General features: G+C 38.4%; 1 protein-coding gene across 11 annotated transcripts; it reads left to right on the top strand.

Moving 5' to 3' along the window:
- The first annotated feature begins 34,127 nt into the window (after positions 1-34,127).
- LOC121766475 lies at positions 34,128-37,571 on the top strand. Of its 11 annotated transcripts, none has more exons than XR_006042982.1 (7): positions 34,128-34,176; positions 34,308-34,540; positions 34,630-34,921; positions 35,157-35,339; positions 35,606-36,006; positions 36,454-37,099; positions 37,264-37,571. XR_006042982.1 is itself a non-coding variant. In XM_042162758.1 (6 exons), exons 2-5 carry the CDS (start codon positions 34,720-34,722, stop codon positions 36,529-36,531), a joined length of 390 nt encoding a protein of 129 aa, XP_042018692.1. In that variant the 5' UTR covers positions 34,167-34,540; positions 34,630-34,719; the 3' UTR covers positions 36,532-37,099; positions 37,264-37,571. The 11 variants fall into 11 exon arrangements, 2 of the variants coding, with proteins under 2 accessions (XP_042018692.1, XP_042018693.1); XR_006042983.1 differs by having other exon boundaries at positions 34,167-34,540; positions 34,630-34,681; positions 34,802-34,921; XR_006042985.1 differs by having other exon boundaries at positions 34,167-34,540; positions 34,630-34,695; positions 34,802-34,921.
- The last annotated feature ends 34,518 nt before the right edge of the window (positions 37,572-72,089 follow it).

Below are 72,089 nucleotides of genomic sequence, written 5' to 3'. Positions count from 1 at the left end.
GTTAACTCGCGCTCAAAGCGTGATAGCAAAGGGAAGAAAGTACTTGAGATCTAAGCAGTCGAGGTGGGCTTTCTTTTAAAATAAGGACAACGTCCTAAATCTTTATCGTTGAGAATGAAATCTGTGTTTATCATGCCGTGATTTGTTTTGTCGTGCCTATCCGTTGTGGCCTTGCCACTATTATTAAATCGAATTCGGATCCTCGTAGGGAAGCAAACCCTACTTGGATTAGTGTACACCAATGTTAGACCGTGTGTCAGCGTACGGGTTGGCCGGTCTAGTGACCTGGTTTGCAGCCGCATTCCTTGTCATGTAGAATGAGGATACGGTAAACATCGATGAGAAAAATGGTTGCGCGACCGTGACTTTTGAACGAAGGAATATTTTGGTGCTTCGGCCCTTTCTAAAGATAAAACCCCGATTGACACTTGAAAATGGCATGATAAATAATACTTTGATAAACTATTTTCGGCATAAGTCCATTGAGTACTAACTCAGCCTTGTATGTGTTTTCCCTATGTGCAGGTTGAGCGGCGACTAACGGTTGGTGGTGTTGAGCAAGTTAATTAAAATGTTGTGATTGTCTTGAAACTCTGATAAGGACTCATTTCATGCATCGGTTTAAAGGGTAAAAAGTACGCCACTTGATCTGTTTATTGCGCAAAACAAGTGTTAAGTGCAGGAATGCAGCTTGAACCAAGGCATCAAGGCTAAACTGATCAAGTCGGCACAAAGGACGCAAAAGGCCAAGAAATCAGGGAGATTGATCAAGGGGAGTGATCAAGCAGTTAGGCGGGGACCATTGGCAAAGAGAAGAGGACACGTGCTGATACAAAGGACACCATACTACTATGAAGGGACCACTGTCTTCTAGAAGGAGGAATACGTGTCGACCAAAGAGACGCGCGGTCCTGGCAGAAAGCGAATATTCGCCGACAAGGTTGTTATCCCTACTGGAGGATCGCTGCGGCGTGCCTATAAATAGAGGCTGCGACACCACAATAGAGAATCCTTTATCCGCTTTGTAGTTAGTTCTTAGTTTTAGCTTGGTTTAGTTAACTTTCGTTCCAGTTCTTAGCTAGCTTAGTTTAGAATTTCTGTTAGTGAAGCGTAAGTGATTCAGTGCGACAGAGGCTTCAGTTCTGTCCGGCGCTGTTTCCAGTTTCCAACCGAGAATCGCTCGGCCTTTACTCGCTTTATGTTCTTTCAATTTCGTAGCTAGTTTTCGTTTTGGACGAGATCTATTCTGGAATCAAAGTTCTTTTGTTTTCAGATCTTCAAGTTCACTGTCGCAGTTTAATTTCTCGCTTTTAAATATTGTTCCATGTGCCTAGTTATAATGAATGTTAAATGATTTACTGTTCCGTGGTTTAATCAAGTAGTTAGTTTAAATTCTGCCTAGCATAAATCCAGTAGTTAAAACAAACTCCCAAGTTAAAGCGTAGCCGCAGCCAAACCCCCTATTCACTAAACACACACTCACAGCACATATTTCTCTGTGGGATCGACCCCGATTCTTGCCACTTCACTGTTAAAGTAGTGCGAGTCTTTGGGAGTTATAAATATTTTCTTTGCGTGAGTCGGTTTATGGATTGACTTGATCAAGTGGCAACGACAATTTGCTAACTTATCCACCGGGTTCGGTTATCTTCCATATAACCTTGATTAATCCGATCCGTCATTCCGAGTCTCAACAAAAATGGCGCCGTTGCCGGGGAAAAATGGTGTTGTTTCACAGATGTGTTTAGCGTATAGGTGTAAATAGTTTTGTTTCTTTTTAATTTGTTTCTCCTTCCGTTTATGAACAGGTACTATCGTGGTAAACACTAGACCAACCCGTTCGCGCTCAAAAACACGAACGCTCAGTGGAGAGTTCAGGAGGACGCAGTTGTAACAACCCGTTACAGAGTCGCCTTAGCAGTAGCCCCTGAGCAACAAATCGGCGGAGAAGAAGTAGAGCAGAATACACCACCAAAGCCACCACTTAAGCAAGCAGAAGAGGAGATGGCCCACATCGACAATGATTCTGGAATTGGATCTCTGCACGCCCATGACGAGAGGGAGCCCACCCATGCCATCGCTTTTACTCCTGCGATGCAGTTCTATCGCTGATCAAATCAGGAGTGCTGGCCGTCTTGTCCCACTTTTACGACCTCCCGAAGGAATGTTCGTACGTCTTCCTGGAGGAATTCTGCTGATATTGTGATATCCAACCCGTTCTGACTGGATCCATGTCGGAAGATTATAGGCTGAAGGCTATTCCCTTCGTCTTGAAGGGAGATGCTGGAGTGTGGCTGTCAAGACTTCCAGAAAACTCAATCAGAACCTGGGCGGAATTCCGAATGATATTTTTGGATCGTTTCTTCCCAGCGTAAAAAATGAGTGCCCTCAAGCGGGAAGTCCAGGAAGCCCAGAGGGAGCAGAGGGCTGCACTAGAAGTGCTCACAAAGCAGCTATCTCAAGTTGCCACATCACTAGGCGAACTGAGGGGTAATGAATGGAAGATTCCAGCTACAGTACAGCAGCCTGCTGGGCGAGAGAATGTCAACGCAGTTTCTCTAAAATCAGAAGAGATTGATCAAAGCCCCTCTGCAAGTTCTCCAGCACCTATAACAGAAGCCACTCCTGAGAAGGTGCTGGATTCAGAGCCCTTGATCAAGTTGAAAAAAAAGAGGCTGATATCCTTGAACAGGTTGCCGAGGAGGAGAGGAAGGTCAAGGCAAGAAATGTACCTGTGGAAATCCAGAAGGGTGATCTCCCATCAAAGGAAGCCGACCCGGGGGCGTTCACACTCCCAATCTCCATCAGAAACATTCAGGTGAAGCATGCGATATGTGACCTAGGAGCTTCCGTCAATATCATGCCATATTCGGTGTATGAGAAGTTAGGAGAACCCGAGCTTGTCAAGACTAAGATGACGTTACAACTAGCAAACGGGTCTTGCATTCTTCCAAAGGGAATCCTGAAAGACGAAATCGTCAAGGTGAACAAGTTCGTGTATCCAGCTAACTTTTTCGTCATGGAAAAGATAGAGCTAGCAGCAGGGGAGTCCGTTGGGATCCTTTTAGGAAGACCATTACTATCTACGGCAAGCGCAGTCATCGACGTCCGCAATGAAACGATGCATCTGAATTTTAAATGGGAGCGGCTGACATTTGGCATTGATAAGAATGGGAAGCAACCACAGGACAGTGAGAGCTTACATTCAGCAATAATTACCAAACCCCGAGTGCAGAAGTGTCTGGAAAGGGATCTCTTCAAAGAAACACCTACTGATTTCAGTGCAAATGGACATCTGAAGAAAGAGGCGGCTGAATGGTTCGATGCAGGGCTAACTGGGGGTCCGAATGATGAAGACATTGAAAAGGCAATTATGGATTTCGGTAAACCTCCACAGCCAGTCGGGTCAACAAGGATAGTTCAAGTAGAAGGGGACGAGAAGCCACCTGATCAAGGGGGCCTAATGGAAAGTAAGCTTAAGGGAGGTACCACGCCTGCGAGCCAAATACTATCACCACCAGCATTACCAGGCATCCTTAGGGCCCTGACCACCCAGATGCTTAAGGAACCAGGCGAACCGGACCTACAAGGGCAAAAGAGACAACTGCTAGATGAGCTGGGGCCGAGTCAGGAAGCAATTTAAAGGAAAATATTAGAATCGATATGGATCGACCCAAGTCCATGCGTGCATTCCCCCAAGTCAGGAGAAGAAGCGACACCCTACTCTGATCAACAAGGCAGACTTGACCCCACTCTGAGGAGAGAAGAGCTCACGGTGGGGCAGAAAAACTTACTCTTCAAACGTCAAGTCAGTCTGATGACCAAGAAGCAAAAATCAGAATGGGACGATCCTTGCCCGCCATCCTCTACGATGAACGGACATGAGAGGAAGCCATATAGTGATAGTAAGCCATATCGTGATAAGACCAAAGTGGGCATGGTGGAAGAAATTCCACTAATCATGCCTAACGTTCTCCAGTAAGCAGGTATAGGGGACGACTGCGTATTCTTAGGTAGTCTGCTTGATCAAGCAACTCAATCATAAATCAATAGTCTGATCAAATGACATCCTAGAGAAACCAGTCATACCCCCGGTAGTTTAGTGTAAATATTTTATCTTGTTATTTATTTTTGTTTTAAAAGGATTATTGAAATATTAAAAATATTGTGTTTTTGAAAAGAAGGTGAAACTGATCAAGCTGTAATCACCTGAGTATTCATCTGAAATTACGGGTCCGCTTGATCAGTTGTAATTTGAATTTAATAGTGCGGTGATTGAATTGATCAAGGCAGGTGATGAAGGGACGTGCACTCATTGACAAGTTGTGAAAATGCGAACCGTTGCATTAGAGAAGATGTACCAGAGAGGAGTAGCAGTATCGGAGAAGCTAGGCCAGCTGGCACCCTGAAAAGGCGCACCTGTACGTGAAGAGTCGCAGAGATCTCAACCGACGACATTTCTGCATAAAAGGAGGCTCTCTGACTCGTACTCCACTTTTCGCCAACTACCTTCAGTACACCTTGTTCGCCTCCACAATTCCCCAAAATTTCAAAACCTCTAAAAAATTCACTCCCTTTGCAGAAATCGCCCCCTCCCATTACCATCGAAATGGAATAGCTCACTCCCAATACATCCTCCTCACCCTCCGACGCCCATCACCAACCAGGCCACCCTCGGCATCTCCAGATCAACTTCCCAAGAAATAGTATCACCCCTCATCTCGAACTTGTTCTTTCCAAACAATTTTAATTTTAGTTTCTTTTTCTTTGGTTTGTATATATTGATGGTTAGATTCTGTTTTCCTGTCTATATTCAGTTTATGAATGTTTTCCTGTCTATATTCAGTTTTTTCTGTGTTTATCGACATGTTTTGAAATCTGGCATTATCTCACACTTAGCCCCATGCTTGGTCTAAGTGTGAGAAGTTTTCCTTGAAATTTATGCCGTTGTCCTAACCCTTTTTTCCACTGCATCTAGTCCCTCAAGGACGAGTTCATATGCAGCGGGGAGGGGGAAGGGTTAGTTCCAAATTTTACATGTCAAAAGTGTTTGAAAAATACAAAATATCAGATAGTTAGAATTCAGACATGATGCATGAAACCGAATAAATGAAAGATTTGATTGCTTTGGGGAAGAGTAAGAAAAAAGCCCCAGTATGCTTACATGTTAAAGCTTTATAAAGGCCCCAGTATGCTTACATGTTAAAACTTGATTGCTAAAGCTTGATCAGTTCGAATGAAGTAAGTATGACGAAAATGCTCAGTTTTTAAAACCATCTGTGAAGCCTCTTTGTATGTGAGTTATAAAGCCCAAGTAGAACACTTTCTACTATTTTTCAGAAGAAGAAAAAAATTACGAGAGGCCGCTCTTTAATACTGAGATGAAAATTGCACAAGTAGTAATGACTAAAGGCAGTAGGACTTAACCATTTGAGCCTTATTTCATTCGGACCACGCACCTGCCTCATCAAGAAAGGCACCCCATAGAAAAACCCTATTTAGCCTTATACACTTAACCCGTTCCTTTGAAACCCAAAACCCAATCTCTTATACACTTTTTTTGTTTTACACACACGGGACTTAGGGCTCGAGAGACGAAAAATTCCAAAGAAAAAGGGATAGCAATAGAAAAAAATCCAAAAAGTAGCCAAGATTGATCAAGTTGATCGATCAAGTCACAAGTCAAGTCGGAAAAAAAAGTGAAAAAGAAGAAGTAAACAAAGGGTAGGAAATGTTAACCTGACCCCACCAATTGAAGGTTAGGAGAACAAAAGCTGAAAGTTAAAGGCTAAAGGTCACAAATTAATCAAGTGGCAATCTTAAAACGCCAGCTTGATCCAGTTTTAATGGTTCAGATCTCAGTTTCTTGACCCGTGTGTTTTTCTTTTCTCAGATTAAATTTTTATTTTAAACATAGAACCCCTAGGGCCCTACCAAAACACGTTACTCCCCTAAGACCCATTACAACAAAAACAAAGACCTTAAGGAACTATCTTGTGCAATCCGATTCGAGGTATTAACTATCTGAGTGAACAGTCCTAACATCTCTGGTGAGAAATGAGTGACTGAGTGAATCTAACAGTTGGTTTTTGAATTGAGCAATCTTGACAAACTGACGACTTGATCAAGTACATGCGGAGAGAAGAAACATAAGCTGCTGACAAATGGATTGACCTCGACCTCGAGTATGATTGTTGTAAGTTTATTCGGTCTAATGCATCTATGTAAATATGTGTTTTTAAGTCTTTCTTTTTTCCTTACTTTTCCCTTTCTTTTTCTTTCTTGAGATGAGTAAACCGTGCCTGAAACTTGCCTTATCTTTTTCTTTTCTTGTCTTTGATACTTGAGGACAAGTATGTTTTAAGTGTGAGAAGTTTGATAAGGCTCATTTCATGCATCGGTTTAAAGGGTAAAAAGTACGCCACTTGATCTGTTTATTGCGCAAACCAAGTGTTAAAAGTGCAGGAATGCAGCTTGACCAAGGCATCGAGGCTAAACGGATCAAGTCGGCACAAAGGACGCAAAAGGCCAAGAAATCAGGGAGATTGATCAAGGGGAGTGATCAAGTTGTTAGGCGGGGACCATTGGCAAAGAGAAGAGGACACGTGCTGATACAAAGGACACCATCCTGCTATGAAGAGACCATTGTCTTCTAGAAGGAGGAATACGTGTCCACCAAAGAGACGCGCGGTCCTGGCAGAAAGTGAATATTCGCCGACAAGGTTGTTATCCCTGCTGGAGGATCACTGCGGCGTGCCTATAAATAGAGGCTGCAACACCACAATAGAGAATCCTTTATCCGCTTTCTTGTTAGTTCTTAGTTTTAGCTTAGTTTAGTTAACTTTCGTTCCAGTTCTTAGCTAGCTTAGTTTAAAATTTCAGTTAGTGAAGCGTAAGTGATTCAGTGTGACAGAGGCTTCAGTTCTGTCCGGCGCTGTTTCCAGTTTCCGACCGAGAATTGCTCGGCCTTTACTCGCTTTATGTTCTTTCAATTTCGTAGCTAGTTTTCGCTTTGTATTTCGTTTTGGACGAGATCTATTCTGAAATCAAAGTTCTTTTGTTTTCGGATCTTCAAGTTCACTGTCGCAGTTTAATTTCTCACTTTTAAATATTGTTCCAAGTGCCTAGTTATAATGAATGTTAAAATGATTTACTGTTCTGTGGTTTAATCAAGTAGTTAGTTTAAATTCTGCTTGGCATAAATCAAGTAGTTAAAACAAACTCCCAAGTTAAAGCTTGGCCGCAGCCAAACCCCATGTTCACTAAACACACACTCGCAGCACATTTTTCTCTGTGGGATCGACCCCGATTCTTGATGCTTTACTGTTAAAGTAGTGCGAGTCTTTGGGAGTTATAAATATTTTCTTTGCGTGAGTCGGTTTGAGGATTGACTTGATCAAATGGCAACGACTAATTTGCTAACTGATCCACCGGGTTCGGTTATCTTCCATATAACCTTGATTAATCCGATCCGTCATTCTGAGTCTCACCTAACTCCGAGTGTCACCGTGTCTTCACACATGATTTCACTCTTCTCTTGGATGCTTCCGCTAAAACATGATTACTCTTATCGTTGGGTTGATTTTGAAACTAGGGAAATAAAATGTGGCAAGATTTAATTGGATTTAATTTGGATGAATATCTCAAAACAATTAATTAAATCCAAGAAAGAATAAAATTCCCATTAATTGGAGGGGCCGACAATAGCCACTTTTTTTTGGCTAGAACAAGATGCATGATTTTATTTAAATTGACTCCCCCATTGGATAATATAAATAACACTTCATTCCAAATCACTCATGACAATTTATTCCACATAGTCAACTCAATCAAGTAGCAACAATTAAATTTCATAAATGAAATTTCCAATCGACATATTAAAATAAAAGTCGAAAAAAAAAATTTGGGATGTTACAACGTGTGCACAACGAGGTAGCACTTCGCACCGTCGCCGTTCCTCAACGGATTACCGAGCTTACCTTCTCGTTTCTGAAGCTAAGTCCCCCCCCTCTCCCCCTTTTTTGCTCTTGTTAATTTAGCCCTTTGAAAGTTAGTAGTCTTAGGTGACTCTTACCCCATCGTTAGGAGTCTAGTTAGGAAACGGTGGAGGGTTCGTTCATTGCATTCAGGCCAGATTTCAGTACCTAATAACCTATGTTCTCAACCACGGCAGTAGCTACGTTTAATATTCTATGGGCAGCCCTTAGTTACTGTGACTGTGATTTTTGGTTCTTGTTAACATGGAATTCAATATGATGCAAGGCCTGGTGTTGTTGTGTTATTACTACTTCTCTTGAGATTCAACATGTCATTTGAAGTTCTAGGTTTTTGAGGTCTCTATATGAATGGGAAAGTCATAAGGGTAAAGTGTGTTACCTCTTGAAGGGAGGTTCTGCTCTTGAGGTTACTGATTTGCACTTGGGATTCCCTTACTCACTTAACTGGTATGTTGCTGAGATTTCTGAAATATGTAGAAGGGGAACTTGATGAGTGTGAAAGGGGTTTTATAGGCAGGTATTGGTGTCCTTTTTGGGGAATTAAATGAGTTGTCCACCCTCTTTGTATTCACATTACAGGAGATCCCTTGTTGGTGATCCTTACTACTCCTTTCGGTTACTTCATTCGTCTTTTTCTTGAAGTATAATTACTACCTTCATTATGGTTACTTGTTTGGATGTGCAGGGAGTGCTGGTGGCAGTTAGGAACAGGTGTTGCAGGTGTACATGGTGGGGGTGCAGATTTGCAGGCTGTTGACTGAGATCTACATGGTTGCTGCATTGTAAAGGGCTGATCTTGCCTCATGGCAGCCTTCGGTTAGGGCTGGGGAGCATGCAGGAGCTTGCAGCCACCTATCCTTGCCTATTTTAGCAATCCCTTGGTCTTCGTCAAAAAGGTGGCATTGTCCCTTACTTTCACTTAATTTGTTTGCTAGCTTTTGGTAATTCAAATGGCTTATTTAACTTTGTTTACATTTTGTACTTTGTAGAGATGGAAAAGAAATGGTTGGCTAGAAAACGGGCCTCCCGCGACATGGGCCCGCTGCCCTCGGCCCGACGGGCCAATCAGAGGCAAGGTCGCGGTGTGGTGTGGTTTGGCTCGGGGAAAAGAATAGATTCAAGAGGTTTTCACTTTGACATTCTTATGTATTATTTTCTTTTATTTTTATTATTATATGTTTTTTGTAAGCTAAGACATAGCTAGAAATGTAACTATTGTAATTTATTCACCTAACAAAATAAACGAGCACATATTCGTTCTTTTATCGCACTTCGCGCTTCTCTTCATTTCTAGATCGATATTAGTCATTAATCAAGCAACCGAACATAAAGGTTGTATGTTCCTCGTACTCAAAGTAATTAGGAAATGGCATTCGCTCCGTAGTTCGATAATTATTCTAAAAGTCATTTGAAAAGCTCAGGGTACTTCTCTTTCATTTTGTCTTCAAGCTACCACGTAGCTTTCTCGTGACCATGATGCTTCCATAGGACTTTCAATGTTACAATAGCTTTATTCCTCAACTCTTTTACTTTTCGATCCAAGATTGCTTCTAGCTTTTCTTCATAGCTCAAATTCGGTTCTAACACCATTTCTTCTTAGCGGACTACGTGTTTGGGGTCGAACACATAATTTCCCAATTGTGATACATGGAAAATGTTGTGCACATTTCCGAAGCTCGGCGGAAGTGCCAACCTGTACGCCACAGGATCGAATTCTTCCAGTATTTCATAGGGTCCGATAAAACAGGACCTTAGCTTGCCCTTGACACCGAACCTTGTTATCCCTTTTTAACGGGGATACTTTCAGGAAAACTTTGTCTCCCACCTTGAACTGTAGATCGGTTCTGCGAGCATATGCGAAAGATTTTTGCCTATCTTGAGCTTCCTTTATTCTTTCTCGGATCTGTTGGACAATTTCTATCATCTCTTCCACAGAGTCCGGTCCAAGAATCTTTCTCTCACCGACTTCACCCCAGTAATGGGGTGATCTACATTTCTTTCCATAAAGTGCTTCATACGGGACGATATTTATAGTTGACTGATAACTGTTGTTGTAAGCAAACTCTATAAGTGGTAGTACTGGCTCCCAGTTTCCTCCACGGTCGAGCACTACGGCTCTCAACTTATCTTCCAATGTCTAGATCATCCTTTCGGACTGCCCGTCCGTCTGCAGGTGGAATGCGATACTGAAATTTAACCGGGTGCCTAGCTCTCGCATCAAGCTTATCCAAAATCTAGAAGTAAACTTTTAATCACGATCTGAAATGATTGTTACCGGTACGCCATGCAAGCGTATGATCTCATGTACATAGATCTGAGCCAACTTGTCTGATCCATATGTGATACGGATTGATATAAAATGAGCACTTTTGGTGAGGCGATCTATAATCACCCAAATGGCAGTATTTCCTCGTTGGGACTTTGGCATCACAAAGTCCATTGCAATGTGCTCCCATTTTCATTCTGTAATCTCAAGGGATTGCAATTTCCCATATGGCCATTGGTGTAGAACCTTCACCTGTTGACATGCCAGGCATCTCCCTGCAAACAACGCTATGCTCATTTTCATGCCGTCCCACCAGAATTGTTTCTTCTTGTCCTGGTACATTTTCCTACTCCCAGGATGGGCAGTGTATGGCGTCTCATGAGCTTCACTCATGGTCTCATTCCTAAGCGCCACGTTCTCACTTTCAGGCGTACTTTCTCTAATGCTTCATCGCGTCCTTGAGCTTCGATGATCCTGGCTCTTAAATCTGGTTCTATTACCAAGGTGGCGATTCTACTGTCCGCCGTCTCCGGTGCTCTTACTACCTCCAACTGCATCTCAGCAACTCACGTATGGGCTCTTCATTCTGTGAGAGAAAAGTGGCCAATTGGGGCGTAGTCTTTCTGCTCAAAGCGTCTGCCACTACGTTCGCTTTATCTGGATGGTAATTTATACCACAGTCTTTATCCGTTACTAGTTCGAGCCATCTGTGTTGCCACATGTTCAAATCTTTCTGCTAAAAAGTACTTGACGCTTTTGTGGTTCGTAAAGATTTCACATCGAGCTCCGTAGAGATGAGTTCTCCAAATCTTCAAGGCATTTAATATTGCAGCTAATTCTAGGTCGTGCGTTGGGTAGTTTAACTCGTGCGGTCTGAGTTGGCGTGGTGCGTACGAAATCATCTTACCATTCTGCATCAGCACGCATCCCAGTCCGCCTTTTGATGCATCTGTGTACACCACATAACTTGTTCCTGGTTCTGGCACGACTAGAACTGGAGTTGTGGTCAGCATTTCCTTCAACAGTTGAAAGCTTGCTTCACATTCTGGCGTCCAATTGACCTTAGTTCCTTTCTTGAGTTGTTGAGTCATTGGCCTTAATATTTTGGAAAAATCCATCAATAATTCTTCGGTAATATCCAGTCAATCCTAAGAAACTCCGAATTTCACTAGGTGTCGTTGGTGACTACCAACGTTGTACTACTTCCACCTTTGCGGGGTCCGCCCGGATCCCTTCTGTTGTCACTATGTATCCAAGAAAGTTTACCTCTTGGCTCATAATTGCGAAACTTAGCATAGAGATTCTTGGCTCCTAACGTCTCCAAGGTGGTCCTTAGATGTTCCTCGTGTACCTTCTCATTCTTCGAGTAGCTGAGCACTTCACCTATAAAGACGGTGCGTAATGCAGTCTTGGGTACATCGTCCTTGTCGGACCTTCAGTTGGTGATAGACTGATCTCAAGTCCATTTTGAGAATACACCGGCTCTTCGAAGTTGGTCACATAGGTCATCAATCCTTGGTAGGGGGTACTTGTTAGTAGTTCTTGTAACTGGATCTTAAGTTCTTCTAACTCATTAAGCGTCGTTCTATATGGTATAAATGAAAGTAAAAAACAATACATATGACATACCCATGCTCGTCCTTTGTGTTCAACACCCAGTGATACATTTTCTTATGAACTATATTTGCCCTTGATGTGATTTTCACAACCCTTTCATTGAATGGAGATCTAAGAGCAAGGCTCAGCTTCTTGGTTCTCTCAATTGTATTCTTCTTTGCTCTCTACATGAGGAATAACCCATCACAGATTGAAATCATACCTATAATGTAGAGCTAGCAATGCAACAATGTACAATAACACTAAAGTAACTGAAGAAATCTTCATGGTGACAAGTTAATGTAACACTTTTCTACACAAAGTCAAACAATTACTTAAAATATGTGTCGAGTCAAAAGAGCTCTTTAAATAGTACGAAAAGAATAGTACATTCTCTGACCCATTTAAAATAATCATATATTTTAATAGCACTGAATTTTAGATAAAGAACTACATAAAATGTCTCTGACGTTTCCATTTGTTTCACTGCAGACCCCTGACAAAAAAAATATCGCCACAAGACTCTGGCCTTAAACATAATCACATATCGTATATTTGTACCTATTTTTCGGACCAAAAGACCCTTATGCCTTGCGGGGCATTTCAGTCTTATTACCTATTCCTGCAGGCCAACTCTGCACACGGCTGCACTTTTGCAGACATTAGCTCTGCACTTTGTCAACTCAAAGTTGATGTTTCCCAAGGCTGTGTACTGTCCTTCTATATTTTAAGTGTGTGAAACTACTTTCTTTTCTTCCTTCTCTCACTGGTTTGACCGTCCATTGTATATCATCGTTTGATCTCTACCGTCGTATACACTGTTGTCATATCGCAATTTAGGTAATTTCTCTGCTCGCACTGTAATTCATCCTTCCATTGTCTCTCGTCGTGTGATCCCTACCGATTTAGGGTTGAAATTTTGGGTGGAATTTGTAGCAGAATTTGGTTGTATTTAATGTAGGGTTTATGTGTGTTAGGGTGGGTCGTGCTATTTTTTTGGGATTTTATTTCAAATCAAAGTTGATCGTCGAATTAATCTGTGTTCTTCCCTCTACATTTTAAGGGTATGAAATTAATTTTTCTTCTCTCACTTCAATTCATCCTCCCATTTTCAATTCGTGTGATCCCTGCCGTCGTGTACTCATTTTCCAATTCTTTCGCTATAGCTGAGCTTGATTGAGAGAACAATTTAGGTAACGTGCAATCTGACCGATTTGGTTCGATTTTGTAGCTGAATTTGGGTTGAATTTGCAGCTGAATCTGGTTGTATTGAATTTAGGGTTTATGTGTGTTAGGCTGTGTCATGCAGTTTTTTGGGGATTTCGTTTCATAAATAATGACGTATAAGTTTTTAATATGTTTTGGGTTTTAATTTCCAATTCAGGTCGTTCTTGCAATGTCTTCTTCAAGTTCTCAATCGTTCAGGTCAAGTTTCAATTGGATTGGCCTCGTCCACAGATTGTGAACTGTAATCACGATCTTGAGGCTGAGCTTGTGACATCTAGGACGGCTGTTAATCCTGGTCGACGTTACTATCGTTGTCCAATATGGAAGGAAGATGATTGCAGATTCTTCAGTTGGTTTGATGCGGGTCTATCACCAAGCCAAGACACTTACTTTCAAAGAATCAAGCTCGAACGAGACAAGTTTGAAGAACAACTCCGATACAAGAATATTGTGGAAGGTGTTCTTGAAGATAAATTGCGCATGAAAACTGACGAATGTGAAGATCTGAAGTTAAAATTGAGCATGAAGACTGAGGAGTGTGGACGTCTAAGTTTAGAAATTGTTAAAACCAAAAAAATGATCCGAAATTTGAAGATTGTAATATTGTTGTTATGCGTTGTAATTATTTTCATAATGTAATGGTAAAACTTTCTTCTTCAATTAGTAAGAGGGGATTTGTTGGTACTAAACCTTTGAAGTTCAACTGTAAGTATAAGGGGTAAATAAGTGACACTGTAATTATTGTACACCAATGAGGTTTTCAAATGACGAATGAAGCTCCCGAATATGTACATTAAACTAACACTTTGAAGTTTTATAATCACGAATAAAGTACGCCTCTTCTGGTGAAATACCACCCTACATACAAATCATTTTGTTGAATAACACCCAACGTACAAAACTTTTTGTGAACCCTACGTACAAAGTCAAAATATGCAGTACTCAATTACTATACGTATAGGTAGATATCAACACATAAAGCATACACTACAATTACATACAAGAGCCTTCGCATACAGCATAGACAAAAGCATAGTCATAATGTTTGATCCCTAACATAGTATTTAATATCTGAATACAAGGGCCTTCTCATGATGATCCCTAACAAGCATGGTATTTAATATCTGGATAATGTTTAACAACAAAAAGGCTTCAAGACACTAACAAAAACCAACACCATTGTTAAAGGTTCCCAAACTTGATCACCGCGAGTATTCAATCCTGATCCCCGCGACGGCCACAGCGTTGCGGGTGAGTCCTGGTCCGACGTGTGCTAGCCCTTGGACCATTGGGATTGGTCTCCAACAAACAACAAACCAGTCAAATTGACTGGCAATGTTTTGGAAATGAAAAGTGAAATATTGAACTTGACTAGTACCTCCTGGTTTGACCAGCGTAGACCGACGTGTGCTAGGCCTTGGACCAGTTGGATTGGTCTACAACAAAAAACAAACCGATCAAATTGACTGGCAATGTTTAGGAAATAAAAAGTCAAAGATTGGACTTGAATACTACCTCCTGATTTGACCGCATAGACCGACGTGTGCTAGGTCGTTCTCGCTGAGGTAGATTGCTCTGTAACAAATAAGCCATTAAAATTCAGGCCAATGGTAGGGAATTCATATAATCGTACTGAATAATACCTCTTCATTTTGAAACACGTTAGATGACTCAGTCCTGTCACCGCCGTCTGTTGTGGGGGGCTCACTGGGCTGTGAACTCTGTCCAACTTCGGTTTAAGCATCTACACAGGGATCATTAGTGCATGTTCTCCTGTTGTGACCATCTTGTCCGCACCAACGACGTCTGAGTACAAAGGTTCGTCGAAGTGACTCAGATCCATTTGTGTGATGACGAACCTGGGGCTCTTCATGCCTCAGATTCTTTGGCCGTCCACGTTGTCGCTTAGTCCATGGGGGTGCCAGTTGAAATCCAACTTCAGAAGTCTTGGGCCAATTATCCATCCCATTGATTGGGTACAGGACATTCTCATATAGAAGCGTCATTGTGGACAGTAAATAATAGCGGGAGATATAGTCTGCTACATCCTTCTCATTCTTGTTGATTGTAGCGATGGCATGAGTGCATGGGATCCCAGTCAGCTGCCATAATCTGCAAGAGCAAGTAAATTCACGCATTTTCACTACATACTAGCCTGACGGTCCCAACACTTGGTATGCATCCTCTCCGTTCCATGTTGATCTCCAAGAAGAAGCCCTCACGAACAACTTATCCACAATCTCTTTGATAACGGGGCGGCAGTGTGTGATCGTACGTCTTGATCCACTGTCTGTATCCTCTCCATTTGACTTGTCCGGATCTCCTCCAACATGGTAATAATGGCTAACTCGCGAGCAATTGCTATCTTCGAATTAAAGGTCTCGCATATATTGTTGAGGATAACATCACAACAAACATGTGAAGAGAAATAAGCCTTCACCCATTTTTCTTTAGGAGTAACACCGAGTAGGTATTGATGTGCTTGGGGATATATAATCCGCAGTGCATCCATCTGCTCCTACATATTGTTCGTGGGTTGTACTCGACGCAAGCTCCCACAATATCTCCTTAAAATTCTCCCCGATGAATCTCTTCTTGAAGTTGATGTATATGTGCTGCACACAGAAGCGATGCTCGCTCTGTGGGAAATCCTCAAGGATGGCTTTTGGAAGACCCTACCAAATGCATGTAACACAACACTCATTAGCATATGTATAAGCCACAACACAAACACAAAATCTATAATCACATTCGAACTACTACTCTATAGGCCAAATCACAACTAAAGTATTATTATTTAAAAAATCACAATTAAAGTATACACTTTTTACTGAAATCACATTACTCGTACCTTTTGCTGATCAGACATGAAGACAAATCTTGGTGCATTCTCCTATATGTGGAGGTCCTTAGCCAGATAGCCGAGGAACCATTTCCACTGATCATAGCTCTCAGCCTCAGTCACCGCCCACGCAATAGGCCACCAACCGTTGTTTGGATCAATTCTCATGGCCGTCATAAGTTGGCCTCTGTACATACCTCGCAAGAAACAGGCATCCAAGAAGATAATTGGACGGCAAAAACGCATCCAACCTTTTTTCAAATGCCCGAAGCAACAATAAAACCTCAAGAATCTCGGGCCCACAGCTTCAGGATCCCTGAAGTTCTCATAGTATATATGCACATCAGAATCAACGTGTGTCTGTTCCAATTCAGCTTTCTAGTCAAACAGTCTCCGATATTGGAGTCTCGTCTTGCCAAAAATACCTTCTAATGCACTGTCTATTGCGCGATACGCCTTAATCCTACCAACTTTCAGCCCGAACTCCTCATCCACACACTGCCGTATAGATGCCAATGGAATATGGGGATTCACTTTGATTTTCTCCATGTAACGCTCAGGTAGCCACTTGGACGTGAGCCATCTCTGATCCAATACTTGCGAGCACGTGTGAGAATGATCTCTCTGCATATTCACTACCACAAAATCTGTATTGTTGTGGGTTTCGATCTTCCTTACATACACATACCATTCACATGCCTTGCCTTCACAAATGGCACGAAGTTACTTCCCGTCATTTTTGGATGCATGTACACGTCGTCTGGTCATTATCGCGTACTGGCGAATGAACTGATAGAAGAAATCTCGATCCTTAAAAAAATCACCAGGCTTCCAAGCTGGAACCTCATTTGTCAGCTTAAATGGGGTGTACTTGATACCCTTTCTACGCAACCCTTCCAAATCCTCTAGATCTTGTAGATCTTGTAGCTCATCAACTGTTTTTTGCTCGTATAGAGGGTTTTTATCCGACGCGTTCTCCACAACAGGGGGAAACTTTTGCCTTTTCTTGGAACCTCCGCTGCCTTCACCAGAGTGCTGTCCAGACCCTTGTGGTTCGGTCTTCAGCTCCGCCTCCTATTCCGGTTGTTGTTGCCAACATAATGACTCGTAGTACACGGTAAACATCTGTTCATCGTGTCACATGTTGGCCAACGAGATAAAATGGCCGACCTCATCAGTTTCATCATCTTCATTACTTCCCACATTTTGAAGATGATATCCGTCGGGAACATAATCGAACGAAGGACAATAAACATCAGCTTCCTCCACCTGATAGGGTATCCTACCACTGGTACGGGTTGTTCACACGCTGCTTCAGTTGGAGCTGACTCTTGTACATGGGTGTCAGCTTCGGACATGAACAATTCATAGGTAATGTCCTAACGATTGGAAATAAATCATTGACTACCCTTATGTCCGGCTGTGGTTGACAATCACCGTCCATGACCGGTTTGTACACGTCTTCATCTACAATTGCTCATGCCCTGGCCGAATATGGTTGGTAAACTACAGATTCAGATTCAGTTGCAGGTTCATCAACATGGACACTTGGACCAATCGGCTCGGAATGGTCCACAGATTAAGGTCTAGCTTAGAGGTCCCCAAACCGAACTGAACCTGCTGAACCGGACCGGAACCGTCACCGGCAGTTCTGAACCGGAACCGGAACCGTCGGCGGCTGTTCGAACCGTGACCGGAACCGCCGATTCCACCTGGCCGGTTCAGGTTCCATTTTTGTGAAAACCGTAACCGGCGGTTCGGCGGTTCCTGACACCTTTTCAGGCCTATTTCTGACCTACGCCTAGGCTTTTCAGAAACCGGTCAGAAACCACCGGTTTTCGTCAGAAAACCGTTGATGAAACCGGCGGTTTGCACCGAAAAACCGGCGGTTCCGCCGGATTTTCAAAATTTTGAAATTTTGATTTTTTTTTAATTTAATCACAATTTTCCCCTATAAATAATCCTAACAATCCTCATTCTCTCAAGTTGTTTACGTTATTTGCGCTCATAATTTACTCACGTTGTTCACGTTACCATCTTCACACAATCACACTACTCTCTATTTTCCACTTTCTATTTCTACAAATATCATGTCTTTATCTCGTCGTGGTGGTGATCGGGGCAAGGGAATTGCCCAAGATCAAAGTGATACTCGTCGTCGACGTGCCCCTACTAGAGCACAAGTTGCGGAGGAGGTGGGAAGGCGAGCCGCTCTTCGAGCTCAAGTAAGTTCTAATATGTTTTTATTTTTTTGTTAATTCATTTTTGTAACATATATGTGTCTATGTGTTTTATTTTTGTGTTAGTATTTTTACTTAGTTGTATAATTTTCGTAGGAGGAAGAAGATCGAAATGCGGTCTTGTTACTTGCCCTCTCCGACGACGACCAACAAGGGGGGGCATTCACATTCGGCTTCGCGTTTCGAATACGATGTGAATCTATCATCGGACGAAGGCGATGATGGATAACATCAATTCTCCCCTTCTAGCACCGGCCAAGTTGGCGAAAATGATGAGGAGGCCGATGCTCCTCCTTCTTCAGGACGACAAAAGAAGAAGATGCCTCCAAAGTTGAAATCTGATATTTTCACCAAACATTACAAGAAGGTCCCGGTGGTAATTTCAAATCCTAATGATCCGTCCACTACCGTGGAGACAAATGAGTTCAAAGCATATTGCAACTATTGCGATAAAGTCTATCCATTTGGAACCGGTGGGGGATATGGTACTCTCCATCGCCATTTGAAGACAAAACACCCCGTGGAATATGGGCATACTAAGTCCCAAAGCCAAATAAACTTCCCCGCCGGCTCATCGTCTCAAACAGGTACGCCTCTATTTAAATATGATCCTAAAAATGTCACCGATGCTATGGTAAGATGGGCGGCAATGAAACATTTTCCATTTAATTTTTTTAATGACAAAAAATATGAAGTTACTATGCAAACCGCTTTTAATGTTGCTACAAAAAGAATTCCCCCCTCAACTGCTCAAAGATCTAACAACCGGCAGTTTTTTGATAAAAAAAAGAGACGTTGGAAAATTTCTATCCAACTTGGGGCACAAAGTTAATATTTGCTCTGATGCGTGGACGGATTCTTTCCAACGAAATTCTTACATGGGAATTTCATGTCATTTTATAGACAATAGTTGGTCTTTAAATAAACGTTTAATTGGTTTTAGACAATTTCCTTCACCACACACCGCACAAGCAATTGCATATTTAATTATTCAAGTTTTGAATGATTATGAGCTATGCAACAAAATATTTTCAGTTGGTTTTGATAACGCAACCGCTAACACTGCAAGTATACCCGATTTAATTGCGGCTTGCTCCCCGATCATAAGTGGTAAGTATTTTCACCAACGATGTATTTGTCATATTTTAAATTTATGTGTACAAGATGTTTTGTCTTTATGGCAAAGACATATTCAACCTATTACAACAGTTGTATCCTTGATCCACTGGAAGCCTCAAATTGGCAAGGCGTGGTAGAAGTATTGCCATTCGAAGAAAATAAGGTACACAAATTTTACTTTAGACGTGTCTACTAGATGGAACTCTACATATGATTTATATCTAACCTCTTCTTGTTGGGATCAAAGCATGAGTTTATTTAAATTATTCAAAGGTTTTAGAAATGCCACCGTTCAGTTATCGGGTGTGTATTATTGCACATCCGTTCGTGTTTTAGAACATTGCATGTACATATCACTTGGTGTTAAAACTGCAATGAAAAATTCCACAAATAATCTTGAATTAATGTGTGTTTTATATTACATGGTTGAAAAATGGCTCAAGTATTTCAATGTGATCCCAATGGTTTTTTTGTTTGCCAAAGTTTTGGATCCAAAGTGGAAACTAGTTGGTACTTTAAAATTTTTAGAATTTTATTACAACAATTTGGCTTCTATTGATCTTGAACTACTCCGAGCTTTGCAATCGAATGACGAGGACGACGACAACTACATAAACCTAGCCCAAACATTCCAAATAAACCTCCCCCACCTCCCAACCCTGCAAAGAAGTTTTGAGTTCGACTTGCGGTCTCTCTTTCACGATTACGAAGCCAAGTACAACAGTACCCACCAAGTGAGACCTAGACCCCCCGTCAAACACATAACTTTGGCTTCTTCCAAGTTGATGACCCCGACGCACAATCCCAATTGGCGGACCTATACGGCTTTAGCAGCGGAGGAAGGACGGCAAATTCGGCAAGTGAGTTAGATTTATATTTTGACTCACACTTTTCATTCAATGAGGAAGAAGGAGGTCTCGTTCCCCAACAAATCGACGTCCTAGATTGGTGGGGATCACACGAGAAAGATTTTCCCATCCTTGCATCAATGGCCAAGGAGATCTTTTCGGTTCCGGCTTCCACTATCGCCGTCGAGTCCGCCTTTAGTGTTGGAGGCAGCGTCTTGGACGACAGAAGAAGTAGACTCACCGGACGAAACATGGAAGCCACCATGTTACTTGATGATTGGTGCTCCGCCGAAATTAGAAACCAAGAACCGGATTGGGACAATCAAGTAGTACAACCCGACCAAGACTACTTCCCCAACGAAGAAGAATAGTCCAATTCCTCCGATCAAGCCAAATAGGTAAGCAAGGTAAGAGAACTACGTGGACTTTGATTCCAAAATGCAATTGAGCATTGAGGATACGTAGGCATCTCAACTTAAATTTTAAATTTAAGTTGAGCTCAAGTCCTTTTCCTTTATTTCTTTTTTCTCCCCTTTGTTTCGAATATGTAATTTGTAAATTGTAATCAAGACTTTAAGTCTTTTGTAATTTATAATTTTTAAGTTGTAATTTGTAAATTTTAAGTTGTAATTTTTAAATTTTAAGTTGTAATTTGTAATTTTAAAGTTGTAATTCGTAATTTTGAAGTTGTAATTTGTAATTTTGAAGTTGTAATTTGTATCAATAAAATTGCATTTGTACATCGCTTTATTCTAATTTTATTTGTGCAAGTATATTTAAATTTTTTACTTGAATTACAATGTTAAAAAAAATGAACCGCCGAACCGGACGAACCTGCCCGGAACCGGATAGGAGCCAGTGGTTCCGCCGGTTCACGGTTCAGGAACCGGAACCGCTGAACCTAGGACGGGCCGGTTCAGGTTCATGCTTTTCATGAACCGGAACCGGCGGTTCCGAACCGTGGTGACGTCTGGTCTAGTTACATCCTACAATACACAAAATCACAAATGAGTGACTAAATCACAAATGAGGTACACAAAAAATGTACACAAATGAGGTACACTAACTGTACACAAAATCACAAATGAGGTACTAAAACAATTTATAATCACAACTCATTACCTCTAATATGTGTGCATGAGAGTAACCAACATGTCCTCCTCTAACTTCTGCTATACGTTCAACGTCTGGTGCTGCTACTGGTACTTCTCCAACCTCAGAGACCGGATGGTACTGATTCGGATGAAACCGCTTCAAATGCATTCGCCAAATTTTGCCTAGCTACCTCCACGTCCCTCTTCCTCTGAGCACGATCATCTTCTAAACTCTTCGTAAGATATTCCTGGAACTCAACATCCCTATCATATCGGCCAATCATCAAAGGCTTACTCCGGTGCCCTTGAAACTGACCCCTTGCCTCCTCTTCGTTCTGGGTTTTTGCATTGGCACATTTGACTCGGTTTCTTCAATCTCTTCAATAATGAATCTTGGGGGTTTCGACTCCTTGAATCTGAGAAGATCTTGCGCTTCATCCTTCATTTTTTTCAATACAACGTCAGCCCGGATTTGTTAGGATTGGTATACTGAAAAGCATATTTCGAGCATGTTGCACGGATATAATTGCTTGTATACAATATATTCTACAATCCATTTATGACCCAAGGCGAGAAGAAGTAATTTTATCGCATTGGTGTTTGTTTGTGCATTTATAAGATGTTTCTCAAACATTTAAATGTATAAGAAGCAAATAAGTCTAATTCTTCTGCATAGTAGACTGGTCGTGAACGACGTTCACAGAAGGTGACACAGTCAGTTCTTTGTAGATGAGAAATAGAATTTCACAACCTAGATAGGCTTTGGCTACCTATCGTGAAAGGTTGCAGTGTCTGTCCGCATGTTTCCTTACCTTAGGAAATAAACGACACTGGTGTGGTATAGCACTGAAGGATCTAACAGTTGAGATAAGTCTTTCTTGCTATTTACTGAAAGACGAGGTCTCGGTGATTGTTATTTCTTAATCATTGTTGACATAACATTGAGCATACGATATTGATTATGCACTACTTTGATTTATCAAATGGTGCGGATTTTTCGCAATCCAAGAATCCTGGTATCTTGGGTAGTGGTGATCAATGTCTAGAGGTGTTAGTATTGTTATTGCAATGAATTGTGTGCTGGGTGAGTCCAGTTTGATAATATCCTCAAGAGGTGTTCGAAAAAAGGTTTTATTATTCAGAAACCCGGCCGGTTGGAATTTTTTCCAGAATAATAAATAAAGATTTTGAACTAGACAACTCTTGGAAAAAGATATTAATGAATTAAAGTCATATAGCAGACTTAAATTAATTAATGGATATTTATATCTTAAACACGGGAAATAATAAATTAAAGAGGTAAAGCCCGGATTACTCGTAATTTGGGATTGGACAGGCAGTCAATATTATTTTACTGTAGTGGCTGATAACAATATTCTGTTGGACTTGTATTAAATTGGGGCACAATTTAATTAGTAAAAGTCCAACAGGTTTGGCCCAAGTCCAACCTCCATGGATCCCTAATCTAGCCCATCATAACTCTATATAAAGGAGATTAGAAAGGAGATTTAAAGTGAATTAACCATTAATTTTCGTGCTCCCCTCTAGGAGTGGACGAAAAATCAGTTTTTGAGAAAACTGATATTCTGTCTTCTTTCTAATCAAGCCCTTTTCGATTCTGATAAGCTTTGCCCACCCAAAGGTCAGATTCTGAGTTCGGGATACAGATTAGAAGATTCGTGGTTGAGTACGAAGAACATCACGTGGAGAAGGCGCAAGCAATCGTCGATTCTTTGGAGAATCAGATCGGTAATCCTAAACCGTAGAATATCATGAATTAGGATTTTAATTCCTTAAGCATGATTTTTGTGCGTTTTTGTATGCAATTCATTGTTTAACATGTGAATCAATTAATCTCATAATCGGTCAAATAGATCCATATGTATGATTTATTTGTGAATGCATGTCTTCCACTGTGCAAGGGGCACCAAACCCCAGCAATTGGTATCAGAGCTAATTTTTGGGTCTGATTATGTGGATTAATTTCATGTTATTGAATTGCTTGAATGCATGAGTTTCTTTGTTTGGTTCGCGTATTATTTGTTTATCGCAAATGATTGAACACGAGGAACAAAGAGCAATAGAAGCCGCGAAGGGGCTGCACGTCGCCAATCGGAAAACGCCTCTGTGTTATAAGTGACGATGGGCTACCGACAATTTGCATCAATTTGGTCGGTGGAATCTAATTCCAATATATGTAATCATTATGTCCATATATAATGATTATATGGTGTTATACATGTTCGTGTGTTGTTTGCAATTTGTATGCGGCATGATTAACATATGGTAATCATTACTAAGTGTTTCCTTATTGTGATAACCTGAATATGTTTGAATCGATTAAATTGTTCGTTACATGTATTGCGGGATATCCCCAATGAATTGCGATTCCAAATCGTGGTGGTCTGTTCGAGATTTGCGGGGATAACCTCAACTCCGCAAAAGAACAAGAAGTTACAGCGACGACGACGCATCAGCGTTGATGACGGACACCAACATGGCGGCTGGGTGTCCCTCCGTGAGCAGCTCCATCAGCAACGTCGGGCTGGGCAGTATACTAAGCAGCCAAGGTGGCGGAACGAGTGGGAGCTCGTTGGTGACGTTTCCGAGCTCGTGTGGAAGCGCAGCTTTCCAAATTAGTTAGGGTTTCCCAAATCCTAGGAACTAATTTGGAGAAAGTTCCAAAATTAGTTAGGATTGCTAAACCTTAGGAATAATTTTGGATATTTTCAAGATATAATTTAGAATAAGATTTGAATACATCTAAGTGGATTATCTAAAATTTAATATTAATTAAATTATGGATTAATTGAAGATTTATCTTTATTTTATGAATTTGGGTAGATTAAATTCTATCTAGACAAATTCTAGATAAATTAAGATAATAATTAATCTTATTTTATTTTGTCTTATGGATTTATTTAGATTTAATTCTATGTGAATAAATCCTAGCTAGACTAGATAAATAATTAATTACATCGAATTTTATCCTTATTTTATGGATTTAGATATATTTAATTATATCTAGAGAAATCCTAGATAAATTTGGATGAATAATTAAATTTATTTCTGTCATATGGATTTAGATAGATTTTATTCTATCTTGTTGAATCCTTGATTGACTAAGATAAATATTAATTAAGTTTATCCATATCTTGTAGATATTGATAGATTTATATCTATCTAGAATATATCTTAGTAGATTTGGATAATTATCTTTATCTTGTGGATATTTATAGAATTAATTCTATTTAGAAAATATCCTAGTAAATTTAGATAATTAAATGTATCTCTATCTTATAGATATTGATAGATTTATATCTATCTAGAATATATCTTAGAAGATTTAGATAATTGTTAATCCAGTATTGTAATTATCTTTTGGATTTAAGATAGATTTAGTTCTATCTAGTTAAATCCTAGTTGAATTAATTAATATTAATTCTAGTTTATCCTAATTTCATGGATATAAATAGATTTATTTCTATTTAGAAAATATCCTAGATAAATTTGGATAAAGATAATACAAGATAATCCTTATCTAATTGGATTTTGATAAAATTAATTTTATCTAGTATGAATCCTAATAGATATGATAATTCTAGTTTCTTATCCTAAATAATCTAAGATTGTTTAAATCTTAGAATGATTGGATTTTATCTTCGTCTTATGGATTTGGAGAAATTTGTTTTTATCCTGAAATATCCTGGTAAGATTTAGATAATGATAATCCAATGTCAGTTTTATCTTGAATTTTAGGATTTGATTTTATCCATGTGAAATCTAGAATAATCCTTAGAGGATTTAGATAGATTCCATTCTATCTAGATAAATCCTAAATTAATTTGGATAGTCATTATCCAAATAAATCGTATCAAATCCGAAATTTCTATTTTGGATAAGATAAGGAATTAATTATTTAATTAAATCTCCCTAGATTAATTAAATAATTTCAATAATTATCCAGTAAGATTAATTATCATATTATTAAATGGATTTATCTGTTTATTTGGTGATTATCTGTTTTAAGTGGATTGTCTGCCTCATCTACTTATGTGATAATTATGCAAAAACCATGTTTAAAATGACTAAGCGAAAATTACAACAGTGTGTTGTATATGGTCTCCATAAATTGGTCTATATATGAAGCAGTTTCTAATATTATCGCGACCCACCTTAGTGGGAGCAATAATCCTACGAAATAGCAAGTTCATAAGATTAGACTTCTTAATGGTAAATTGTTTAAACTGGAAGCATGTTTCTAATATTATCACGACCCACCCTAGTGGGAGCCATAATCCTACGAAATTGCAAGTTCATGTGTTTAAACATATTTATAAGATAGCTATGGAATTTTGTTAGTGGCGTGCGACCTTCCCTAGAAGGAGTATCAAAACAGAAACGAAATTCCTAGATGTAATACTTATGGTTAAAGCTTAGGCAATATTTGGCGGCCATGCCACCTTAGTGGTCTCTGGACTATTCGTCGATATTGTGACCAGGAAATTGTTGGAATCCGAATTTGTATGACCTCCCTAGAGGCGTACTTATTTTGGTTTTGACGGTTGCGAGATACATACATTGTTTTGTGGTTGTTTGCAATTATGTATCAAGCATAGTATGTGATAAATAGTTTTATTTCTTCTCAGCCAAATTCTTAATAATGTCTTCGAACCTTAAAGAAATCAAACTCGAAGGCCAAAATTATGTAGACTGGAAATATAAAATGGATAAGATTCTCATTGCTGAAAAATTAAAGTTTGTACTCACCAATTCATGTCCTCCATTTCCTTGACAAAATTCTACAAAGAAAGTTTAAGAATGCATTTTATGCGTGCATTTGGCAAGTTCTTTGAGATAGAAGGTCAAACTACTTTCTTTTAAGTAGTAAGACACGTCTTGGTTTATATTGATGAAAGAGGGATATCCAATGAGGACGTTGTCCAGATTCTGTTGAAGCATCCAAAAGAGTTAGAATATTTTGAAGAATCTTCTGATTCAGTTACTCAAATAGTTTTTATACTCAGTTCATCGCCAAATGTAATAAGAAATGAGTACAAGAAGGTTGTTACTGAAAAATTGGAAACCTTCAGCATTGTATTTATTCACTTTATTACTTTTGGAGGAAGATAACATGATAGTTGACGAATTCATTAAGGCTGCATCTTTCCTATGTCTTAGTTCAATCGAACAGAAGACTAGCAATGGAAAGAGGGAAGAGCTGAATTGTCATCAATGCCTGCTAGAAAGCAAGAAAGGCAAGAAAAATTTGGTGAAAAAGCAAAGAGAAGATGCATTGTAAGTCGGATTGACCTCTTCTATAGAAGGACAATGACTTAGATAACAATGCAATTTCTAAAAGAGAGATCTAGATCCAGTTGGGCAGTTGTTGCAGTGGGAGCTATTTTTTTATGCTCACTTTATTGTTTTGTTTTGATGTATAAGACTTTGTTTTATTGGTACAGTTTAGTTTGGAAAGAATTCAGTTTCAGTTTCTAAACTTGTTAATGATTAAATGATGTTCGATGTTATTTGATAATGCGTGCATTATTGAGAAATGTGGATCGAATATCTATCATAGTACCATAGAAAAACAAATTATACATCATAGTATCTAAACAATATAATTGCAAAAGATTGAGTTTAACACCACAGTTCAGCTTCTTAAACAATGAATGATAAAGTATTTATGGTACTTAATCATAAGGCCAAGAAAGTACTTAGTAATTGTTCAAACTGATTTTGTCTAACTCAAGTGACTATCGAGATTTTAACAACTTACTTGTTAAATAGCTTGAAAGTCAGGTAAGTCTGGTTGATGCACAATAAGTTAGAATCTTTTGGTGGATCAAGGATTCAGAATACTTATAGAGGTGCGACATAGAAAGACTAGCAAGTCTTAATGGTTTATACCATAGGAGACGAGCAATGAGTTAAGATTAGTAGTGGGAGCTAAATCCTAGTTGACTACTCCAAGCATTCTTCTAAAGAATGGGATAGTCATATAAGAAGATATCGAAGTCTCTCGAAGACAAGTTCGATAAGTGAACAGTTTTACTCAATAACACATTATCATTGATGGGATATACGTTGGAAACAACGAGTTATACCTTAAAGAAACTACCATAACATCAGTACCTTCTACAACACACGAGTTGTGGACTAGAGGTAAGTTTAGTCCAACACATCTCAAGGTGTGGAGTTATTCCAAGACATGTTTTGGAAAAGGTATCCAAGTAATTGGAGTAGTGTACTGAGGTATGTTTTAAGGTTGTCCCAAATGATAGAAAAGATACAGGTTCTATAATCTTCACTGCAAGATATGTGTTTGTTTACACGAATACTAGATTCTTTGATGAAGATTATGAGGAGAACTACAAGCCTAAGAAATATGATAATTCTCAAGATAATGAGAATATCTATTTTCCATCTTAACCAAGAAGTCATACCATTAGAAACTTATGCACTAAGAAAATCAACGTTTGTACCTAAGATTGTAAGAGTCGTGTCGTAGTGGGAGCGTTCTTTGCGAACATAATAAGTTCATGGGTCTAAAAGAGTCTTAAGACTCAGTCTTAGATCAACTTGAACATAATCCCTGTAACTACAAGGACGCGAGGACTTATTCAGATAATCATTCTTGATAAGATGATAGATTCTGAATAACAATCTTAAATAGACAAGAATGTTTGCAAGACTTGTGATACTACCTATAGACTATTTCAGTCAGTGGGAGCTAGTGGACCTGCAAGTGTAAGCATGGATCTCAAAAGGCTAGAATAATGGCCAAGGGTTATACCCAGAGGGAATTATAATCTCGCCTGCCATTTTTTTTTCCTAAGTCGATCTGTACATTCTCTATTGTAGCCTACATAAATTAGGATGTATGTACTATGATTGTCAAGACAGTTTTCTTTAAGTAGAAGTCTTGAGGAGATCATCTGCATGGAACATCTTAATGGTTATGTAATACAGGGCAAGAAAGTTGAAAGTGCACTATATTTGGTATTCTTGGTACTCTACGATGATGACATCTATAAAAGTTGATAAACAACTAAGAGGGTTATCTAGCGTAGGAAACTGGTCGTCTACCCAGTTTAAGGATGATGGATTTAAGATAATCTAGTTACATTCTAAGCATCTGTGTCATTAGATTGCTAGAAAAAGAATGTATGTTTTCTTAAAGAATCCTACATCTACACAATACTTAGACACTTTAGCATTGAAAATTCCAAGAAAAGGTTTTTCTTTTTCTAGATGGAATTATTTTGTCTCTAGTCAAGTGTTTTTCGACATTGAATGAGATAAAAAAAAGAATGAGACAAGTTCCATAATTGGAAGTCACTTATATGCTATGATGTGTATTAAGTCAGATATTAGCTTTGCCGTTGGCATAGAAGCATGATATCATTTTAACCATGGCCAAGGACATTGGATTGGTAAAGAATATACTATAGTTCTTGAAAAAGACTAAACGGTATGCTCTAGTTTACCAGACATTCATGTTATGTCCTTTAGGTTACATCGACTCGATTTTATAATTGATCGGTGATCGAGTTATCCTTTGACTATGTGTAAACGTTAGGAGTTGAAAACTGAGTCATGAAGGAGTGTGATTACATCACAGACTCTATCATGAAAATTTACAAATATGGTTTCATCAGAAACTACTAAGGTAGTTGTTAATCTCAGTAACTTCCTAATAGCTTTGACTGTGATTCCGAGTATGTGTATGAGTATTATATTTTGTTATAATTACTCTAGTCATATGTCTAACTCGAGGGAAACACGATCTGATAAAGCTAAGCAATCACATAGAGAGGAAGTATGAAATTAATTAAGGATTAATTGCGCAGCAAGACGTTATGGTTTCCAAGATATCATCAGAGAACAACCTGGCAGAATTTTTCACAAAATACCTATATGGCAACATGTTTTACACATGAGGTGAAAAGTATGGTAGTTCGATGTATCATGGCCCGAGACCTGCTTAGAGTATAAGTGGGAGAGTTTTGGCAGTGGGTATACTCGAAAGCATGTTTTGAGTATAAGTGGGAGATTGTTAGGATTGGTATACTGAAAAGCATATTTCGAGCATGTTGCACGGATATAATTGCTTGTATACAATATATTCTACAATCCATTTATGACCCAAGGCGAGAAGAAGTAATTTTATCGCATTGGTGTTTGTTTGTGCATTTATAAGATGTTTCTCAAACATTTAAATGTATAAGAAGCAAATAAGTCTAATTCTTCTGCATAGTAGACTGGTCGTGAACGACGTTCACAGAAGGTGACACAGTCAGTTCTTTGTAGATGAGAAATAGAATTTCACAACCTAGATAGGCTTTGGCTACCTATCGTGAAAGGTTGCAGTGTCTGTCCGCATGTTTCCTTACCTTAGGAAATAAACGACACTGGTGTGGTATAGCACTGAAGGATCTAACAGTTGAGATAAGTCTTTCTTGCTATTTACTGAAAGACGAGGTCTCGGTGATTGTTATTTCTTAATCATTGTTGACATAACATTGAGCATACGATATTGATTATGCACTACTTTGATTTATCAAATGGTGCGGATTTTTCGCAATCCAAGAATCCTGGTATCTTGGGTAGTGGTGATCAATGTCTAGAGGTGTTAGTATTGTTATTGCAATGAATTGTGTGCTGGGTGAGTCCAGTTTGATAATATCCTCAAGAGGTGTTCGAAAAAGGTTTTATTATTCAGAAACCCGGCCGGTTGGAATTTATTCCAGAATAATAAATAAAGATTTTGAACTAGACAACTCTTGGAAAAAGATATTAATGAATTAAAGTCATATAGCAGACTTAAATTAATTAATGGATATTTATATCTTAAACACGGGAAATAATAAATTAAAGAGGTAAAGCCCGGATTACTCGTAATTTGGGATTGGACGGGCAGTCAATATTATTTTACTGTAGTGACTGATAACAATATTCTGTTGGACTTGTATTAAATTGGGGCACAATTTAATTAGTAAAAGTCCAACAGGTTTGGCCCAAGTCCAACCTCCATGGATCCCTAATCTGGCCCATCATAACTCTATATAAAGGAGATTAGAAAGGAGATTTAAAGTGAATTAACCATTAATTTTCGTGCTCCCCTCTGGGAGTGGACGAAAAATCAGTTTTTGAGAAAACTGATATTCTGTCTTCTTTCTAATCAAGCCCTTTTCGATTCTGATAAGCTTTGCCCACCCAAAGGTCAGATTCTGAGTTCGGGATACAGATTAGAAGATTCGTGGTTGAGTACGAAGAACATCACGTGGAGAAGGCGCAAGCAATCGTCGATTCTTTGGAGAATCAGATCGGTAATCCTAAACCGTAGAATATCATGAATTAGGATTTTAATTCCTTAAGCATGATTTTTGTGCGTTTTTTTATGCAATTCATTGTTTAACATGTGAATCAATTAATCTCATAATCGGTCAAATAGATCCATATGTATGATTTATTTGTGAATGCATGTCTTCCGCTGTGCAAGGGGCACCAAACCCCAGCAGGGTTATCTCCACAACGTAGATGTGGACTAACTTTGTCGCAGTAGCCGCCACTTTGAGGAAATCATCCAGATGTGTATCCTCAACAATGGGCAACAAAGGGCAGCCGATTATAACCCCTTGCAATCATGACTGTACTTTGGATCACAATAATAGAACTCACATATCATATTCCTATCATACTGCAACTTTAACACCATACTCGAGAGGTCTATGAGCGCGAAATGGTTTATGTTACAGAAATCGAAGTATGTCAAATGCCCACCAACATACTTTTTCTCATCTTTAGTAGAGAAGAATGAACCTCGATGATGGAAAGCAACTCAAAACTTTCCAGGTTCTTCCCCTGTTAAGGAAAATCAAAAATCAAACTAAAACATCAAAAAGAAAATCACAAAACATTCAATTTCCGGAGCCCTAAATCACAAACCGAGGATCAAAAATCTATTTCCGGAGGACCAAAATATATTCCCAAAAAAACAATTTCATAAACCCTAAATCACAAACTGAGGATTAAAAACATAACTTACTGTATTCATCTTCTAGGATGAAAAAATCCAGCCGAGGATCTCGGATATCCTAGGTTCCTTCTTCCACGTCTATGACCACCGGTGCATGTCTCGGTGGTGGTTGCCAGTGTGGTGGAAATGGCGGGGGTGTGGGTTCCTTTTTTACGGGGAGACGAATTATGTGACGACGATGCGCCTGAGGATCCAGTGCTTCCGTTTAGGCTCCATTCATGCAAGATAGATTTTTCCAGAGGGGAGCCGATAGAATGAAGAGTGAAAACAATGTATGTCAAATTTTTTTAGGAGGGGTGGGAGAGTGAAGAGTGAACTACCTATTTTGTGATACTTTTTGGCAGGGTGGGAGAGTGGTGAAGTCCGAAAATAAGGGTTGTGAAATTTTTGAAATGTATTTGATAAATCACGAATGGAGTATTGTATACGTGGAGTGTATATGTGGTGTACACAGACCGCCGCTGACGCACAGCCATCATAACTGACGGCTGACGCACACACGTTAAATCACTACAGGTTACCGGCCGCCACTGCAGAACTCCATGTAATATGCCCATAATGCCCTTTTAGGGCTGAAGGGTGTTTTAGTCCAAAAAAACATGATGTGTGATTATGTTTAGGGCTAGAGTCTTGTGGCGATATTTTTTTTTGTCAGGGGTCTGCAGTGAAACAAATGGAAACTTCAGAGACATTTTATGTAGTTCACTCTAGATAAAATTATTGAATGGAGTAAAGTAATAAAAAAATATAGTTAAATATTTAAAAAAACAAAAATTAAAAATAACCATCTTAATTGAACATAAAAAAAAAGAAGAGGGAACATCTTTTTTGGTCCACTACCTTTGCCGAAGTATCATTTTAGGTCCGTGAACTTTGAAAATATCATTTTAGGTCCGTCAACTATAAGTTAATATCATTTGAGGTATTTTGAACTTTTTTCGGACGAAAATGCCCTTAAGGCCTTCAAAGGGCAATTTGAACAATTCCTTCGCCACTCATCTTGCGTCAAACACCTAGAGTCCAACAATTTTTATATTTAAATTTAATTTGGATGGTAATTGATCTCATTCTGAAATTCATATAAATAATACTCCGGATGACAATCCAAATTAATAGCTATCCAATTTCAAAACAAATAAACTAAATATAATTTACAAATCACATATAGTAAGTTCTTAAAATGTATTTAGATTAAAAAATAAAATAAAGTATCTAAGTCCCAATTCACTATCCCTATATAATTGGTCATCTAATAATTGAAAAATGTACTATTTTTATGGAAAATTTTAATTATATTTAAATTTAATTTGGATGGTAATTGATCTCATTCTGAAATTCATATAAATAATACTCCGAATGACAATCTAAATTAATAGCTATCCAATTTCAAAACAAATAAACTAAATATAATTCACAAATCACTTATAGTAAGTTCTTAAAATGCAGTTTAGATTAAAAAAATAAAATAAAGTATCTAAGTCTCAATTCACTATCCCCATATAATTGGTCATCTAATAATTGAAAAATGTACTATTTGTTATGGCTAATTTTAATTATATTTAAATTCAACTTGGATGGTAATTGAATTAAACTGTAGTAAAAAAATTGTTGGACTCTAAGTGTTTGACGCAAGATAAGTGGCAAAAGAATTGTTCAAATTGTCATTTGAAGGCATTAAGGGCATTTTCGTCCGAACAAAGTTCAAAATACCTCAAATGATATTAACTTATAGTTGACTGACCTAAAATGATATTTTCAAAGTTCACGGACTGATACTTCGTCAAAGGTCGTTGACCTAAAAAGATGTTCCCTCAAAAAAGAAATATATAGTCATCTTAACATAAGACTGTGCTATATTTCTTCGTCATCCATTAGGCTTAAAAAAATATACTCATTCCATCAGCCAAAATCTGATATATTTTGCATTTTAAATTGTCCGCCATTTAAAGATAATATTGATCTTTTTTCTATATTTAGTAACTATACTATACACTCTACTAATTCAATACACTTAGATTCTAAAATCCATCCGTTCTTACTTTAAGGAGGTACTACCTTCATCTTGCTCAAGATATCTACATTCTTTACTAACACAGAATTTTAGTAGGAGTTGTTAGATGGAGTAAGTTCAGTGAAAATGTAGTTGAATATTTTAATGAGGAAAGATGAAAGAAGGATGTATTTCCAAATATAGAAAATAGACATTGTGAGTGAGACAAACTAAAAGGAAATGTACACATCTAATGGGACAGAGGGAGTATTTCTTTTCAGTGCAGGTTTTAAGAAAGTGAAATTTTGTAAATTAAGTAAAAAGAAAATAAAATAAGAAAGAGAATGTGAAATAACTCAGTTTATCTTGGAACTTATCAAAAAGTAATACGACTGAATGGAGAGAGTATAAAAATATGCGCACTTTCCATTTTCGTTCGTCCCACAAAAATATGTGCTTTCCATTTTTGGAAAGCAATCCCAATTTATTACCCATATACATCAACTTATTTACAACTTATATCATCATTAAACACTACTACTAATAATGTGGGTCTCACTGTCCACTAACACTACTTTAACTACCCTTCTCCTCCCATATCTTACTTTACTAATTTTGTCCTAATTCCTGTGTCATACCAATTATCCATATTTTTATAGGACGGATGGAGTATATAAGTGAGACCAATATTGTACTAGATTTATACTCATTTCATTTAAAATGTGAAATAATTTCTTAAAATTCGTGACGAATTAATAAATGTCTTTAAAATGGCGAAGGATGGAGTAGAAAAGTAGTGGAATAATAAAAACACAAAAATAAAATTCTAAATTGTACACGTAACTCGATCATTCCTCAAGTGAGTTATGCATTTCTCAACTGAGCAACCAATTACTCTTTCAACAATTAGTGGTAATGTAATTTCCAAAGGCATTGGTTTTGTCTTGTTCTTCACTCAAGATTGCATGCATAAGCTTTGTTATTATGCCTTTTCTAAGCATTTCAAATTCCCATGTATGGAGATCTCCTTTTTTTAATTGCAGCCACAGTCTACTCTCGGGGGATCGTTTGAGCTGAAAGAAAGGAATTACCCATATCCCCCAATCTCTTCAACTTCACAGCTCTCTGTTTTATTGACTTTATTTGCAGATGGCTTGTGCATTTTCCAATTAATTTAATTAATTGGGCCTTATCTTGTTGATGGAGATAACTCTCTGCAAATGGGGGTTTTTACCTCTGCTGTGTTTAGGTCTCTCATTTTCAATTGGATTTTCAGGTTTGTTGCAATTTACATTTCATAGCAAATGGAATTATGAATGTGACTTTTCCTTAACTTTTTTTCTCCATTTAAATTTGTGAATGAAGTTGAGGGGCTACATGGTAATTCAAGAGTACGAGGAGTGAATTTGGGTGGATGGTTGGTGACTGAGGGTTGAATTAAGCCTTCTCTGTTTGATGATAAGTGTGTGTTTTTGTGTGTGTGTGTGATGTGTTGAGTTTACATACCTGTTAAAACATTGTGGTTGATGAATTTTAGGATGGAACAGAGGTCCAACTAAAGTCAGTGAGTGGGAAAAAATATGTTTCTGCTGACAATGGTGGCGGAGGGGCTGTCGCGGTTGACAGAGACGTTCCTCTTGCTTGGGAGACATTTCGGGTTAGGCCTACAAAGGATTTCTTGCCATTTTGATTATTGAAACCTGTTGTGAGCATTGAACATGACATTTCTCGTTTGTAAATTTGTGAAATTGAAATAGTAATTAATCCATAATTTGAATTGAAACAGATCTTAACTCATGAGGAGTGATTTTTATTTCTCATAGCATCATTGCAAAGATGTTGAACTGGTTTAAGATGCAATTTATGTAGTTAATTAGTTTGTTTCTCATCAGTTATGGAGAGTATCCGAGTCAATCTTCCAATTCTGTACTTCCGGTGGCCAGTTTCTGACCTATGGTGGTGATGGGGACAACGTTACTGCTGCAGCAGAGTTACCGTCTGATACCGAAACCTTTTACTTGGAAAGAAATAACAACCAAATTCACATCAAACTCAAGACTGGAATGCATTTACAGGTATCATATTTTCCATGTATAGTCGTCTGATTGCTGTTCGTACGGGATATAACCACAGCTGGCTCTGGATCTTTTATAATAATTCTGTCACTATCATTCAAGTTAGTTTGTATGAAAACGACAGAATTTCAAACCATAATCATGCTAGTAATAACTTGTTTGGACATCTTGAACTTGTCATGGGAGGATGGCACTTGAGCCTCACATAGTTGTTCGATAATAATTAGAATGCTTTCTACCATCAATATATACATTTGCCATTGCAGAATCACAGGAGCAATTTTATCACTGTAGAAGATTTCAATTTTCTCTAAAGGCATGGTATCAATACTGTGAGAATACATGTAGGCTGGTGGATAGCTTACTATCCCAATCCTCCACCTCCTTTTATCGGTGGAAGTTTGCAAGCACTCGATAATGCTTTTTCGTGGGCACAGTAAGCCTAACTTTCCTAAAATCAAATACGTTGCTGTAAATAGACTATTCAAGTTCCCTCGATTCTCATGCTCCGCCTGTCAAATACTTTGCTGTAAATAGACCTTCATGCTGCACCAGGCTCCCAGAATGGGATGGAACACAGTTCTAGTAGAGATGGGACGACAGGATAGCCCACATCATCTGATTACATCTCACAAAGTCTAAATGCAATAGATTTTCTCGCTTCGAGGTACAATGGTCATACACACTGCAATTCTACAGGAAGCTCATGTTTTAGTCACTTCTAGTTTGTGAAAATAGACCCCTTATATCCATTCTCATGTGATGTGTTATGAATTGATCAATTAATCATTTGATTGATCAACATCGGAGCTGTTATAAGCTTGCATATCATCCAGCCACACAAAGTATGAGCGGGTGTGTTTTATGTATGTCGGATATTCACTGTTTTACCTTGTTAGATCAATCTCCTTGTTTTCTCATGCTCCTTTTCGTGCTTAAGGTTACTTTTCAGACATGTCCATTATATAGAAGCCTTTGTGTTGTTTCTCAATGAACTAATTATTTTTTAAGTTTGCTCCATTTTTAAATATTTGGTACTAATTGGAAGGTAGTGCGTTTTGCCAATTCTGAGTAGAGCAGCTCTATAATGCTTATTTTGTTCAATTGATTGCAGGTATGCTCAGCATCCTTCGTTGCTGGGGATCGAGATATTAATGAGCCATCTGCTGCCTGGTTCCACTTGACACCCTAACTTCATATTATAAACAAAGATACAAGATTGTTAGGAAATACTCATCCGCTGCTTATGTCATATTTTGCCAAAGAATTAGCAATGCCGATCCATTGGAGCTCTACCAGGCTAACATAGGCGATACAAATACCGTAATAGACTTGCATTACTACAATCTATTCGACGCTTTTTTTGCCAACATGAGCTCTATAGATAACATTCAGTATATATACAAGAGTAGGGGAACACAGTTACAGTCTCTGAATGGTGCAAATGGACTGCTTGTTTTCATCGATGAGTCCCTTGTTCTTACGCCAGTATCTTGAATTATTATTTTTCTTTCTCGGGAAGTTGTGTACAACATGGCTCATTCATTTCCAGATAATTGATATGTACAAGAATGCAGGGGAATGGGTGAACGAGTGGAACGTGAATGGATCCCAAACCGATTACCAAGATTTTGGACGAGCCCAGTTAGAGGTGTACAATGTTGCTTCGTTTGGATGGGCTTACTGGACACTTAAAAATGACATGAAACACTGGGATTTTGAGTGGAACGTACGCAACAACTACCTCCAACTTCAACTAGGTAAATATTTTCTTCGAACGATGCTTTTCAGCCCTACCATACTCGACGCCTATTAGAATTCTTGTGGAATTATGCCATTAGTTCATTGGTCTTCGTACTTGTACCAGATTTGCTGCGACCAAATTGAGCTTTGCACTAATGTTATTGTATTAATTTTGTTGCAGGTTGTTCATCATGCAGGCGAAGTTGGAGTTATGCGATGTTTCTTGGATCGGCATTCGGCTTCTTCTTCGTCTATGGTGTGTAGAGTTTGCAAAATGTCGCAATCCGGCATTGTACACTAGCAGCCGAGAAATGTGGGATGAAAACTGAAGAAAATTACCATACTTCCTTCAAATTGAGCTGAACTCGACTTTATTCATTGTAAGTATCATTTTTTTAATTAAATTGAATTCTCTTATTGGCCACAAGACAGCTCTATTGACCCACTGAATTATTAAATAAGTTGAAAGTTGATCGGAAATGAAACCGATATTACCATCTTTTCAAGATTTTGTGCAATGTTATATACTCCCTCCGTCCTATTAAAAATGAAATATTTGCTTTTCGACACGAGATTTTGTGTAGTACTGTTTTGTGAGTTAATGAGGAGAAAACAAAGTAAGAGATGAAAAAATAGAGATAATGTTGTTTCCATTTTAGAAAACGTTTCATTTTTAATGAGATAAGAGATGAAAAAATAGAGATAATGTTGTTTCCATTTTAGAAAACGTTTCATTTTTAATGAGATAATCAAAAAAGAAAATGTTTCATTTTTAAAGTGACAGGGGAGTACTTGTTACTTGTCTCTACTCGTGTATGAACAAGAACTTTCATGTCTTCTACTCATATTTTCTACAAAAGCGGTGAAATTTCACACTTCTACTCCATTAATCTTGCAGCACAACAAATATAAATATATATGAACAAAAAAAAGAAATATATCCGAGAAAATAGTACTTCCTCTATCTCTTTATCTAATACTCCCTCCATCCACCAATACAAGGTAGATTTTGACCGGCATGAGTTTTAAGAAATATAGTAGAAAGTGAATGGAAAATGTTAGTGGAATATGAATCCTACTTTTATATACTTCCTCCGTCCCATAATAGATGTCATACTTGGGGAATGATACGGGATTTTAGGAGATGTTGTTTTGTGTTTTAGGTGGAGAAATAAAATAGTATATTTATATTAATGTGAGATGGAACTTTTCTAAAAAAGAAAGTGTGACATCTTTTGTGAGGCAAACTAAAAAGGAAAGTGTGACATCTATTATGAGATGAAGGGAGTATTATTAGTTTTATACTCTCTCGGTCCACAAGAATATGCACTTTTGGTTGGGCATGTGTTTTAATGCACAATTGGTAAAGTAAGAGACAAATAGAAAAAAAGTAATTATAGTATTATTAGAGGAGAATGGATCTCATCTCATTAGAGATAAAAGAGTTTTCAAATTTAGCAAATGCATATTCTTGTGGGACGGATTAAAAAGGAAAGCGTGCATATACTTGTAAGACGGAGGGAGTATTAAAATGCGAGTAAAATAAAGTAAGTGGAATGGACGGACGAAAATGGTAAAATGAGACACTAATTGGTGTATGTAGGGGGGGGGGGGATATTATAGTACTACCTGCCATATTAAATTAATTGAATAATATGGAGTAGTCAATAGTCTCAACAAAGATAAATGTATAATCAATTTCATAATTTCTATATGTTGATTTTTGTTTAACTTATCCGAAAAATCAATATTTTTCAAGATTACAAATCTAATACCGATTAAACTATTTAAAAGAGAACAAAATTTTGATAAAACAAAAACATGAGGAGACGATGTGAGACGATGTTGCAATTCTACAAATAAATTACTCTCTTCCATACTAGTGAAGGCGTTTTCTTTTTGCAAACGATTTAAGAAAAATTATGTTAAATGAGTTGAGTAAAGGAAGAATAAAGTAAGAAATGAAAAATGTAGAGAGATGAAGAGAGAAAAAAATAAGAGAGTAAAGTAAGTGAGAAGAAATGTAATGACTTTTACTAAAAAGATAAAGACTCCACTACTATGAAACGTACCAAAATGGCAAAATAACTCTACGATAACTCTCCCCAAGTGTCAGGGGTGGGGTGAGGAGACTAGGCATTTACAATGGTAGCCGATAGCGAGGGCGAGGAGACTTAGGGCATTCACAAAGGTGGCAGATCTCGATTGGCCACCCCATCGCCTCCCATTGTCTCCCATTGTGGAGAGGAAGCCGATCTCCACTCACCCCCGAGCCAGCGCCTCAGCCGATCCCCCATCACCTTTCCATCGGCCCCGAAGATAGGCCCCCATTGTGGGGTACCGGGGCCAATTTTTTTTATTTTTTAAATCAATTTATTAAATTTCTTCCTCTATAAATACCTCATCATTAATTATGTGTGAGAAAAATATTAGTAGAGAATTAATTTGTTACATATTTTAATTTAAATTATTTAGACATGGCCATTAAAATAAAAGAAAATAATGTTGATGTGGGAATGAGATAGGCTCTAAGATGGACTCTCATTGTAGATTAATAGGCAGTTGTCGTGGGAGAAGGATTTGAAGATAGGCTCTCAGATGGGCTCTGGATTTAAAGCTCCCATTATGAATGCTCTTAGAGGTTTGAAATTTGAAAACTGGGATTTGTAATTTGAGCTTCATGGCTTCACTTATATCCCAAAAATTAATGGTCCAAAATTAATAAGTGCTGATAACTTTAGGGTTTAGTGTGCACAACTCGAGTTATCTGGGATGGGGATAAACATCAATTTTGCATGTTTTAAGACCTAAATTTAGCTTGTTTTAAATGTTATGCATGTGATTTATGTTATAAAGTGTAATCCCTCCGTTCCACTCAAGATATCCGCATTCTTGAGTGACACAAGATTTTTGAAGGAGTTATTAGATGGAGTAAGTAGAGAGAAAAAATTAGATGAATATTTTGATTAGGAGAGAGGAAAGAGGGATTTATTTCCATATATAGAAAGTGGACATATTGAGTGAGACAAACTAAAAATGAAAAGTGGACATCTTGAGTGTGACGGAGGGAGTATGTTTCATGCATTTAGGCTTGAGGTGTTTTGTGAGAACTATAAGAAAAAACATAAAAAAGTTACAAAAAGGTCAAAGTTGAGGAACTAACCAACGGACCAAGTCACGGCCGCCAAAAGTCCGACGGCTTGTTGCAGAAATTGCCCGAACCTGACCTGTTGCTCAGACAGTGGCCGGAATATCTCCCTTGTAAATGTTATTGTGGAGAACGCGAATTGAAAGATGATGATCTTGAGAGCTCGTATTTGGAAAGGGAAATTTTTATTCAATTGAATGGGAATACAGAATACAAGAAGATACACACGTGTTGTATATGTATACAACTTCAACTAACATTTCACACCTAACCGAATCCAATCCAACGGCTAGTATTTATCAGCTAACTAAACATGAAAAGAACGGCTCAGATTCTTCTATTTAAAACCTCTTCCAACAGTCACACAATGAGCTCGATTAAGCTCCATGTATATCATGCAATCAATCACCCAACAGTCTCCACCTTGATTGAATGTTATCAACCTTCCTTCAACCTGCATATACGCACCAAGAACTTGCATTTTTCAAACTTGTCTCGGTTTATTGGCTTTGTCAACATATCAGCCGGATTGTCATCGGTGTGCACCTTAAACACCTTTACTTCACCCTTCTCTATGCCTTCTCTGATGAAGTGTAAACGTACGTCGATATGTTTACTCCTCTCATGATACACCTTGTGCTTTGCCAAACACAATGCACTATTGTTGTCACAACCTATCGAAATAGCTTGTTGTTTGAAGCCAAAATCAGTAGCTATTCCCTTCAACCAGTAGCTTTCTTTCACGGCTGCTGTCAAAGCCATAAATTCAGCCTCTGTAGTTGACAATGCAACTACACTTTGAAGACTCGATTTCCAGCTTATAGCTGCTCCAAACATAGTGAACAAGTACCCGGTTTGTGATCTCCTGTTGTCAATGTTTCCCGCAAAATCAGAATCACAATAACCAACTATCACATCACCCTTGTACTCATCATCACCCCTGAACAATATACCAATACCCTCAGCTCCTTTCAGATACCTCATTAGCCATTTAAGTGCCTTCTAGTGATCTCTTCCATGGTTGGTCATATACCTGCTGATCACACTTATAGCATGAGCCACATCTGGCCTTGTTGATATCATAGCATACATGATGCTCCCAACTATGTTAGCAAAAGGAATCTTTTGCATTTCAATTGCCTCTGCTTCTGTCTCTGGTATCTGCTGCACTGACAGCTTGAAATGTTGAGCCAGTGGGGTTGCGGCTTCCTTGACATTGTCCATCTTGAACTTCCTCAAGAGCCTCTGAACATAATCCTGTTGATTCAGCCATATTAGCCTCCTCTTTCTATCCCTGACTATGTTCATACCCAAGATTCTTTTGGCTGGACCCAAGTCCTTCATATCAAAGGCTGCAGTCAAGTCATCCTTCACCAGCTGTAATTCTTTCTTGCATGCTCCAGCTAGCAACATATCATCTACATAGAGTAGAAGGTAAGCAACAGGTACTCCATCCTTGCTCTTGATATATACACATTCATCATATAGAGATTTCTTGAAGCCACAAGTGAGCATGTGATCATCAAATCTCTTGTGCCATTGTCTACTTGCTTGTTTCAAGCCATAGATGCTTCTCTTAAGCAAGCAAACTTTTCCCTCATCTCCTGTACTGATAAAACCCTCAGGCTGAGCCATATATATGGTTTCTTCTAGCTCACCATGCAAGAAGGCGGTTTTGACATCTAACTGCTCCATTTCCCAGTCCTTCTTGGCAACCACAGCAAGCAAAATCCTAATAGAGGTATGTTTTACAACTGGAGAAAACACCTCGTTGAAGTCCACACCAGCCTCTTGTGTGAATCCTCTTGCAACCAAATGGGGCCTTGAATCTGATGTGATCACCATCAGCCACTGATTCAAGCTTCTTTTTATAAATCCACTTGCAACTAACAATCTTTCTACCCTCCACCTTGTCTACAAGTATCCAAGTGCCATTCTTGAGTAGAGATTCAATTTCCTCCACCATAGCTAGCATCCATCTATCAGATTCAGGAGATTGAATTGCCTCTCTGTAAGAAGCTGGCTCACTATACTCCACCTCCTCAGCAACACAGAGAGCATAGAATAACATCTCTGAATCAGAAAATCTTGAGGGCATCTTGACATTCTTCCTTCTAACTCTGTCCCTTGCAAGTTGATAATCTTTCAAAACATCTGAACCAGTTGCTGATTCTTCTGGACCAACATCAAATCCTTGGTCTTTGTCAGCATCCTCAGCCTCAGGTGGGGCCTCTACTGGCTCCACCTCAAGATCAGTAACCATCATCCTTTGATCAGTTTCAGACCTTTTATTTGAGAATGGCATCTCATATTCCCAGAATACTACATCTCTGCTAATGATAATCCTTGCTTCTCTAGGCTCTGTGCACCATAATCTATACCCTTTCACCCCACTTTGGTAACCCAGCATGATACATCTCCTTGCTCTTGCTTCCAGTTTCCCCTGCCTCACGTGAGCATAGGCTTTGCAGCCAAAAATTCTCAATCTGGAATAATCACCAAGGGCTCCATGCCATCTGTAATCAGGAATGTCACCTTCAATACTTGATGCTGGGCACATATTAAGCAGTTTAACAGCTGTGGAGGCAGCCTCGGCCCAGAACTCTCTCTCTAGACCAGCAGAAAGTAGCATGCATCTTACTCGTTCCACAATTGTTCTATTTGCTCATTCTGCCACACCATTTTGTTGTGGGTTCATAGGGACAGTTCTGTGGCGTTTGATGCCCTTATTCTTGCAGTAATCATCAAACTCCTTCAACAAATACTCCAAGCCATTATCTGTCCGGAGACACTTCAGTACCAAGCCTTTATCAAGTTCAACTTCAGAACACCAAGTAGAGAACTTCTTGAAAGCTTCTGATTTTTCCTTTAGTATAAAGATCCATATCTTTCGTGAGAAATCATCAATAATGGTCACGTAGTATCTGCCACCACCTATAGAGTTCACTTGAGCAGGCCCCCAAAGGTCACTATGAGCATAATCCAGCGGCTGAGTAGATAGATGTCTTCCCTTTGGAAATGACTGTTTCTTAGATTTTCCCAGCACACACTCTTCACACTTGAGTTGTTGCTTATCAATCTGAGTCTGCACTGCTCCTTTCCTGACCAACTCCTTCAAACTCCCTTGAGCAGGGTGACCAAGCCTCATATGCCATAGCCTCTCATCTGAGACTACTGAGTTTATCTGATCAGTGGAGATCTGCACTTCGGCTAGCAGGTAATACAAACTGCCCTTTCTGTCAGGCTCCATAATTGTCTTTCCTCCCTTACTGACAGTCATCCTTCCATCAGATGAACCAAATTTACATCCCTTCCTTTCAAGAAGTCCAAGGGATATTAAATTCCTCTTTACTTGAGGAATATATCTTACATCAGTAAGGGTTATCACACAGCCACTCTTCATTTTTAACTTCACAGAGCCAATTCCTCTTACTTGACAAACTTGATTGTTGCCCAATATAACTGACCCAGTGCTTTCACTCAACTCTTGAAACCATATCAAATTGGAGCTCATGTGGAAGCTGCAGCCTGAATCCATAATCCAAGAACCACCAATCCCATCCTCCATCACATTAAGAATCAGATCTTCATCCATCTCATTTTCACCATCAGTGGCATTAACCAGCTTCTCACCAGTTTGTGCTTGCTTCTTCTTCCAAGCAAAGCAATCTTTCTTGAGATGTCCAGGTTTCTTGCACCAATGGCAGGACCTGCTTTCCTTCTGGCCATTCTGGAAAGATTTCGAACCATCATGATCCTTCTTGAAGGGTTTCTTGAACTTATGCTTCCTAATGTTCAGAGTCTCTGCAATAGATGATCCAGCTTCACTGCTTATTCCCTCTTTGTGAAGTTCCTTAGCTCTCACAGCGGTTTGAACTTCCACAAAAGTAATCGCCTTATCTCTCCCATACAATAATGCATCACGCAATTGATCAAAAGACCTAGGAAGAGCATTTAATAACAGAATAGCCTTATCCTCATCTCCTATAGTTGCATCAATATTTTCCAGATCATCTACCGATTTATTAAATTCTTCTAGCTGTTCTAACACCCCTCTATTCTCCAAGAATTTATACGAATACAACCTACGCTTCATATACAACCGGTTGGCCAAAGATTTCGTGAGATAAAGATCCTCTAACCTGGCAAGAATGCCCGCAGCCGTTGTCTCCTTCGCCACCTCCCGCAACACTTTATCGGCGAGGCACAATACAATCGTGCTGTGAGCCTTGGCTTCGATCTCGGCTTGCTTTAATAAAGCCTTCTCATCGAGAACCCCTTTTTCCTTCTGATCTGTCTGCTTCGTTTCCAAAGCCGATGCGAGCCCTTGCTGCGTCAACATTGCTCGCATTTTCATTCTCCATAACCCGAAATCGTTGGTGCCGGTGAATTTCTCAGCTTCAAGTCGAGCTGCCATCTTTAAGAATCGCGATTGAAAACCTCACTCCGATTCTCATCTTGGAACTTTGGGGAAAACTACAATAGTTCCCACAGACGGCGCCAATTGTAAATGTTATTGTGGAGAACGCGAATTGAAAGATGATGATCTTGAGAGCTCGTATTTGGAAAGGGAAATTTTTATTCAATTGAATGGGAATACAGAATACAAGAAGATACACACGTGTTGTATATGTATACAACTTCAACTAACATTTCACACCTAACCGAATCCAATCCAACGGCTAGTATTTATCAGCTAACTAAACATGAAAAGAACGGCTCAGATTCTTCTATTTAAAACCTCTTCCAACAGTCACACAATGAGCTCGATTAAGCTCCATGTATATCATGCAATCAATCACCCAACATCCCTCTCATACTCACGCAACATCTCCAAAAGTTTCTCCGACCAAGGCGCCGCCTCAGACAAAACCAATTATCATCCTTAATTAATTAATCCGGCTTTAATTATGCTTATGAACTTGTGGGATTAAACACAAATTATTAAAGCCTTGTGTTTCTCTAATATGGCAAGATTTTTATATGATTGGAAAATATTTGTTTAATTATGCTCGTAAAGATGTAAGCCGAGTCGAGGAGTCTTCTTTCCGTAATACGAGATACGCCCTGGTAGTGCTCTCGGTTTGGCGTGTCGTTCCCAAAGATAAAACGGCTTTGTCTTGTTCGTTGCAGCACCGCAGAAGGAACAAGCTCCGGCGAAATAGATGATGGCGAGGGCAGAGCTTCGACGGGAAGACAATGCAGAGAGAGGGAGAGAGCTATGCAAATGACATGCTTGTGTTCTGTGTTGAAAAACATATGCAATGCATGGAGTGACTGCCTATTTATAGGCCAAGTCCACCCGCATGGGCATTGATGGAGTCAACAACCATTATGTGTGCCATGATGGCTTGACTGTAACCGACGGGGGTTATTGACTGGTGCACTAACCAGTGGGAGCTGAAGAAACACGACGCACCTAGACATGCTACACGACGGGATACACCATCGACCGTCGGGGTCCATCGGGGACCTTTTGTCTCCCGTTACGCGTCGGGGTCCAGCGGGGACCTTTTGTCTCCCGTTGTGCGTCGGGGTCCAGAGGGAACCTTTTGTCTCCCGTCATGCACCGGGGTCCAGCGGGACCATGACGTGGACCAGGACCCGTCGGGGATAGCGTGGAGTTTGGGGTGGTCTAAAAAGAACAAGTGGGAGCTCGAACCACGCTCAACGACCAGCTCCAAAGAACAGCCCAAAGACCACCCAAAGACCAATTGCCAAGATCCAAGGTCGAAGGTCCAAGGCACAAGGCACCACGCACCCGGCGCCCGATGCACGGGGCACGGAACAGGGACACGTGTCACGGGACAGGGTCACGGGACACGGGTCACGGTGCGCAGTGCGCGGCTCGCGCGTGTACGCGCGTGTGGGCTCTGTCACCCGTCTTATTCCACGATAATTATTACACATGATAATTCATCTGATTAAATACTTCATCAAAGAAGTTTATCATATTCATCTGATTAAATACTTCATCAAAGAAGTTTATCATCCCCGATGTGGGATAATTAACACCTAGTTAATTAATCCCTTAGTCTTTTCACATAGCTCAAATCTAGCTTTATTGTGCCCAACTTTCATATATTATTTCTCACTCACCGGGAATAGGATTTGAGAAAATGAATATACTATGGTCATCTACTCGGAACGTAAATCGACGTTATTGCATTTAATTTCACAAAATTATATGTCTTGTAACATTTATTATTAGTCAAAAATCATTTGACCAAGCACGATTCCAACAATCCCCCACAATAGTGGAAATTGCCAAATGCATATGTATGCAGACACAAGCTCAACCCTCAAGAGGTATGTAAGCATAAGGATAGGTAGTTTTTGGTTTTGAACCATCCATAGTCAACACCATTGGATACACAGGCAGACTAGTAGCGCGATGCTTTGAACTATTCCGCCACGGAGTGCAACGAGACAATGATGTTAACACTTAAACACCTCAACCTCATCCGTTCTCACATTTTGTGTCCATTTCATGCCTTGGACACAACTTTGGATTCATAAGTGTGTTGTTTGAAGCGGCCCCACTTCACACTTACATAGGTGATTCCTCGTTAAGTATCTTTCCATACTTTGTCTTCTTGAGAACTTCATCTCAACGAGATCCTTTTAGGGATCATTAAAAGTCATAGACTTAACCTCACCACTAGGCAAGTTTTTCAACACTCTGTTGCTCTCTAGGGAATAGATGTAGATGAGTGTTTCACACGAACTCTCATAGGTTAGTTTACCCATTGAACCAAGTTCTTGGGATCTCCAGTCATCATGGTTGGGTTACCACTATGACAATTCTTTAGTTTCTGGATTTCATACCCATTCCCTCTAGCAATTTATTCATTTGATCATGATTTAACCCTTTGGTTAGCGGATCCATTAGGTTATCAATTGACTTCACGTAGTCAATTGTAATCACCTCTGTTGTGATCAAATGTCTCACGGTATTATGTTGTAGACGAATGTGTCGAGACTTACTATTGTACAAGCCACTATTTGCCCTCCCAATAGCGGCTTGGCTATCATAGTGAATTAACACTGGAGGCACAGGCTTTGACCAACATGGAATATCTTCAAGGAAGTTTTTAAGCCATTCGGCTTCTTCCGCAGCTTTATCTAAAGCTATGAATTCCGATTTCATGGTTGATCGGGCTATACATGTCTGTTTCGTGGATTTCCACGATACAGTATCCCCCCAATAGTAAAGATATATCCACTTGATCAAAGTGAGTCTTTGTTACCGGATATCCAGTTCACATCACAGTACCCTTCAAGTACCGGGGGTATATCGAGAATTATAGCCCATGATTTTGAGTATATTTCAAGTACCTCAAAACTCTTACAAGAGCTCTCCAATGCTCCTTGCTTGAATTGCTTATGTAATAGGTCAAATGCATAATGCTCTTCAACTTGTGCACAATGCAAGCAATGTCAAGTCTAGTGCAATTAGTCAAATGTATAATGCACTCAATGCCCCGTGCATAATTTTCTTATGCAGCGGGCTCGCCCTTGTTCTTGCTCAAGTGAACATTGAGCTCTATAGGCGTCTTAGCCGGGATGCCATCATAGGCATTGAATCTCTTTAGTACTCTCTCAATATAATGAGATCGTGTCAAGATGATTCCTTTGAATTAGAATTTTTCATTCCAAAAATCACATCGGCTAGACCCATATCCTTCATGTCAAAGTTTCTCTTTAACATGGTTTTCGTATAGTTAATCACTTAGGTGTTACTACCCATGATTAACAGATCATCAACGTAGAGACACACCATAAAGTATCCATTAACGAATCCAAGCATTCTTTCCAATAGGATAAGGAAAGATTTGGCAAGATATGGTAAGATTTAATTGGATCTTAATTCGAAGAAGGAAATAAACAAGATACCAATTAAATCTACAAAATAATTCCTTCTCCTAATTAATAGGAGGATTCGAAAATTCTCAAGGAATGAATAAGGGGTCGAAAATCATGTAGAATAACATAGGGATAATTTGGCTTGGATTTAATTTGGAAAAATATCCCAAAACAATTAATTAAATCCAAGAAAGATAATATCATTTCCAATAAATAGGAGTGGACGAAAATTCCAATAAAATGGCTAGAATGATTATGCATGATCCCACTTAATTTAATTCACACATTGGAAATTAAATCACATTATCTCACATAACTCACAACAACTAATTTCGCATAATTAACTCAATCACATAGAAATTAAATTTCATAATTGAATTTCCCAATCAACATCCTCATCAATAAAATAATATAAGTCACAAATTTTCGGGGTGCTACACCAGTTCCCTTCTCTGTAGATGTGTGAGAAGCGAACCCGCCGCTGAGATGTCATGCTCTTGATCAAAGCCATATGATGTCTAAAATCTGCGGAGCCACGATGTCTAGATGACAACAAACTAACCAGAGCCGCTGAGTCCAGCTCTATCCAAATGTGAGTAGAAAGCTCCATAGCCATCTCCAAACCCCGAATCAGAGCCAAAAGCCCCGCTTCAAAGCTTGATGATGCAGCAACCGGAGCACAGAAGGCCCGCAAAAGGCCTCCATCAGAGCCACGAACCAATCCTCCCTTCCCCGCCTCCAGTATCGATGTAGAGAAGGCACCGTCTGTGTTCAGCTTCACCCAAGGTGCATCAGGGGGATGCCATAGGACCATGAGCGACCGCAAGACACGCTGTCTGGGGGAGAAAGGCATGAAATCAACCGACGGCGCGCATCCCCTCCAATGAGTCAGGGCAAGCTTGCTGGCCAAAGCAAACATATGCAGGTGATGAGTGACCTACCAAATAACATGTTAATGACGAAAATGACGACCACCATGTTTGCAGCCGTTCCTCTCCGTCCAAAGAAACCTAGCAATCAAACAAGGAACCAGAAAACTAATATGCATGGCGGGAGCCCTCTGGAAAGAAGACCTCCGCCAGTGACCCTCATCAAAAGGCAGCAAATCTGTCTCCAAGAAATCCAGTGCAGCTTCCTCTTCTCGCCAACTGTGCCCCAAAAGTATCTAGCCTATATCTGCTCCAACTCGTCTAGAAATCCAAGCAGAGGGCTCATGACCTGTAAGATGTGTGGCGGGATGGTGGCCAGGGTGCTCTTAATCAGAGCCAGACGACCCCCAAAAGCAAGCTATCGGTGTGACCAGCTGTGGATCCTGTTCATCAGCCTCTGCCTAAGGGGCAAAAGATGGTCTGCCCTCCTCACCCCTCGGAAAATCGGGACCCCAAGGTATGTAAAAGCCATCACCCCTCTCTGAAATCCTCCAACCTTCTCCACAATGTCAGCAAACTCCATGTGCTCATTCGCCAAATAGAAGTGTGCCTTCCCATTATTCACCAGCTGACCAGACACGGCTATGAGTGATCCAGGCATCCAACCAACTTCTCCACCACCTCTCTATGAGCCCTGGAGAAAATGATGATGTCATCTGCATAGGAGAGGTGAGTGATAACGGGGGCCTTTTTCCGGCATCTGTATACCATCTCTCTATCCCCCTTGATCAATCTGTCAAGACATCTCTATAAGTAGTCTGCCCCCAACACAAAGAGGGAAGACGATAAGGGGTCTCCTTGCCTCAGCCCCCTGGATGACTGGAAGAAGCCTGCCAGGCCGTCGTTCACCAGGACAGAAAACCAACATGACTAGATGCATCTCCTGATCATATCCACCCAAGTCGGTGTGAATCCCATCGTTTCCAAGACCTTGAGCAGAAACGACCACTGGACTCTATCATATGCCTTTGCCATATCCAGCTTGAGAGCCAGATTGGGCGATCTCCCTATACTCGAGAGCTCCTGCCCCAGGTCATGTATCAACTCTTGAACCAGAAGAGCATTATCGCTAAGCAGGCAGCCCTTGATGAACCCACTCTGATTTGGTGCAATGACAAGGGGCAGTAGAGGTGCAAGTCTCGAGGCAAGAATATTTGTGATGATCTTGTTCGTACATTACAGAGGCTGATCGGTCTAAAATCTCCCTAGTGACCGGGTTAGGCTTCTTCCGAATGAGGACGATCATGGTCGCCGTGAAACTTCGGGGCATAAACGCCCCACTGAAGAAGTCTCCCACAGCTGCAATCACATCCCTCCCAACAATGTCCAAGCATGACTGAAAGAACAACGAAGTGAGCCCATCCGGTCCGGACACACTATCACCACTGATCCCAAAAACTGCATCCCTAACCTCCTTCTCCTGCGGCAGCGAACACAGAGCCTCCTGGTCAGCTGAATCCGGCAGTGTGTGGATGAGGGATAAATCGGGCTGTGCAAGGTCCCCAACGTCCAATGTCAGAAGATGCAGAAAGAAGGCTGCCACCGACTCCCTGATCTATGTCTCTTCCGTCAGTGCCTGTCCCCCAACCTCGATCGTGTGCATCCTCGACTTAACTCTCTTCTGTCTGACTCATCCATGAAATAATTTGGAGTTCCTTTTTCCATCAGCCGCCCATCTAATGGCCGCCTTTTGCCTCCAAAATTCTTCCTCCATCTTGCCGTGACGATGAGCTCTGCAGAAACTCTACTGAATTCGGCTCTATGTGCTGGTATCGGGTCACTATCATATAAGGTCTGTGCCTCAAGAACTACCAGCTCTGTATCCTTTAGGTTCTGGATAATGTTGCCAAATACCTCTCTGTTCCAAATGTTTAAGAACTTATTGACCCTGATAAGCTTGAGCTGGAGGTTCATCATGCCATTATACCCTGTGTCTGCCTCCTAGACTCTGGCAATCTCGCCCCTAAAATTCTCATGCCGCACTCACATATTCTGAAATCTGAATGCCGGTCTCGCGGTTTGGACAGAAAATTGGCATCTCACCAAAAGAGGTGCATGATCAGAGCTGAATCTCACCATATGTGTTACTCGGGTAGTTGCAAAAATTGATGTCCAATGCTCTCCAATCAGGATGCGGTCTAATCTCTCCCAAAGCCTCCCCCTGTGCCACGTGAAGATTGGTCCATCAAAACCTGGGTCAATCAGCTGGCACTCTGCAATAGCATCTGCAAACTCCATCATGTCTCTATGTCTGTCTGTATCACTCCCCTGTCTCTCTTCATTAGTCAGGAACATGTTGAAGTCTCCTCCCACTAGCCACGGTCTTCCCTCCACAGCCAGCAAGATGTCTCCCAACTTTTCCCAAAGTACCTGTCTCGTCTATCTCATATGTCGCCCATAGACTATGGTGATGTAGATCGGGAAATGGAAGACTGCGGCAGAGACCTTAACGTGTAAGGCCTGTCTCGAGTCATCAACCACTTCCACTGTCCAATCCTCACGGGCAAGAATCCAAATGTGACCACTTTCACTGGATCCTGCAAACCGAAGGCACTGGAAGTTCCTCCCTAAAGCTGGCGGTGTCCTTTGTGGTTCAATCACTGCTGCAAACAAAATCTTGTGTTCTCGAATCAGATATCTGAGATGTCTCTTAGTGCGGGCGTTTGCCACACCCTGCGCGTTCCACACTAGGAACTGGCTTGTCATGAGGAAACAAATCAGGTTGTACGCAAGGTAGAAACCCTCGCTTTCTTCATCGGTACTTTAATCATAGGGCGGCGATCCCCATCTCCGGTGATCTCCATCGGTGAGCTCCCATTTCTGGCAGCTCCATTCCGTACCCCCTTTGTCCTTCTAGCCTCATCAATAATCTGAGCATCCGCGGTCCCGTCATGCAGAACCAAGGCCATGGACGACTCTGTCTCAAGCTCCTCATCCTCCAAAATATCAAACCTGTTACTGTGAACCCCAAGCCCCGTGTTATCCTCAAGGTCAGTTAACCGACTCCCTCTAAAGGTGGGTGAGAGAGATCTCGGCCTACTCCGTGTCTCTGCCCCATCATCTGTCTCAAACTCCGAGCCCTCTGTCTCTGACACGGCTCTGCCCTCCACCTACTCTAGCCTCCTCAGCCGTCTTCTCTCTCTGTATCTGGATCTACTCTCTGGGCTTCTCTTCTTCTTTTTCTTGCCTTTACCAACTGGGTGTTGGTCAAGCATGCCTGAGTTAGGAACAAGTAGAGGCTCTCGAATCTAAAGGCTAGTACCAGGGGTGTTGTCGTTTTGGCTTGCTACAACTCTATACTCATACCTCGGTGTCTGAGATCCCTTATATTGTTTTTGTGTCACAGATGTACTCATATATGTGCCTTTCTTACCCACATGGTTCCACCCCGAATCTGGCTCTGTCTGTCCATGTAATTTCTCTCCTTGGGGTTGATCCCCCTGATCCCTTCTCATATTATTCTGTTGTTGGGGTATCGGTCTGGAGAAGTCCTTCTTTGGTGGTGCTGGTTTCTTTCCAAATGCATAGCAATGGTCCTATGAGTGGCCAACATGCTTGCAGGCTGAACAGTAGTGTGGGATCTTATCCCATCTGACCTGCAAAGTCACATCTTTTCCCCCAAGTCGAAGCATGTATTTTTCTGGGACATGCTTTGAGATATCTATTTTAATGCAAATGCGTGCATATGACAACCGTGCACGTGTGATAGTGTTATGATCAATTTGAATAGGCTGACCAAATTACCAATGGAAAATAACATAGATTCCTCAAACAGATGGATGGGTAATGCATGCAAATTTCATCAAACAGCAGCAATGGGAGTCTCAAAATAGAGGTCAAAATCAGGGGTCCATTTAAACATTCTCATCGGGTGATGCTCAACAAACCAGGTATTATTGTTACTAGCTCCACATAATATTTTCACTTAATCATCAATCTCAGATAAGGTAATGAGGATATGCTTAGCATTAATGAAGTTCCAATTTAGCGTACCTTTCAGTTTGAAGTTGGACAGGGCCTTGCGAATCAAGTGGGGGGCTGGGATGGAGTGTGAGAATTTTCCAATCAGGGCAAGCCCTATGCGACCTGCAAGTTCAGTATTATCCGTGTCAGGTATATGAAGGTAAGGAATACCGTCCTCCTGGGTTGTCGTGCCTCTTTGATACACTTTGGTAGGGTCCAAAACGAAAGTCTCATTCTTCATCCTTGGCTGACCGCTCTAAATATTCTATTACTATTCACAGTTTTATGTTCGCCAACTTAATACCAATTTAAAAATATTATTAATCACAGATAAATTTCAAGATCAATTAAATGCATTCCATATACTACTCATTTTATCTAGGGCTGGCAAAAATACCGAAATACCGCACTTACCGTATCGAAAAAATACCAAAAATACCGCATTTTTGGTATACCGCATTTTTCGGTACCGTATGATACCTTACTGTTAGATTAAGGTATGGCAAAGGTATGAATTTTGCTTATACCGCATCATACCGCATTATACTGTAATTACGGTATATACCGCAAAATTACGGTATATACCGTAATTTTGCGGTATATACCGTTAATAATTATATATATTAATATATTTATTATTTATAAAATTATAATATTTAATATATTTATTATTTATAAAATTTTAATATTTATATTTTCAAAACTAAAGAAAGATTAGTCATTAGAGCCGTAATTCGTAAAGCATTATTCATTAACCCTAATTCTTAATCTCAGATTCTCAATTCTCCATTCACGCCGCAGCAGCACTCCACCACCACCACTCCGCCGCACCACTTCGTCCACCGCCGTCCGCACCCTAATTGGTAAGTATTATACATAATTGATAGTGAATTTAATTTTTATCCCTTTTGGCAATTTTTTCTAATTCAATGGGTTGTTTGTTGGGATTTAGGAATGAATTAATGGGTGTGAAGTGGATATGTGTTGTTGGCTGTTGCTGCTATAAACTCGTACAAAATTTCTCCTTTTGTACTTGATTTAATGATTCTTCAGTTTTATAGACAAGGTTTATTGAATGGAAGAGCAAAAAACTTTTTTTTTGTAGTTGATTTAATGGCAGTGTGTGCTTTATTTATTGTTTCTCCCATTTTAGTTACGCCTAGAGATATTTGTTGTTATAAATGTGCATTATTGTATACTTGGTATCAATAGAATGAGCTTTTCTTGTGAAGTAACTAGTGATAATTTATAACTTCATTGGATCTATGTTTTAGACTTTGTAGACACCAAGGGTTAATTAATTTTCTGTTTAAAATTAACAATAGGTTATGTAATTCTATGTTATGATTCTCAATAATAAGTCAGTTTCTGTGATGATAAGTAGTGCTAACATTAAAATATATTGTCTTATCAGGATGAAATCTGGAGCTTCTCATATGCTCCCAAGTCTGCCTATTTCAGTAACACCAAATAATTCAACAATTGATGATGGTTCCAGTAAAAAACGATCGTTAGAAGGCGTAGAAGACAAACCTCCTCTACCTCATACCAAAAGAAATAAAAGTCCATATTGGGAGCATTGCCAAAACAGACAAAGGATACGAGTGGCGGCAAGATACAAATAGGGGTATGTAATTACTGCAAAACTGAAATACCGGCTGCTCGTGGGAGTACTAGTGGCTTGAAAAATCACTTAGTCAACATGTGCAAGCTAAGTCCATTGTATGATGTGAGCAGTGAGAAAGGTCAAACGGTGTTGACGAAAGAGACTATGAAACAAGGAAGTCGCATCGTTCCTCACTCTTTTAGTCAGAAAAGGTGTGAACTGAAGATGGCTCAATATGTGATCAGAGATGAAGTGTGTTTTCGAGCAGTTGAGAATGAGGGATTTGTTGCTCTTGTGAATGAGTTTGAACCAAGATTTCAAATGCCCAGTAGAATGAGAGTGGCAGGTATGTTTTATACCCTGTTTTTAGAAGAGAAAAAAAAAATACAAGTTGTTCTTAATGGACAAAGAGTCAGTATCACTACTGACACTTGGACATCCCTTCAGAATATAAATTATATGGTTGTCACTGCACATTTTCTGGATAATGATTGGAAGTTGCATAAAAGAATTATCAACTTCACTAAAATCACAAGCCACGTAGGGGAAGAAATTGGAAAGTTGATTGAGATCTGTTTAAGGGAATGGGGAATAGAGAAATTGTTTTCAATCGTAGTTGATAATGCATCGTCTAATGATACTGCGATTGAATACTTGAAAAGGAGAATGAGGATTGATAAAACTTTGATGTTCGATGGGAAGTATTTGCATTTAAGATGTGCATGCCTTATACTTAACTTGATTGTTAAAGATGGTTTGAAAGAGCTGAAATCTTCAATTAAGCCTATAAGGAACGCAGTTTTGTTTCTTCATTATTCGCCTGGAAGATTGAACAAATTTAGGGAGTTTGCTATACTAAGTTTTCTAGTACATCAACCGTTCCCATGGATGTGAAAACTAGGTGGAATTCTACCTATAAAATGCTTGATATTGCATTAAAGTATAGAATTGTGTTTGAGAGAATGGCTGAAGAATGTGTTCCTTTCATAAAATACTTCCATGAGAATGATGAAAAGGGTAGGGCGATGATGCTTCCAAGTTCAGAAGATTGGGATAATGCAAAAGCATTTGTACACTTCCTCAAAAGTTTCTATGACCTGACTTTACAGCTAAGTGCTTCTAAAACTCCTACGTCCCATTTGATTGCACTTTCAATGTTTGCTTTACAAATTGAGATTGAGAAAAAGTGTGGTGATTCAGATTTCACTCTCTCAAAGGTTGCAAAAGCAATGAAACTGAAATTTGAAAAATATTGGGAGGATTGGAGTAAAATGAATCCACTGATTTTTATTGCTAATGTCTTGGATCCGAGGAACAAGCTTCAAATGCTTAAAGTTAGTGTAAAAAAACTGAAAGTTAGGAGCTTAACAAATGTTGATCAAGACCAACAACTTCAACACTTGTGTGATCGATTTAAAAATGACTTGGTCAGTTTGTGGGGAGAATATAAGGGAGTAAATGATATCGTGTTGAATCAGAGGCCACTTCTAGAATGTGAGGATGTTGGAGACAATATTGGCCAAGGTGGATTGTATCTCTTTGATGAATTGTATAATGGAGTGCAAGAGGAAATTGAACAAGACCAACTGAATCAAATATCAAATGAAGTGGATAAGTACCTAGCTGATGAGATGGAGAAGAGGTCTAATCATACTTTTGATCTTTTGGAGTGGTGGAAATTAAATGCATCCAGGTATCCAATCCTTTCACTAATAGCGAAGGATATCTTTGCAATTCCAAGCTCAATGGTTGCAAGTGAGTCTGCTTTTAGCTTAAGTAAAAGGGTTGTGGATCCTTTTAGAATGTGTTTGAGTCCAAAAATGGTAGAGGCATTGGTGTGCACTAGTGATTTGCTTAGAGCTGAAAATTTTAGCTTATATAAGGATCCCATTGATGACGACCTTGAATTTTATAGAGAAATTGAAGAAATAGAAAAGAGTATGTTGCTTTACTCTTTAGTATCAATTATTAGCTTTATATCCTTATAGATGTTAATTATCCTTTTGTGTTTCTTTTGTAAATCAAAACATGGGCCAAGATGCTTCTCAAGTAACACCTCCTAGTTGAGCTAATCATTTGCCTATCACAATTCACAAGCACAAGAATTGCAATTCACAATCATTTGCCTAATCCTTTGTGAGTTGTTACAGTCTGAAATCAGCTTGCAATTAGATGGGTGATGATCTCTGTGAGTTGTTACAGTCTTAGCACAAGAATTGAAAACCATAGCTGTATTAATTCTATTCATAGGTCTTTTTGCAATGTTTTCATTTTTGTGTTATTTAGAGTTTGTTTTCTTGTTATTTCCAATGAGATTGTTTACATTTTATTCATTTTAATTTCTAGTATTATTCTAAAGTATGTGCTTTTAAACATTATCTACTCTGTTGACTGTTGAGAAACATTATCTATCTTTAGTCGCATCTTTTTACTATAATTCAACACTTGACCTGATTGGTAGTTTTGGCATGTGGTTTATTAGAAATCATTGCTTATTGTTTTGAACAGAGTATATTTTGCTTCTAAGTTGGTCTTGAATGAGCTTGAGAAAAGCCAATTTATCTTTCTGATATGAGCTTGAGAAGAGTAGTATGTTATGCTTCATGTTTTCTATCAATGCTTTGGTATTTATCTTTCTGATATGAGCTTTCCATGTTTGTTGTTTAATCTCGAACAGGTGTTGATGATGAATTGATGATTGATGCATAATGGAATGTCATCTTCTTTGAAGCTCAAGCATCACTTTCTCTACCCAAACCATGTTATTTAACCTTTTAGAAGTTGTATGAATATTGATGAACTATGTTTTGAATGTATGAACTATGTTTTGATTTTTGAATGACATGAATTATGTTTGATTGTGATGGAATTTTATATTTTGGACATTTTCTAGATAGATAAAATGTTATTTTCAATATTTTATAAATCAAACAGGTATGATTTGCGGTATACCGCAACACGGTACGGTATACCGAAATGTCGGTAAGGTAAAGGTTTTCAAAGATTGACATACCGAATTTTTGGTATACCGCATTAAGATTCGGTAAGGTATAGGTATGACATTTTCTCATACCACAATTTGCGGTACGATATGCGGTATGACATTTTCGGTGCGGTATACCATACCGTGCCACCCCTAATTTTATCTATCCATTCCATGTTTGTTTCATGTCTTTTATTCCCTTAATCAAATTCTAAGTTACTATTTCCACTAGTTACTTTATACTCCGTAATTACTAATCTTACTTAGTAAATCCTCAAATTTAGTTTAACATCCATAGTCATTCTAAATCATATTTCTTTTACCAAATCTTATAAATAAAACTCATTAACCTTATCAACTAAATTTCTTTAATCTCAATTATTTGCAATCGTTAGAATATGCTTCAATCATCAATTCTAGTCTCATTTCTATGGTTAATCCACTCACATAATCACACTTAGTTATTAGTCATTACCATATTCAATTCCTTACTCAAAAAAAGATCTTTCACTTCAATATTCCAAGGTGCTTAATTGAAGAATGGAGGATTCTATAAACCCTTCTATCTTTATTGTCCATACTCTTCCTCAAGTTCCTAAAAAGGACAAGCCTAATCATGCTCAACCCCCCTTGCAGGAAAAGTCTAAGAGGAAGAAGAAAGACAAGAAAATGTCCCAAACTCTAGCCGATCCCGAAGTCTATGTGCTCAAGAACTCGAACGGAAAATACAAATGGTGGAGAAACATTTGGAACAAAATGGTCCCTTCGTGGTTTTCAGCACTAGAGTCGTTCATCCGTCCACTTAGTTAGGCCACTTCAAGTCGAGCCAACGACCTTAAAACAAATGCGCTTGTTGGGAGGCAACCCAATTTGTTTTTATTTCCTTCGATTTTGTTTTTCTGTTTTTCTTGTTAATTTTCGTGCATTTTCTGTGCACACAAAAAAAATTAACTCGTAGCGGCCGCTGCACAATTGCACACATGTGCAGGAGCAGGTCGGGCCTTAGGGCGGACTGAGTGGTCACTGTGCGGGCCGCAGCGGTCCGTTGGAGATGCGCCGCTTTCGTAACACGTGCAGTGGTCGTTGCACGTCGCGCAGCGGTCGCCACGCAAAGGTCAGAATCGCGAATTCACATATAAAACATCTTCTTCTTTCCACCATCTTCTCCATTTCTCCCTTGCATACGACCCCAACTATAAAACATCACAAAATTCACACACCCACACTCTCATTTTCTCATTCCATTCGAAATATCAAGCTTTCTTCGTCCAAATTCTCTCCAACTCAAGGTATGAATTTTTAATGAATTTTTGAAGTTGACTGCGCAGTTCTGCCAGAATTTGTATTCTCATCTAGCAAGTTTCGTTTTTGATTTGACCGAGCTAAAGATGTGAGTTTGATGTGAAATTTTAACTGTATGATATTTGATGTGTCTACTTTATTTTGGTAAAATTTCAGCCCCAACGGAGGTCTGATTAATTTTTAATAATTTTTACAAAATGATTGCGCTGTTCTGCCAGATTTCTATCTTACAAAAATAATCTTTGTTGTTAAGCCTTGAAGGATATACATGATGCATATGTGTTAAGGAACTCATTCTATGATGAAGTGATGTGTTGTTTGTTGATGTATGCTATGGTGTGTTTCCTTGTATTGATAAACGTTTGGGATGGGTAAAAATTAAAGATACGATGAAAGGAACGTTAGCGCATGCATGATAATGGTTGTGATGAAGGGCTGATTTTATTGTGTTGTTGATAAGGGTTGTCGTGCGTACGTGAGCACAAGGAGCGAGAGTTACATTGAATTGTGTTTTGTGATATCTAAGCAAGCGAGGTGGGCTTTCTTTAACTGAAAACTCTTTTATTTTTCTAAAGTATGATTGTGGAGCTATAAGGGTGGTTTAAAGTGTTATGTCATGTCATGGACAGTTTTGATGTTGAGATTGTGTGCCTGATGCCTAGTTCGTCTGAGTTTACTCCGTTAGGCTATATGGCTTTGTGTGAAACGAATTCGGGTCTGAGTAGGGCCGCAAACCCTATCAGGCTGTGTACATTGGTGGGATCGGGAGCCGTCTTAGCTAGTCGGCCGGTCTCGTGGGCAAATAGTGTGGCCACACTTTCGTCGCACTGTGGATGATGATGTGATTGTTGGTTTGTGATGAGAAAGTGGGGAGATTGTTTGACTGGCCAGTCTATGAAAATGTTTTGGTGATACTCGTGATATTTTCTTTTAAATAAACGTAAAACTCGAGTTCACTATGGTATGGATGACATAACTTATATAAAATACTTTGGCACGTGTTCACTGAGTATATCAAATACTCAGCCCTGCATATGTATTCCTTATGTGCAGGTTGAACGGGATATGGCAATGGATGTTGAGTCGGCATAGGAAAATTGGATGCGTTGTGTCTTCATACATAGGCGTCATCCTATGACTCTCTTTTGATAACTCTTTTCCGCTGCTATTTATTGAAACTGATGTCATAAGAATTTACTTTACGTCGTATGTTTTTGCCTGTGTAAAACACTTAGATATTTTGAATTCCGCTGCTTACTTTAAAAACTAAAACGTTTTGTGGTCTAAACATTTATTGAAATTACCCGACAAAGACGGGAGCATCACTATAAAAAAAAGGTTAAATAAAATGAAATCAAATTAAGTATGCCATTCTATTGTTCAATAAATAAATGTTGAATTTGTTGAAAATTCGGTGCAATATCTCTCTCTAAGAACCGTGCATATAGTTATATTATAAATCAAAATTGACAAAGTATTAGATGCAAGTGGTACCATAATAAGGATTCAAATCGATTAGTTATATATGCAATACATCAATAGGGAGTAATGACAAGTTAATCCGACTTAACTTCACATTCCTCCACCTACCCAACCAATTTTCCTAACACTGAATTTAGAGTAAAATAAAGTTAATCAATTAGTAGTATAATTCTTATAATCTCTACACAAATATAGGGACTAATTAAATTGAATTTAGTGTTTCCGGTATTAAATGATCATTTAAAGGACATGAAAAATGAAGTAAGGAATATAATAATTTTTCACTTTTCACCTGTCCAAAACCGTCTGCGACTTCTAGCTCGTTCCCCAGCAGCACTGCCCCTGACAGAACCATCCAAATCGAGTTTAGGTCGAAGTTATCCACCAACGGAATTATTATTGACATAGATGTTTCACATTTTTAATAGTGTGATGGTAGAACGTGTCGCAGAATTATTTCACCTACTGACATAGATCAATTGTTGTAACACCCCATATTTTGTATTTACATTCACACATATATATATATATATATATATATAGAGATGATCAAAATAAGTATGTGTTTAAATCCAGAAATGCAGCCCAAATCTTAGCCCTATGATTAGATGATCTAATGGTTAATAATTAACCAAAAACACGGAAGGTCATAATTAAGCATTTTTAGGTCATATTATAAGATTTGAGTTTAATGTCATGTTAAGATCATTTTAGGTCATACTTGGTTAGTATGACCTAAAAATACACTAACCATGACCTAAAAATGCCCTGCGCATGATATTATTCTGCGTTTCTGTATTTAAATATGGTTTTGCATAGATCAAAACCCTATATATATATATATATTATATGGATGTATTCATATCCAAATGCCAAGTATAAGTGAAACACAAAACACATGCAATCCATTGGTTTTGTGATCTAACGGTTAGATTAATGCCACGTGTCATCTAATAATGTAGATTTTTAGCCTAATAATGTACCTCGGCTAATAATGTAGCATTTTGTTTAAAAATGTACAGTTTTAGTCTAATAATGTAAATTTCTAGTCTAATGTACCTCGACTAATAATGTAGATTTTTAGTATGATAATGTAACTAATCACAATCATCCAATCTAATGATCCAAGGGTTGTGATTTATGTTGTGTTTTACACTAAGTTGCTGTAAGGACCCTAGCACACCCCATTATATATAGGTATATATATATATATAGATTGCAGTAATTACTCCTATTTAAATCCTCCAATAAAAAAAAATCACCAAATATTCTATTACTATTCACAGTTTTATGTTCGTCAACTTAATACTAATTTAAAAATATTAATAATCACAGATAAATTTCAAGATCAATTAAATGCATTCCATATACTACTCATTTTATCTATCCATTCCATGTGTGATTCATGTCTTTTATTCCCTTAATCAAATTCTAAGTTACTATTTCCGCTAGTTACTTTATACTCCGTAATTACTAATCTTACTTAGTAAATCCTCAAATTTAGTTTAACATCCATAGTCATTCTAAATCATATTTCTTTTACCAAATCTTATAAATAAAACTCATTAACCTTATCAACTAAATTTCTTTAATCTCAATTATTTGCAGTCGTTAGAATATGCTTCAATCATCAATTCTAGTCTCATTTCTATGGTTAATCCACTCACATAATCACACTTGCTTATTAGTCATTACCATATTCAATTCCTTACTCAAAAAAACATCTTTCACTTCAATATTCCAATTAATTTTCCAAAATATATCAAATGACCATTAAAAATTCTAATAAATTTATTTTAGTCACTAAATAAGATATATTATTCATTTTCAACAACAATTTGACCAATTAAGATCCATGGATTAATGCACTGAGATAGTCAGTTCATACCCAAAATCATACATAGGTTCAACTCAATTTAGTTCAATGGAAAAACTTATGTTTCCGACGTCTACGGACAAGGATTGATAGATTAACTCAAAACGTAACACACACCTTATTTGACAACCAACGAGGTCAGAAAATTTTACCTCATAACATATCATAAGTTTCAAATAAAAGAAAAATAGGATAAAAGAGAGCCCTACCTTGATAACCATACGTTGGTTCGACTGGTTCAAAGCGTCAACACAAATTAAGTGAAACTTTCATAGATTGCAACTTCTTCTTCCTCCTTTGATTACTAATCGGTTGATTCCCCAAAGTGGGGTGAATAGTAGGCTAGTAGCTATATTTGATTTTATAGCATGAGCCACATTATTTAATTAATTATGAATAGTAAATGACAAATGACACTATTTTGATCATTCATATTCTTTCTAGATGATTCCATGTATAATTGTCTTGATTGTAGTAAAAAAAAATTACAAACCTAAAACAATCGTGCCTCTCGAAGAGTTTTGGAGATAAAAATATACATAGCATCTTTTATGCAAAATGACCATTTCTCCCTTTTATTGTATAAGCTATATAATTTCCGATTTAATTCTATTTTCTTGCTCAATCTTACTGACGTGATACTTGTGTAACCCCAATTCTATATAAAATAACATTCAGTGTTGTGCACAAATTATAAAAATTTCAGCCTAAATTGACAAATTTGTGTAGAAAGGAATTTTCCAACTAAACCCTGATTTGGGGTGTTACAATTATGTCTTGAACTAGTCATTTCAGCACAACTTTTTCGAAGCGGACTGCTATTTGTTCAACAATCGTTGGCCGCCAGCGGTCCGCTGGGCGGGTCGAATGCTCCAGATTTTCATCTTCGAGTTTTAGCTATCTTTTTAGGCTCAAATATGCACATTTCTCACAAAACACGTCAAAATACCAAAATAGATAAAATATGTAATTATTGGACATGTAATGCAACATTGATACTCAAAATGGAGCAAATAAAGGCCTTAAAATAGTGCAAAAAACGAGCATATCAATGAGTACGACTCCCATTTCGTTAATATTTTCAATTCACTTTCTATTAACATTTTTAAAAATTCGTGGTGGATAAAGTGTGACTTTTAATAGCTAACGTAGGGATTAGGATTTTCTTGTGGCAACTTTTTCAAGATTTCATAGTTATGAGTTGATAAAATATGTAGATTCATATTGATTGTTGTTATTAAAAGCATGGAAAAAGAGAAAATGAAATACAGAGATATATAGTAGGAGGATAGAAATTTATTTTAGCAAACATGAAAGTAAAACACGCAGTCCCAAGTTAATAGTAGATCAATTGTCATTGTTGCGGCTATAGTTGATCAATTGTCATTGTTGCGGAGCAAATACTTAGCACAGAGCAGCATGAGGCCATTGTATGGTTTAATGGAAGCGATTTCAACATTAGCTGCAGCTTCTTCTTTGAGCTCGTACTCGATCGTAGATCGAGTTATACACTGCTTCTCGTTTCCCTCCACCTCTATCACATTGAATCTCATACGATACAGCGTGAACCCTAGATCCAGAAATCCACCTTCCACAACCTCTGCCTCCTTCACACGCTTCTCGTTATCCACCACCACGAATTTCTCCTTGAACGACTTCATTCCCCCTCCCATCCTAGTTTTTAGTTTTAGCTTAGTTTAGTTAGTTTTCGTTCCAGTTCTTAGCTAGTTTAGTTTAGAATTTTAGTGAAGCGTAAGTGATTCAGTGCGACAGAGGCTTCAGTTCTGTCTGGCGCTGTTTCCAGTTTCCGACCGAGAATCGCTCGGCCTTTACTCGCTTTATGTTCTTTCAATTTCGTAGCTAGTTTTCGCTTTATATTTCGCTTTGGACGAGATCTATTATGGAATCAAAGTTCTTTTGTTTTCGGATCTTCAAGTTCACTGTCACAGTTTAATTTCTCGCCTTTAAATATTGTTCCAAGTGCCTAGTTATAATGAATGTTAAAATGATTTACTGTTCCGTGGTTTAATCAAGTAGTTAGTTTAAATTCTGCCTAGCATAAATCCAGTAGTTAAAACAAACTCCCAAGTTAAAGCGTGGCCGCAGCCAAACCCCTGTTCACTAAACACACACTCGCATCACATTTTCTCTGTAAGATCGACCCCGATTCTTGCCGCTTTACTGTTAAAGTAGTGCGAGTCTTTGGGAGTTATAAATATTTTCTTTGCGTGAGTCGGTTTGAGGATTGACTTGATCAAGTAGTAACGACAATTTGCTAACTGATCCACCGGGTTCGGTTATCTTCCATATAACCTTGATTAATCTGATCCGTCGTTCCGAACCTCACCAAAGAACAAAGTAATAGTTTGATCGTTTACATGTGAATTTAATAGTTTGGTTGCAAAATAGAACAAATTAATAGTTTGATAATTTACATGTGAATTGTAAAGTCGGTATGCAAAAACTATAATTTGATGAAAATTTAAAAATATATAGGCAAATTATTCTATAATAATATGCACTGACACGAAAATTTATAGGCAAATTCTGATTTGGGGTGTTACAATTATGTGTTGAACTAGTCTTTTCAGCACAACTTTCTCGAAGCAGACCGCGGCTTGTTCAGCGGTCGTTGGCCGCCAGCGGTCCGCTGGGCGGGTTGAATGCTCCAGATTTTCATCTACGACTTTTAGCTATCTTTTTAGGCTCAAATTTACGCATTTCTCACAAAACATGTCAAAATACCAAGAGGAGACTGTTGTAGAGCTTCCACGCTTCGGTTGCCGGTACGTCAACCGTCATCTCAGCGAACATTGTTCCGTACATCTTGGATTTCTGATTGTGGCGGATGAGATGTCTATGCACTACAAAGATGAGTTGAGATTGAGAGGGTTATTATTTATAAAATAAGGGTGTGGTTGAATTGGTAAATAGGGGCATTCATAGTGCATTTAATGGCCCAATGTAGAATTTGATTTGTTGGTTAAATTTTCTCTGTGACTCGTTTAATGGGCAAGGGCCCGTTGAATTAAGGCTGGAAATGACTGTTTTATTATCATGAAAATTCAGTGATATTAATATATGCAACACTATTTCAATCTTAAATTACATAGAATTTACTAATAGAGCCCACAGCGGTAGAAATATAAAAATCATCTTTATTAGCTTTGAAACATCACTTGAAATGACTAGTTCAAGACAAAATTGATCTATGTCAGTAGGTGAAATAATTGTGCGACAAATTCAACCATCACACTAATAAAAATATGAAACATCTACGTCACTAATAATTCCACTGGTGGATAACTTCGACCTAAGCTCGATTAGGATGGTTATGCCAGGGGCGTCGCCGCTAGGAAGGAGCTGGAAGTGGCTCTGCTCAGCCGTGTGTCGCATGTGGTTTTTGGACAGGTGAAAAGTGAAAAATAACTAATATACTTAACTTCAATTTTCATGTCCTTCAAATGATTATTTAATACCAGAAACACTAAATTCAATTCAATTACTCCCTATATTTGTGTTGAGATTATAAGAATCATACTACTTATTGAAGTTAGGTCAGAATCTCTACACAAATATAGGGAGTAATTAAATTGAATTTAGTGTTTCCGGTATTAAATGATCATTTAAAGGATATGAAAAATGAAGTTAGGTATATAAGTTATTTTTCACTTTTCACCTGTCCAAAACCGTCTGCGACTATCCACCAGCGGAATTATTATTGACATAGATGTTTCATATTTTTATTAGTGTGATGTGATGGTAGAACGTGTCGCAGAATTATTTCACCTACGGACATAGATCAATTATTGTAACACCCCATATTTAGTATTTACATTCACATACACACACACCTATATATATATATATATATAGAGTTGTGATCAATGTCAAACCAATTTCAAAGACCGAACTAGAGACCAAATTAGGGCCATTAGATCTAGTTCTTTGATGAGATGTACTGCTGTGTAAATTTTTTTCGGTCTTCATTACAAGCCCATTTTTTTCATTGTATTAGGTTTATTACTTCACTCCGTACATAATACCTTGAAACTACAACATGTTTTTACTTGCTTTCAGTGGGTTTTGAAATGATTCAACATATGCTTCATTTGAAGTCATTGACCTAGACTTTTACTTTATTCACTTTAAAAAATGCAATTTATTCAAGTAGGTTTATTACTTCATTTATAAACGTTATTACTTCATTGGATAAGGTTTTTACTTCATTCCAATAGGACTTCAAATGCTTCTACATATACTTCGTTCAAATAATTTATTACATCATTCCATGTGTTTATTACACCATATCAGCGCTGTGGCGGTGCTGATAGGCATTGTGAAGAGAAAGAATGGTATGCGACGGCGAAACCACATTTACGTACTGGAATGAAGTAATAATCCTATTGGAATGAAGTAAAAACATAATGGAATGAAGTAATATATTCTGGAATGAAGTTAAATCTTCCTAACATGTTAGTATGACTTATTTGCCTTCGGATGAATTAAAATAGGCTCGTGATGAAGGCGAAAATAATTTATAAATTTGTGTATCTCCTTCATGAAACACTAGATCTTAAAACCTTAATTTAGTATGGTTTTGCGGTTCGGTCTTTAAGACTGGATTTGTGAATAATGGGACTCTATCCTTATATATATATATATATATATATATATATATTGGGGAGCATTAGGGTCCTATTGCCCCCTTAGTGTCTATTTCCTTCTTAATATCAACCATTAGATTAGTATGATGGACGGACTAGATGAAGCCTCACAAAATCATCCCGTGTTGCATTATTAGGTTCATTCTGTGCATTATATGGGTAAAATTGTAAAACAACCATGAATTAAAATGGAAGGAGATAGATTTTCATAGACCTTCCATCTACTCACTCTCTCTCTCACTCCAACCGTCTCACTCCTCAAACCCACGATTCAACATCGTCTCCCCCAATTCCCACTCATTTCCAAACCCTAGCCGCCACTACCAGCCACCAAAATCAAACCCAAAAGTTGATTTTCGTCGTTTTTTCAAGCCTCCGACGCCGTTTCACTGTCGAAAACGTACTCCCTTGGCGCACGACTTCCGGTTCAAGTAGACATCAAGGTAGGGTTTTTATGCTTCAATTTGTTATTAATAGCCAATTATCACTGACGACACCACTGTTAAGCGGCGATTATCACCGACGACACACCACCTAATCGTAGATTCATTGTTTTCTACCAAATAGTTTCAAGTTTTTCGCACTTGTTTTGGTCAATTTTTCGTAAATCGTAAAATTGTGTTCATTTGTGCTAGGGTTCTGTTCATTATTGAAGTTTGTAGTTAATAACTGGTTTACAATTGTGTATTGGGCAATTTTAGAGAGAAGATTGTATCCCGATTTGATTTTTGGTTTGTGTCACAGATCCAGTATGACGAAACGAGGAAGGCCCTTCAGAAGCCAACCAACCCAGACTGCAGGTAATTTTTGGGCGATTTTGGACAGCCTATAATTAAGTGTATCTTGTATTTATTCGTGCATTGTATGATGCAATGTGTACATTATTGTATGAGTTGTTGTGCATTATGTTTTTGTTTGAAACTATATAAATCAGTTTGATAAAAAGCCTGTAAATGAGTGAATGTTGTTATCATCTGTGCATTATTTGATCCTATTTGTTCAGTACTGTAGGGAGTTGTTAACAAAATTTTTTATTGGTTTAATATTCGTTTGTGCATTACTTGGTATACATTATGGATTTTGGTTTAGTGAATGTTATATTATGTCGTGCATTAGTTGCTGAAATGTATACATTATTGTATGTAGTTCTGTGCATTATTTTTTAGATTGAAGCTACATCCATCTGATTAAGTCAGATGCTATATGTACATTATTATTTTCATTTGTGCATTATTTGTTGCTATATGTACATTATTGTAGGGACTGGTGTACATTATGATTTTAGTTTTAATTCAGGTGCATTATTTGATTATCTTTGTACATTATACAATTAGTGTTGTGCATTAATGCGATACATTAATGCACAAATGCGATACATTAATTCATTGGTGCATTATTTGATTACATTTGTACATTATACAGTTAGTGTTGTGCATTAATGCAATACATTACTGATTTTTGGACAGCAGCGAAGCAGCCAAGGTTGGATATTGACGAAGTAGTGGATGATGTTCTTCCACTTGCAATTGCCCAAAAGTTCAGGGAGAGATTGGCTGAACAGCAAGGGGCCTAGGCTAGTACGTCTCATGAAGACGCAGAGAATAGGAAGTCGAGGGGAAAGAAAGTCGACCACGTCTACTGTCGACAGACCCCCACCGAGTTCATTACCTTTATAAAAAGCATAACTCCACGGCAGAAGGAAGCCGTGAATGAACTGGATTGATCATACGGATAATCATTGGAAACGCTATTTATATTACTTTTAACACTATTTTTTTTTTGGATAACTCATTGTGGTTGAGAAAAAAACGACTTGTTGCCATGTCTGTTTTGATCCATACATAGTATGCGGAACTTCTTGCTAACAGAAGCATATTTTGGTACTAGTGTCTGATGTCGTAAACACAACATATATAATGGATGTAATCAACCGAGTAATGGCAATGTACTGCTTAATAATGTAAAAAAGAGAGAATAACGTAAGAGAGAGAATAACGTAGAAGAGAGTCTTATCTACATTATTCTCTATCTTACTTTAACCTTTCTTCATTAATTATTTATTACTCCCTCCGTCCGTGAAACGTTTTCCAGTTTTTCCATTTTGGTCTGTCCGTGAAATGTTGTCCACTTTGCTATTACTTTACTTTTTTGGTAAATGGTTCTCATATTCCACTAACTCATTACACTCACATTCTTTTATAAATTCAATATATAAATATGGGACCTAGATTCCACTAACTTCTTTCACTCACTTTTCTTTACATTTCTCAAAACACGTGCCGAGTCAAACATGGACAACATTTTGCGGACGGAGGAAGTATCATTTGTTCAAAACGAGTGCAGAAAATGAAATGTGACAAAATTTCAGGGACGGAGGGAGTAGTAAAAATATGTATAAAAAAATATGGGTATGTGATAAGTTTATTAAAAATATGTACCCGGTATTGAGGGTATTTTCATCCAAAAAACTTGAAAATAGTAAAAAAATATTTCGATTGATATTAAATCATGGTTGACTGACTTCAAATGATATTTTTAAAGTTCACGGATCTAAAATGATACATTGACAAAGTTCGTGGACTAAAAACAATATTCCTTCTACTCTATAATAGGCGGGGGTATTTTCTTCAGCAACCATTTAATTAAAAAACAAATATTAACACCTAAAGCCCCTAACCAGCCGCAATTCTCCAACACTGAACACTTGAAAAAAGATCCAATTACGTGGGCCCACCAGGCCATATAAGGGAAACTGAACGAGTCTCAGTTTGTATTTTCTTTTATGACTTTAGGTTTTGGCTAGCAAAATTTATTGTATCTATAGGTCATTAGGTATTAAGTTCACTACATTTGACTAATTCACTCACAACATTTGTAAAGTTGTTTTCAATACTTTCAATTTTTCGTAAAAATGCGACAAAATATTAGACTTATTATTTATTTAGTTTGACTAAAGTTTAAATTTTGTCTCGCATATTTATTTAAAAAGATATTTTGATCCACTGTTTAAAGATTTTGTCCATTAGGTAGAGTACTTGTATTTTAAAGTCTAAAATTAGGCTTGTATATTAAAAAAACATATTTTGTCCTATACATTAATAAGTTTTGTCAATTAGATAGAGTACTTGTATTTTAAAGTCTAAAATTAGGCTCCTATATTAAAAAAACATTTTTATCCTATACATTAATAATTAGTAGAGTACTTGTATTTTAAAGTCCAAAATTAGGCTCGTATATTAAAAAAACATATTTTGTCCTATACATTAATAGATTTTGTCAATTAGGTAGAGTACTTTTATTTTAAAGTCTAAAATTAGGCTCGTATATTAAAAAATATATTTTATCCTATACATTAATAATTAGTAGTGTACTTGTATTTTAAAGTCCGAAATTAGGCTCGTATATTAAAAAACATATTTTGTCCTATAGAATAATAATCAATTAAGTGTCTTCGCTTCTGGTCCTAACCTATATATTTCAATTCATATTTAACATGTTAATCAAGTCAATCCATATTTAACTCATTCATCAAGTCAAAATGAGATTAATTAACCATTAGTTATTAACAAAATTAGTATTTTAATATGACCAAGACATATAACCATATCTAGGAATGAACGGCGATTGGGGTCGAGGGGGGCCGACCGACCCCACCGCCGGCCTATGAATACAGCCAGAATCAAGCTTATGTCGTTGTGCTTCAAGTCTTCGACCCAACGATGTAGAAAGAATAACAGATATGCAACGGCTAATGAAAATGAGAGTGTTAATCAAGGATCAATTGAGAATTTATACTATATTTATTGGAGGCTATGAAGAAACTACACGTTTTGGCTTAATAAAGTGTTTATTTAGGCGCTATAAAGTTATTTATGAAGGTATTAAGACACTAAATGTTCTAGTGTATTTTTTTTCATAGTCATAACATAATTATATCACTTTATCTGTGTTCATGGATTAATGTGAAAATCACATTTTATGTGAGAATCGAGAATAATATTTTGAATGTATAAACTTGGATAATTCATGGTAAAAATTAACCGTATGAAAATAATATATTTATTCGAGACTAGTGGGATTTTAATGCATATCTTTCACTTAATTTAATATATAAAAACGCCAAACTATAAACAAAGTTCAAGAAACAAAAGAAAAATATAAGTAGGCCGGGTTGAATTTAATATACATCACATTTATTATAAATCCCTTCTATGGATGTAACACCCACTTTTTTTTTCTAACTTGTGGAAAATTGACTCTTTAGTGTTGTTATTCGTATCTAATCTCTTTTACCTCGCGTTGTGATCGAGTGATATGTTTAAAGTAAGTATCATGTCGTCAGCTGAATGAAGTTCTTTTAGCATTGAAGAACTAATAGCCAGTTGAGAGGTTCTTTCTACAAATAAAAGTCCAAAAGCGTTTTTATAACGAGTTCGATGCTAGAATAAAATAAGAACACGATTTCGGACATCACAAGAGTCGTGCTGGGACAGACTCGCGCTGGGCAGCCGTGCCGAGTGCCGGGCAGCCCCGGGACAGCCGTCTTCCATCCTCCGGGTCTTGCTCGATCACCACATTTTTTTTACTCCCGATACCTACACGAAAGGATAGACCACGTGTCAAATCCACTTTCGACATCAAATTAAGACGAAAAGTTTGACAAGAACCGCATCACATCAAGCACGTTTTCCAAACGACGGTTCGCACTCTACGAACGACGGTTCAACTCCAAACGAAATTTCAAGTTTTCCAAACGACGGTTCGCGTTCTACGAACCACGGTTCAACTCCAAACGAAATTTCACATTTTCCAAACGACGGTTCGCGTTCTACGAACCACGGTTCAACTCCAAACAAAATTTCACGTTTTCCAAACGACGGCCGCATTTATTAGTCGTCGTTTCGAAATGACAAGATGGGAGTTTTTGTCTTTTGTGAAAAATGTAATTTTCATTCCATGCTTTTGTTTCTCTTTTGTCTCTCTATATATAACTTCCATCCACTCCAAATTCTTTTACTTCACCAACAAAGAGCTACCATCAAGATTTTCACACCCTCTTCATCCTCTCCAAAATTTCTTCCAATCCTTGTTCTTGCATCCATTGGAGTTTGATTTTCAAGAGTTCCCGACGAATCGCATCATTCTTTGCTTCTACCGCTTGGTTTTCGATTCAAGAAGGTATAAT

Source organism: Salvia splendens, chromosome 15 (genome assembly GCF_004379255.2).
Source record: "Salvia splendens isolate huo1 chromosome 15, SspV2, whole genome shotgun sequence".
Taxonomy (NCBI): Eukaryota; Viridiplantae; Streptophyta; class Magnoliopsida; order Lamiales; family Lamiaceae; genus Salvia; species Salvia splendens.
This window is presented reverse-complemented; position numbering and strand designations above follow the sequence as displayed.

Excerpts from the sequence above, each read along its gene's own strand:
- LOC121766475 (XM_042162758.1), top strand. Across the intron at positions 34,922-35,156 it reads TTGCTTGGGAGACATTTCGG|TTATGGAGAGTATCCGAGTC; the intron begins GTTAGGCCTACA and ends GTTTCTCATCAG. Across the intron at positions 35,340-36,453 it reads AGACTGGAATGCATTTACAG|GTATGCTCAGCATCCTTCGT; the intron begins GTATCATATTTT and ends AATTGATTGCAG.